The following is a 72,089-nucleotide window of genomic DNA, read 5'->3' as shown; positions in this document are numbered from 1 at the left end:
ACTCCCTTAAAACCGTGGTGTTGTGTTGTGTGACAAAACTGCACATTTTGAAGTACAATGACCATGCTGTATCATGACACACGGCGAGACCCAGATGCAGACACAGGAGGCAGAGGGTTGGAGTCTTGCAATGTTTAATAACTCAAAAGGAGTAGGCCAGAGAATGGCTGTGGACAGGCAAAAGTTCAAAACCAGAGTCCAGGAGACCATAGTCCAGGAGGTACAGCGTGGCAGAAAGGGCCAAGGCAGGCAGAATGGTCAGGCAGGCAGGTACAGAGTCCGGAACAGGAAAGGATCAAAACCGGGAGGACTAGTAAAAGAGAATAGCAAAGGCAGGAATACGGGAAAAACCGCTGGTTGTCTTTGAACATACAAGACAAACTGGCACAGAGAGACCCGAAACTCAGGGATAAATACACTGGGGAAAACAAGCGACACCTGGAGCGGGTGGAGACAATAACTAGGACAGGTGAAACTGATCAGGGTGTGACAGCTGTTTAATCAGCTTTTTGATATGCCACACCTGTCAGGTGGATGGATTATCTTGGCAAAGGAGAACTGCTCACTAACAGAGGTGTACAAATGTGTGCACATGAAACCAACACTTTACATGTTGCGCTTATATTTTTGATCAGTGTAGTAGTCCTAAGCAACTCTCATGGCCTGCGTTGAGATTTTATTTTATTCATTTATTTAACCTTTTTTAACGAGTCAAGTCAGTTAAGAACAAATTCTTATTTACAATGACCGTCTACCCCGGCCAAACCCTAACGATGCTGGGCCAATTGTGCACCGCCTTATGGGACTCCCACTCACGGCCGGTTGTGATACAGCCTGGAATCTAACCGGGGATTGTAGTGATGCCTCTAGCACTGAGATGCAGTGCCTTAGATCGCTGCGCCTCTCGGGAGCCCATGACTAGCAGTTGATCCCTGCAGGACCCAACACTCTACCACTCCACTGGAGTTTCTACCTGCTCAGCTCTGCTCTGGCTCAAAGACAGCCTTCATAGGAGGAGAGGTTAAGGATAGTTAAGGATAGCGCTAATCGATCCTCCAGTTACACTGGAGAGACTGATAGCGAGGAGGAAAGAGCGATAGACAGAAAGAGGAGAGAAGAAAGAGTTAGCCTGGGGTTGAGGAGAAGGGGGGGGGAGAGAATGGAATGGAGAGAGGATAGTATCTAGCTAGGCTTTATCGTTAAATCTCCTCCCTTTAACTTGAGTTTGGTGTCACTGTGTGTTTGAAGTAGTGGATACTGGAAAGACAGAGGGGGGCGGGCGGAGGATGGCACTCAGGATGGCTTCGTGCCAGAGGGAAGACGTCTGAAGGAAAATCTTTTACAACCCTGACAGTGTTGTGTGCATGCTCACATGCGTGTGTGTGTGTGTGTGTTAGGAGGTGGGGATCACAGATCCCCCTTTAAATTGCCTCTAATGAGCCACGGGGCTGGCTGGCGAGAGGTACTCGAATTGATTAAATTTGCATCCGAGCCTAAATCACGATAGGGGTCTCACCCCCCCCCCCCCCCCCCCGCCAGCGCCCCATCAGACCTACAGGGGGTACGCTGCGGGTGAGGGGACAGGATGGGCCGGGGGGAGCAATGTACAGCGGGGGGGAGGAGGGGGGTATAGAACTGGGCATGGAGAGCACCCATCTGCCCGTGTATTACCGTCAGACCATCATTCTCCTGTGACATGGGGCGCGTGCCTTAGGGACGTGTTCATTACGTTTTAACTACCGGATCTGTCCTTGTCTACCAGCTCCCCTGTGTCATTGTCTGTCTGGGTGTCTGTCTCAGAGAGAGAGCATCAACACCCCAGAGAGCGAGAGAGTTGTCAGGGGTACAGAGACATATACTCAGGCCTCCTTACCAGGGTCCTGGAGAAGCATCAAGGTCTAGTTGTTTTTTGTTTTCCACTTTCTATCTGAGTCTCCTTTCTCCCCCCCTATCCTCTCATTTTCATCATCATCTGACATGACATGATCTAATCTCTTTCTTTCTCTCAGTTTGTGTGTGTATGTGTTTGCGGTTTTGTGTAACCGTGTGTGTGTGCAGGGCATTACGACACCGTAGCACGGGTGTGATTGCTGTAATCAGATCTCTGTTTTAATCAGTGTGTTCGTCAGTGTCCTGATGAGTGGCGAGCCGATCCGCTGATTGTAATGTGATGCCTTGGAGGTCTCTGACGACATCACAACGATGCCAAAGACGTCCACCACGCACCAAGGCTCACTACATGATATGATAATCATACGGTACTGTCTCTGTCTCTCACTCTCTGTCTCTTTGACTGTGACTCGCTCTCACCAAACACCAATATGGGAATGCTTCCGTCCCAATGGACATGAATGCACCAACAGATGATATTACACCATGGGTCTATGAATATTAAGAGTACTGGGGGTAGGGACAGGTTGGGAAGATGGGTTGTGTGTGAATGGGAAGGGGGACGATCCCCCGTGGTTTATGGCCCTGTCTCGTCCCAGGCGGCAGGGTTGTCTCAGTCTTAAATAGACAACGCTTATTCTCTCGCTCTCTCTCTCTCTCTTTATGAGAAAGAGGCAAGCTCTAACGCTATTATGGCTGCCTCATCAGCCAAGTCCCTACAAGGGCTGTTACAAATTAATTAACCTAATTAGAGGCTGTGATTGCGGGCGTGATTATGGGGGGTGTAGGGGTAGGGGGTACAGTGCGGTAGGGGATGGGGGCGCGCTGGCAGCAAGGGCCCAGGCTGTAATGAGCCGGGAGGTGTGGGTGAGGAGCCAAGGAAGGCGCTCTGCATCGGTAATGAGAAACAACGCTAGCTAGCTTCTAGAAACACTTCCTCTCTCTCTGTCTTCTACTCTCTCCTCTCTGTCTCTCTCTCTCTCTCTCTCTCTCTGTATGTGTCATGCGCTCTCCCTCCTTCCTCTCCCCACTTCTCGCTCTCTGTTATCCTCTATTCGCTCTATGTGCCTGTAATGCTCTCTCCCTCCTTCCTCTCCCCACTTCTCGCTCTCTGTTATCCTCTATTCTCTCTCTGTGCCTGTAATGCTGTCCCTCTCTCTCTCCCGACACCTCTCACCTCATTTCCTCGCACTCTACTTCTGTCTGCTTCCACTACGCTCATCCCCCCCCTCTGTTTCATCTCCCCCTTCCTCACAAATCCCCCCGTTTTTACTTTCCCTCTGTCTCTCTCCGGCTCCTGTCTTATACCTCTTCTTCTTTACCCCCATGCCCCCTTATTCTTTCCCCGTCTCTCTCCGGCTCCTGTCTTATACCTCTTCTTCTTTACCCCCATGCCCCCTTATTCTTTCCCTCTGTCTCTCTCCGGCTCCTGTCTTATACCTCTTCTTCTTTACCCCCATGCCCCCTTATTCTTTCCCTCTCTTAACTTCGCTTCCACCCTCCATGGTAGTGAGTATTTGTTTGTCTTTAGTTCACTCTGACTTCTTGTAATTGCGTCTTCTCCCTTAGTTTCAGTACCACACCTACTATTACTACTTTCAACACTAAGTTTAAAGCCGGAGTGAGTTCCTTTAAAAAAAGCGGTCCTGTAGTGTACATTTCACCACTTTTCTCGGCCCTCCTCTGGTTTATGTTGATGCTGTAGTATTATTCTGGTCCACAGGGTACAATGGTGCTTATCTTTAAGTTCAAAATACTCTTAGTGAGAAAAAAAAACGTGCAGGTGGACGCAAACACACACACATTCAAACAGCACATGCACGTACACACATACATGAGAGGGAGAGCACAATATTTAAATGTCCTTCTATTTGTATTGGAAACAGAACAAAGATATTTTTGAGACCGAAGCAAAATGAATTTTTCTTGCATGCATCAGCAATTCTAATGTTTCTAATGAGTCGGAGTAGACTGGAAGCGGTATCTGTACATGAAAACCAACAGAAAGTTCCTCAGAAGTGCAGTTGGTTGTGTTCCTAGTCGCCCTCCTGCAAGACTCAGACTGTTGCCAGCGTTTGTCCAATGTTCCCTTGATTGCAATGTCACCTTTGAATATTGTCATTGTCACCCATATCTGTGCCTCGGCGGAACACAAGGCAGTTGTGGTGGCATTTGATTTCCAGATTGCTTCTCCTCTCTCTCAGTATCTCAGCCTCTCTCTCTCTCCTTTCCTTCTCAGGATCTCGGTGTCTCTCTCTCTCTCTTTCCTCTCTCTCTCTCTTTCCTCTCTCTCTCTTTTCTCTCTCTCTCTCTCTCTCTCTCTTTCCTCTCTCTCTCTCTTTCCTCTCTCTCTCTTTTCTCTCTCTCTCTCTCTCTCTCTCTTTCCTCTCTCTCTCTCTCTTTTCTCTCTCTCTCTCTCTCTCTTTCCTCTCGCTCTCTCTCTCTCACTGTATCAATTCCAGGGATGTGATTAGGATGGGAAACCACTAGGCTAGCAGACGAGATATGGAGGTATGTCGTGTGCATATCACCTTTTTAATCTGAAGCTTGAGGTAGAGGGCCCTTCTGTTTTCCTCTCAGATGAGTTCTGCATTGTAAATGGTTGCGAGGCTTTTCATCACAAATCTATAGGGAAATAAAAAAGCAAGGAATAAAATACACTGAGATTTATTGGAAATTATGTGAATAGGCCAAGGTTAATGTTGGCTAACAACACAGTAATTGTAACTCTGTTTAGAAAACAGCAACCTCATGTAAACGTCATTGTTGTAACCCCATATTCTGTTTGCACTTTGCAGTTCCATCTCAAGGTACTGGTTCCGTTAGATTTGCATCGGTTCCCCGCGTGGAAGGTTTTTGCTCACTTTAGGCCATTCCATTGTTTCTAAAGTAAAATCTCCACCCACCCGGGCCACCGGGCGTTGCAAAACGAGCGTGCCCATTGTAGCCTACATTATACTTAAAACAAGCCAGTTTCATGGGCTGTAATAAAAGATCCCAGACATTTTCCATACGCTCAGAAGTGTTTCTGTCTCTAATAAACCTTTTTTGGGGGGTGAAAAACTCATTCTGATTGGCTGGACATGACTCCCCAGTGGGTGGGCCTTTGCCCTCCCAGGCCCACCCATGGATGTGTCCCTGTCCAGTCATGTGAAATCCATAGATTAGGGCCTAATGAATTTATTTCAATTCCCTTCTATGAACCGAAACTCAGAAAAATCTTTGAAATTCTTTCATGTTGCGTTTATTCTTTGGTTTAGTGTAGTTACAAACTACCCAAGTTCATTATGTCCAAATTCTGAAAAGCCTCCAAGGTAGGCAGCTACACTTGAAAATCCTCTCCTCTAGTTTAGATGAGAAACGACCATTTAAGTGTTTGTGTGTGTGTGTGTGTGTGTGTGTGTGTGTATGTACGTGCCTGCGAGAGTGTGTGTGTGCGCAACTCTGGCGATAGCTATGTCTTTGAGAAGCCCCTGTCTCTCTCTCTCTTTCTCTCCCGGCTCCTTTAATAAAACACCAGCTCTCTGATAAGCACCAGGGCTGTCAGAGGGGAAGGTAAATACGGCACTTAAGGATTCTTCTCTCATTTGGCGGTCACACTTACGCTTTAATTATAGCGCCGGCGATACCCCGACAATGAGCCGATGCTATCAGGGGGCCACGACGGCAGGCACAGCTTTGGGGAGATGAAGGCCCAAGATCAGGCCTCCTCCGACCACTGTGTGTGTGCCTGTGTATGTGTGTCTCTGTCTTTATTGCGTGTGTGTGTGTCTCAGTGTGTGTGTGTGTGTGCGTATAGCAGGGCTCACTACGTTGCTCTCCAAGCTAAACAGCTGTAGCGAGGCTGCTATCAGATATTTATAAGAGGCTCATGAATATGGATGGGCAGCGAGATGGGACTGATGTTTGTCCTCTAACGGGATGAAAGGAGAATGCGCTCTCCTCCCAGAAGGACCCAGTCAGGGCCGCTCCGAGAGGAGGAGAGGATGGGGTGGAGAACGGTGTGTGTGTGTGTGTGTGTCAGTGGGGGGGTGGGGTGGGGGGGTTCTATCACACAAACAGGACAAGCCTCCCAATTCTAAACACTATATTTTTATTCTAGGAGAAATTGTTTGATGCTTTTGTCATTGTCAGTTGTGTATCTTCAGTTATAGTTCAGCCGGAAGATGTAAAACAAGGCTTGAAGTGAAGTAGGCAACTATAATCATCTTAGAATCTAAAGTCCCATTCCTAGGCCACGTCCCAAATGGCACCATCTTCCCTACATAGTGCACTATGGGCCCAGGTCAAAATGAGTGCACTACAAAGGTGCCATTTAGGACACAGGCCCATTATTTCTAGAACGGAGACCCAACCACTCCACCGTACCTCCTGATATACTACTCTATTGATATCATCTGCCACATGCCTGGGAGAAAAGTGCTTCCTCTGCTGTAATATAACCCCTATGTGCGCTATATCACAAAACATCACTTCTTTTTTTTTACCATGAGTTGATCAAATGTTTGTTGAGTTGATAGAATGTGTGTGACAGAGGCATGGTCTGCAGCAGTTTTCAGAGTTCTAATGTGACTAATGTGAATTTAGGAAACAGACATTATTGTCCAACCCCAGCAAACAGTGAAGGTTCCTACAATGCTTGGTAACGTTCAAAAGAGGTCACAATTTGGTTCATGTTAGCATGACACTGTTCCATAAATGTGATCAACTTTAGTTAAAGGACATGCCATAATGGTTATAACAATGTTTGGAGACGATATCCCTATAATCTTTGTTTTTGACATTTCTAGAATGTGTTAACGAAGATCCCTGGGAATCTCTCTGGGAAATGTTTTGAATACCCGTCATTTTAACCTTCTTATAACGTCTCTATACTAACGTTCAGGAAATGCAGATGTGAGGTGACCAGAAATTCTAGCTGGGAACTGACCTGAGTGGACGTGACTGAGGTCACAGTACTCGTCAAGAGGATTGTGAAAGCAAAGCAGCGTGTAGGCAGCACTGTACCTTTCACTGCTAATCACAGAGTCATCCATCAGGGTTAATTGATGGGCGCTAAGCAACCTTAACTTGAATTACCATAATGGGCCGGGTTTTAATATGGTTAATAGGGTGGCATGACCTTGCCCATTCACTCAGCAGGCAGGTACACACAATAAAGGATCTCAGCCATATAAAGTGGTTGTATTTCAAGAGAGAAGGAGGAATGACCATCAGAGGCTAACCCTGATGGGTTCACATACTTATGTATCTGAAAAGGGGCAGGATCTTTTTGTCTGGGAACGGTCAGTTAAAAGGGGTCCAAAAAATTATACATCAAACCACCTGGTGATGTTTGCAGAACAAAAAGAGCATTTTGTTTTTTTTTATGGGCAAAAAAAATAAGGCCAAAATGGCACGTTACAGGCAGAAGCAGATCTTTTGACCAGGCAACCTTTTGCATACCTTTCCTCTGACCGCCGTGGCGTAGGAGGCAGAGCTCCGTGGGCAGCGGCACTGGGAAGGACGTCGACGTGGGCGCAAAGCGGTCCAACGGGGCGGGGGTTTGGGGGGGGGCAGTATTTGAAAAATGCGCACGGACGAGACCGTCCGGGTTAACATTTTGGTTTTCTCTATTCCTTTGTGGAGTGGACAAATGATCCCAGGAGCTGGACAATAATGTTTTTATGGGACCCACAATTTTGTGACTCAAGAGGTCCATTGTGGGAGGGTTAATGGGCAACACGTGGCCACGCTTGAACTCCGGTAGCCCTGTGGCGGGTCTAGGCCCAGAAGGGAGAAGAGAGGAGGAGAGAGCAGGGAGTCACCCTCAGAGAGTTGCCCTCTCCAACAAGCCGCTACTTTGTTTGCGGTGGACAAGGGCCACTCAGAGACTCAATTACCAAGAGGAGCCGGGGCCCGTGCCAGTAAACTGGCCCCGGCCGGAGTGGAGAGAGAGATAATGTTTCCCTCTAATCTACACTGGTCCGCCTACGCCCAGGACCCAGCCAAGGAACAATGGCCCCTCAAAACAAGACTTTTCTCTCTCTTTGAACACGCTGCTCTTTTACGTCTTGAAATCTCCTGTTGTTCTACTTTTCAGTTTTTCCTCCATGTCTGTACGGTGCTGGGGTGGTGTTGATGTACTGTATCGCTCTGTGAGGAAAAGAGAATGGAGCGCTCTGCAGTCTGGCTGTCCTCCTCTCACTACCAGGTGCTTGCCAGTGGAGATGGCTACATCTGAGGTGCCTGACCCAAAGAAATACTATAGCTTTAAATGTGTCAGTCATTTTCGAATTCATGTCTGCACATGACTGATCTTCCTAATTTCTCTGGATTCCTCTCGGCTTTCTCTTGTCTGGTGTTTTCACCTGCAATCTGAGAGAGTTGACCGATAACCACTTAAATGGAAATAGTTACCACAATGTTTGACCAGGAGTAGATCTGTCACCCTTGAACTGTTGGGCAAGTGTAAATATTAGGATAGTGTGACAGATGTTTAATGGGAGTAGCCTTTTTGTCCTATCCTCCTGTCTCTTCTTCCTTTTATGGTCATGTGGTGTATGTAGGCTACCATTTGGGGGGGGGGGGGGGGGGGTAGGAATATTGAGGAGGGTTGGGTGTGGAGTGAGGATAAAGGGGTGTAAACCGCTAGAGGCCTGCTTAACATCCCCTGAGTGAAGGCGTATGTCTGCTGGTAACAAGGGGAGGACCGCTAAGACAGCTAATCAGTAGATCAATCATAAAATGACCAATTCAAATCAATTACGGCATGGTTTCCCTTCTCCCTCCTCCTATGTTGCTATATTTCAATGGTTCAACTATTTCTCATTGTAAGCACCAAGAAGAGAGGACAATCGCAGCCTTTCCAATCCATCTTGTGTATGCGTCTTTCTATATGGATCTGTTATTTAAGAAATAGGCCTATCAATCAAGCATCCTTTTTGATTAACCATACATTTAAGGTGTTGAATCCCCATATTGAGGAAATTAGGTGTCACAATGGACCTACAAGAGACAGGGAGAGCAGAAAAGGAAGGAGAATCATGAGAAGCTCGTGTCAAAGAGAGAAGAGAGCGAGAGAGAGTGAACGGAAGATAAAGTGAGAGAGAAGTAGAGAGTGTGAGGGTGCATTGTTTTCAGTCTGCGCGCATCGGCTCGTCTATTCGGCCATCTTGAATTCCACCCATTCAAGTGGCTGCTGTGCGTAGGCCAGGCCTCCGACGCGTTTCCCCGCCGCGCTCACAACAGCAGCCATTCATGAGCCACTGCTGTGGGACATCTCCCCCCGAATGCTCTTCACCTCAGTCACACACACACACACACACACACGGGTGGACGCACATGCATGCACGCAAGCACCACACGCCCAGGCACACACACGTGCACACGAACACATACACACACTCACTCACTCACATTAACTCACTCACACACTCTCTTTCACACTGTCTCTCTCTCTCTCTCTCTCTCTCTCTCTCTCTGAGACACACACAAACAGTCTAACCTCTCCCTCCACCCAGATGCCAGGAGAATCAGAGGCAAAGAATCAGAAGGGCATCAGTGATGGCTGTTGTCTATGCACGCCCATGTGTGGTTTTGTGTGAATGGGATAGAGGGGGGAGAAAGGGTGGGTGGTGAGCTCTCTGGGACTAAGGGGTCTTAGGACTAAGTGCTGACGGGGGTATTGCATAGTTTTGGGTGAATCGCGATGGCGGGTCGAGGAGTGGCAGAGCTAAGGTTTTGGTCTGGACTGATGCATTCCACTCTCACTTGTGACAGCTTGTTGACGTGGGTGGCCTAGGTGACCTCTGAACCCTAAGATTGAGGACGTCATGTGTGCCCATTGTTCTGCGGGCACTGTATCAATTTAACACATCTACATGGGCCCAATGTAGAGTATTATTCATATACTCACAACATTCCAACTAATAAGTCATATGTCACCTAAGTGACAAAAAACTCATATGGAAAGGGACATATAACGAATATGTCGGTTTACATGACATATAACCGCAAATGTTAAACATCCCTATTATGACATATTTTAATGAGACCATGTTACACATTCACCTGAGTTTCAAGGTTTTCATTTGTTTGACCAAACATTGACTTCGAAACTCTCATTTCAACATTCGCTCATGTATAACAGAAACATTCATGAGAGATGAACTTCAATTCCCATTCTCAATATTCTGAAGCTGGCCCTTCTGGTGACATTTCACACCAGTCAGACGGCACACCGGGATCTGCCGGATAACCAACCAACACCGAGTAGGAGAGCAACCATCACTGTTATTGTTCGTGGTAATGCCATGCACTTGCATTGTTGTTTTCCTGCAATCAACACATACATATGTCATAAAGGGGAGAGAGCTTGAGGACAGTAAGGTCTTCGTCTCTGGGAACATCAACTCAGAACTGCTTGACTCCTCTCAAAACACAACACTCCTTTTGCGGAACCGAATTCAGTCATAAACAAACACAAGTGCGCACCCAAACCCAACAGCAGATGTGTAACATCCTGCCGACTATGCCAAATGTAATCGAGTGACAGGCTAATCATCGAATAGAAATGCTTCTGAAATTAAACATGCAAATCCTCACACCCGTGACATGTGTACTCACATTAGCTCTTTCCAAAAGGCGTTCTCGTCTTCTTACTACTTTGAGCATCGCGATTGGTCTCTTTTGGGGTTTTATGGCATTTTGTATTATTCTGATTGGTTAATAACCAGAAGGGCATTCAGAATGGTGTCCTCATATTTTGACCATTGTGATTGGTTTCTGCTGGGGTTTTCCCAACATTTGATCGTATTCTGATTGGTTAATTCTGTCCAATAAACACCAATCTGTTGAGAATGCTGGCATTTTGGAGGAGGAGTGATGGATCTAGGTAGGAGAGATGACACGAGGTGAAAGGTCAGTCGGAATGACTGCAGCTATGGGAGAATGAGTGGAGGAGAGAGGGAGAGGGGGACCATCGATGGCCGTGTCAGGGGTGAGTGATAACCATGGTCTTTTCAGCACTGCGGGGTGGGTCAGAGGCTGTGATGGATGGGGCTGGAACCCGCCTCGGACCCCCTCTCCCTGTCCCAGTGTCTGGGGTGGGGGAGTGGGGATGGAGGGCTAAGGGGTGGTGATGTCTAGCCCCTCATTAGACACACACTGTCTGATTTCACCTTCTAGGGAAAACAGCTGGCTAGGCTGGATAACAGGCTGGAAGAACGTGAGAGAGGGACAGGGACACAATACCACAGTAAAGGCTCATGTATACCTTACGCACGTCCCTTTATTTAAACAGTGTGCAAGCAGTCCTGCTCACATACTAGTGCACTTTATTGCATTTCTGGGTCTCGGCTGAAAAGTAATTCAAATTCTATTACAATCACCGTATTAAATCACAAAACAGAGTGTTTGAAGTGTGTCTGATGGAGCTATATGTTGGAGCTCTGGGCCTGTATTCACATAGTGTTTCAGAGTGTGAATCTTGGAATAGGTACCCACTGTCCATATAGTCATATTTATGATCCTTCTCTTAGGTGCTTTGTGAATACTGGCTCTGCTCTTGGTAGCCACGTCTGTGTTCCTCTGTTTAAAAGCTCTTTGGACTCTGCTTCAGGCCCTCTTTACCCAGGGAGGCCCTGGCCCTATCGAGCCAACACCCAGTAGAGAAGCAAGGAGGAGCGGGAGTAACCTACCTTGTGTCTTATCTTAACCTTCAAACACTGGGGCGCCCGCTCGCACAGAGAGAGATAGGTGGAGAGAGAGGATAGAGCAAATCAATGCGCCAGAAACAAAGGCTTCTGTGAAATAAAGTGAGGCCTTCATGAACCCAAGTCCACTAATTGATGGCTGGAGGGAGTGGGAGAGACAGAGGGAGCTATATAAAAGCCACCATATTCCCCCCATACTCCACACACAGAAAATGTACACACGCTGGCTATCTCAGGAGGCACCCGTTGAGAAACCCTACTGCCTTCCATCTCTCATTTCCTTGGTCCTATCCTCCCTCTGGTCCTGTTTCCACAACCTGCACACTTCCCTGCATGCACCTTGCGTACACACACACACACACACCCATGCATGTACAACCATATTCCCACACATATAGTCAACATATTGAATGGAAAGGCCCAATTTGCAGTGTTGTCACCCACATGATAATGGCTGCACCGATCTAGGGCCTAGGGACACCATTTAATTGCTGTGGCCATGCGTACCAAAGAGGTGTCACACCAATTAATTATCTTTGTGACGGCCTGTCCCGTCCGAAACCCCACTCCCGCTGGCTGGGCTGTCCCACTGGGAAAGAGGTAGGGGGGGGCGGAGAATTGGGTCGTCCCATTGGGCCAGAGGTGGGGAAAGAGTGGGTGGGGAGACATGTAAAGATCCCCCAACAATGGGTACCAAATCCAGACCCGTCTTATTCATACCACCCTTACCATCCCCCGACTTCGCCGTCTCACCTTTTGTCTCTTGACATCGGCTTATGAAAACAAGCTCACAGCATGGAAGGCATTACAACACCATGATAATGGCTTCATAAAATGTTTAGAGCATGTTCATGATGCTCAGTTCAAATCATAATGAATCTAGGCTAGATAAGAATACAATTGACCAGAAAGTGTCATATAAATAGAAAAGAACAGCATTAGATAACACATATAGAGTGCATCCGGAAAGTATTCAGACCCCTTGACTTTTTCCACATTTTGATATGTTACAGCCTTATTCTAAAGTGGATTACATACATGTTTTTCTTCATACACACAATACCTGTCACAGGTATGTGACTAGGGTGGGCATTCTAGTTTCTTTATTTCTATGTTTTCTGTTTTGTGTTTTGTGTTTGCACCAGACAGAACTGTTTCATTTTGTTCCACTTTGTTATTTTGTTTCAGTGTTCAGTTTGAATAAATAATCATGAACACGTACCACGCTGCACTTTGGTCCACTTCTTAAGACGAGCGTTACAATACCCCATAATGGAAAAGCAAAAATGTTTATTTCGAAATTTTGGCTAATTAATTAAACAAAAAGTGAAATATCACATTTACATAGGTACAGTTGAAGTCGGAAGTTTACATACGTTTAGGTTGGAGTCATTAAAACTTTGTCTTATTAACAAACTTTAGTTTTGGCCTGTCGGTTATGACATCTACTTCATGCATGACACAAGTAATTTTTCCCAAAAATTTTTGCTGACAGATTATTTCACTCATAATTCACTGTATCACAATTCCAGTGGGTCAGAAGTTTACATACACTAAGTTGACTGTGCCTTTAAACAGCTTGGAAAATTACAGAAAATTATGTCATGGCTTTAGAAGCTTCTGACATCATTTCAGTCAATTGGAGATGTACATGTGGATGTATTTCAAGGCCTACCTTCAAACTCAGTGCCTCTTTGTTTGACATCATGGGAAAATCAAAATAAATCAGGCAAGACCTCAGAAAGAAAATTGTAGACCTCCACAAGTCTGGTTCATCCTTGGGAGCAATTTCTAAACACCTGAAGGTACCACGTTCATCTGTACAAACAATGGTATGCAAGTATAAACACCACGGTGCTACGCAGCCATCATAACGTTTAGGAAGGAGCCGCATTCTGTCTCCTAGAGGTGAACGTACCTTGGTGTGAAAAGTGTAAATCAATTCCAGAACAACAGCAAAGGACCTTGTGAAGGTGCAAGGGCTGATTTTAAGGTTTTACTGCTAACCTACAAAGCATTACATGGGCTTGCTCCTACCTATCTCTCTGATTTGGTCCTGCCGTACATACCTACACGTACGCTACGGTCACAAGACGCAGGCCTCCTAATTGTCCCTAGAATTTCTAAGCAAACAGCTGGAGGCAGGGCTTTCTCCTATAGAGCTCCATTTTTATGGACCGGTCTGCCTACCCATGTCAGAGACGCAAACTCGGTCTCAACATTTATGTCTTTACTGAAGACTCATCTCTTCAGTGGGTCATATGATTGAGTGTAGTCTGGCCCAGGATTGGGAAGGTGAACGGAATGGCTCTGGAGCAACGAACCGCCCTTGCTGTCTCTGCCTGGCCGGTTCCCCTCTTTCCACTGGGATTCTCTGCCTCTAACCCTATTACAGGGGCTGAGTCACTGGCTTACTGGGGCTCTCTCATGCCGTCCCTGGAGGGGTTGAGTCACCTGAGTGGGTTGATTCACTGATGTGGTCATCCTGTCTGGGCCAGACTACGGTTTGCAACTGCACATGGGGGCAAAGATCATACCTTTTGGAAAAATGTCCTCAGGTCTGATATGTTGTGGGGGTATTTTGCTGCAGGCGGGGCTGGTGCACTTCACAAAATAGATGGCACATGAGGAAGAAAAATGATGTGGATATATTGAAGCAACAGCTCAAGGCATCAGTCAGGAAGTTAAAGCTTGGTCACAAATGGGTCTTCCATTTGGAAGAGCTAGGATTACTTAGGCTAGGATATGCATATGTATGGTAGAATTGGATAGAAAACACTCTAGTCTCTAAAACTGTTAAAATAATGTCTGTGAGTATAACAGAACTGTTTTGGCAGGTGAAACCCCGAGGACAATCCCTCCAGGAATTCGTTTTTTGAGGTCATTGAACTTTCCAATACTTTTCTATGGGAAAGCTTAATTATTAAGACCCAGATTGCAGTTCCTATGGCTTCCACTGGATGTCAACATTCTTTAGAAATTGTTTGATGTTTTTGTTTTGAAAAATGAATAAGTGTTCGTATTCTTTCTAAGTGTCACTCAGAAGGACTCTAGAGTGCACGCTCCTCGTTGTTTTTCTCCGGTATTGAAATCAGTTTATTCCGTCTTAAATTTTTTCGATTATTTACATATTAGGGTACGTGGGATTGGATTAGAAACGTTGTTTGAAATGTTTGGACCAAGTTTACAGGTAACTTTTTAGAATCCTTTGTAGGCATGTTGGGCGAGTTGGAACAGGTGTATTTCTGCCATAGGTGTATTTTGCGCCAAATAAACTGACATTTTTGGGATATAAAGAAGGACTTTATCGAACAAAACGACCATTCATTGTGTAACTGGGACCTTTGGGATTGCAAAAAGATAAAGATCTTCAAAGGTAAGCAATTTATTTTATCGCTATTTCTGACTTTCGTGATGCATCTGCTTGGTTGGAAAAACAGGCAGACAAAAAATCTGAATTGTATCTGTAAAGTTCATAGAAACATGTCAAATGATGTTTATATTCAATCCTCTGATTGTTTTTAGCCTAAATGATCTATAATATTTCAACTGGACAATAACGTTGTCAATATAAAAGGTAAACAAGAAATGCACTCTCTCGGGATTGCGCATGAAAAAGCTCTGTGACACGTCAGGGTCCACTCATTCTATGGCAAGAAAATCTATGGCAAGAAAATTGGTGTATTGCCATGATCCCCAAGATCTTGACAAAGCTTGAAGAATTTTGAAAAGGATAATTGGCAAATATTGTACAATCCAGATGTGCACAGCTCTTATAGACTTACCCAAGAAGACTCATTGATGGCAAAATTGTTTTTAACATCTATTAACTCAGGGAGTTGAATACTTATGCAACAACTATATTTAGTTATAAATGTTTTATTGCCTCCCGAGTGGCGCAGTGATCTAAGGCGTCACTACAGATCCAGTTTTGATCTTGGGCTGTGTCGCAGCCGGCCGTGACTGAGAGACCCATGAGGCGACGCACAATTGGCCCAGCGTTACCCGGGTTAGGGGAGGGTCTGGCTGGCTGGGATGTCCTTATCCCATCGCGCTCTAGCGACTCCTGTGGCGGGCCGGTCGCCAGTTGTACGGTGTTTCCTCCGACACATTGGTGAGGCTGGTTTCCGGGTTAAGCGGGCAGTGTGGCTTGGCAGGGTCGTGCTTTGGAGGACGCATGTCTCTCGACCTTCGCCTTTGAATCCCACTTTTTAACACAAAATATATATATATATACGTTTTAGTTCCACTTTGTAACACAATAAAATGTGAAGAAATCTGAATACTTTTGCAAAGCACTATAGTTCCTACTGGGTCATCTCTTCATGCCACAATGCAGGGAGCTGCAGGTTAACGGCGGGAGAGGGGGGGAGAGACAGAGAGGGAGGGGAGAAAGGGGGAGAATGAGAAAGGGGGAAGAGGGGAAGAGAGTAGGATGGGCACTGGCAACAGCTGAGTCACTGGAGTGGATCGGTCACATGTGCTGCTTTTTGGGGGTGGAGGGGTGGAAGAAAGGAGGGGTGGAGGGGTTGTTGGAGAGGGGGCGGCATCTGGCCAACGTGCAGACAGACGAGTACTCAGGCGGTGAGGCGCCTCAAGCCCTGGAGGAGGTGAGAGGAGCGAGGGGACCAGATAGAGGAACAGATAGGGTCCCAACAATGGACCGTTAGATCCACAACCGACAGATAGGGTGTCATAACAATGGACCCTTAGCATCATGATCAGACGACAGATAATTCAAGACACATTAAAAACCTTGTATGTCTGTCTGTCTCTAAACCTCCCTCTCCAGGTTGGTCTGGCTAACTTTCCCCTGCCTCCATGCTGTCTGCTGTAGAGGTAACTTAAGCTCCAAGAAATTAAGAGTCATGAATAAAGAGGATGTGTCACGTAGGGAACGCCAATGAGGCGGGGCCAGGGACAGGACTCCTTCGCCACCTGACCTTTGTCTTATTTAAAAATCAAAAAGGTGCCACCGCTGGGCCTTGGGGTGTGTGTGTGTCAGGGCCTGGCGGGGGCGTCTGGGTCCCTGATCCATGGGCCGCCGCTGACCCCTGACCCCAGGGAGCCGTGAATGGGGGAGTCCCACGAGCGGTGGCTCTGAATGTCACCCCCCATCCCCCTCACCCTCCCCGGGCGTCAGACACTCACAGGCCCTGTAATGATTTATGGGTCGGGGTGCGATTGACGCACAGCCCTCACAAGCAGCCCTGGGGAACCCCCTAAATGGTAGTTTTGACACTGCTGAAAGCCGAGGTTAAAGGGGATCAATAACAGGGCACTGGAGGAGAGGAAAAGGGGAGGGATAGGCAGAGAGAGGAGGAGGAGGAGGAGGAGGACTGTAGCCTTTTTAATTGGGCTTTCCTCATTACGAGGAGAAGAAGAGGCCTTCTCCTCTTTTGCATTATGTCCCTATGCCTCGAGGATATGAGTAGTGCTTCTAAAGGGAAGGTTTTGTCCTTGTGCTTAGAGGTGACCTTGTGATGGTGATGCTTTTAGTAATGGTAAAACAGCTGATTCCAGAACAGGGGATTCCTCTCTGTGTTTGTGTTAGTGCATTGTTTCTGGGATATATTCTGCCCATCCTCATACTTGACCTCCAAAGCTGTATGATGCCTCCCTGTTTCAGGTCTCTGTCTCAGTTCACCCCTTGCTACTACCTAAGACATTCCCTGCTCTTCTCCAAAGCCTTAGTGTCTATTTGGGCTTTGGGGTTTTCATCATCATCAGTTTTCATAAGTGTCTTGAACTCTGAATATTTATGAGCCCAACTCTCTCCACATTCATATAATTCCTTTTTTTTACCTCTCTATCTTTTCTCTCTTTCTGTCTGTCTGTGCTTCTGTTGTCCATATGTCTGTCTCTGTGTCTGCTGTATATCTCTCTGTCTCTCCATGCTAGTCACAGGGTGGTGACGGGGGCAGGGGAAGTCTAAAATTGTGTACCTGTCTGTCCCCCCCCATGGTCCTGGAGGATCTCTCAGAAGTAGAGCTGGTTAAGACCAAGACCGGGACAGCTGCTTCTTCTCTCCTCCTAATCATGTCGCTGCATCTAAATCATCTGTGTACATTTCTAATTTCCGGGTCGCACGCAGCATCCTTGAGCTCAGCGGCAGGACTCCATTTCATCTCTCGCTCCGTCTCTCTCTTCCTCTCCTTTTCTTCCCTTCTTTCCCTCCCTCCCTCCTCCTTTATTTATTTGCTTGCTCAAATCTTTGTTGTTGTTCTGTTTTGACTGGTGTGTGTGTGTGTGCGTGTTTGTGTGTGTGTGTGAGATATGGTCAAACTCAGGTTATTTTCATGCCGCCCCAGTTCAATTTCAGGAAGTATGACAGACAACCAGGTAAGTTCACAATGAACAATACTTTATTTGGAAAAGGTAGAAAGTGTCTTTTAAAAGTGGTGGTACAAAAATGTGCCGTATCTCTTTAGAAGTCTCTTTAAAAGTATATGTTTTTTTATAGTTTAAGGGCTCTATTCGATCTGTAAAGCGGAAGCGCTACAGATACCTTCATAGAAATGTAAAGGTCATTTCCGATTGAGCTAAGATATGCTGTGTTTACCGTTTAAATTTCAATCATGCTGTAAAGCTGAACTTCCGCGATCCGGATTGGCATAGGTGTAATCATAGAATCACATATAGAATCCCTATTCATTTCATATGATCTCTGTGGGGCGAGTTGGCCGAGTAAAGATTTGTCAAATAACTTTTAATATGTAAACTCAGCAAAAAAAAGAAACGTCCCTTTTTCAGGACCCTGTCTTTCAAAGATAATTGGGAAGAACCAAAACAACTTCACAGATCTTCATTGTAAAGGGTTTTAACGCTGTTTCCCATGCTTGTTCAATGAACCATAAACAATTAATGAACATGCACCTGTGGAACGGTCGTTAAAACACTAACAGCTTAGAGACGGTAGGCAATTAAGGTCATAGTTATGAAAACTTAGGACACTAAAGAGGCCTTTCTATTGACCCTAAACACTAAAATAAAGATGCCCAGACAGCGCTACTAAGACAGCACTACAGGGAGACAGGACGGACAGCTGATCGTCCTTGCAGTGACCACGTGTAACAACACCTGCACAGGATCGGTACATCCGAACATCACACCTGCGGGACAGATACAGGATGGCAACAACAACTGCCCGAGTTACATCAGGAACGTACAATCCCTCCATCAGTGCTCAGAATGTCCACAATAGGCTGAGAGAGCCTGGACTGAGGCCTTGTAGGCCTGTTGTAAGGCAGGTCCTCACCAGACATCACCGGCAACAACATCGCCTATGGGGACAAACCCACCGTCGCTGGACCAGACAGGACTGGCAAAAAGTGCTCTTCACTGACGAGTCTCGGTTTTGTTTCACCAAGGGTGATGGTTGGATTCGCCTTTATCGTCAAAGGAATGAGCGTTACACCGAGGCCTTTACTCTGGAGCGGGATTGATTTGGTGGTGGAGGGTCCGTCATGGTCTGGGGCGGTGTGTCACAGCATCATCGGACTGAGCTTGTTGTCATTGCAGTTAATCTCAACACTGTGCGTTACAGGGAAGACATCCTCCTCCCTCATGCGGTACCCTTCCTGCAGGCTGGCTCGTCCTGACATAACTCTCCAGCATGACAATGCCACCAGCCATATTGCTCGTTCTGTGCGTGATTTCCTGCAAATCCTGTATTCTGCCATGGCCAGCGAAGAGCCCGGATCTCAATTCCATTGAGCATGTCTGGGACCTGTTGGATCGGAGGGTGAGGGCTAGGGCCATTCCCCCTAGAAATGTCCGGGAACATGTAGGTGCCTTGGTGGAAGAGTGGGGTAACATCTCATAGCAAGAACTGACAAATCTGGTGCAGTCCATGAGGAGGAGATGCACAGCAGTACTTAATTCAGCTGGTGGCCACACCACATACTGACTGTTCCTTTTGATTTTGACCCCCCTTTGTTCAAGGACACATCATTCCATTTCTGTTAGTCACATGTCTATGGAACTTGTTCAGTTTATGTCTCAGTTTCTGAATCTTCTGTTCATACAAATATTTACACATAAGCTTGCTGAAAATAAACGCAGTTGACAGTGAGAGGACGTGACTTTATTCCCTTTTAATGTGGCATAACACAACCGGTCATGATGTTTTCATCTGACTGTAAAACAATCACTTCGAAGCATTCTTGTAAGCTACCTGGCCATTGTTTGTCTACTCACAAAATGATTCCAGCATCAAAACACTGCACACCCACAATTTGATGAATGGAAAGAGACAACTGTTACCAAACACCTAAACATGTATTTTAATAACATTCTGGGATTGTTATTAGGCCTACACCCGAATTGATGCGTCCACTGCTGTCCACGCACGTCTCAGTCTTGGCCACTCATCTCCGCTTTGGCAAAATGTAACTGATTTTGTCAAACCACAATGCAATTTTGAGTGTAAACCACCCGGTTGCAAGTAAATTTTTCAATTTTTTTTAATGTGGCTGACATGCGGTAATGTTAAAGGATGGTGTAATAGCCTGTAGTTCTGTTGGCGTTTTGTGTTCATGATTGTGATACACTCAAGTTTTTACTGGGGTACCTCCACTATTTATTTTGCCGGGACACGGTACCGGACCGCACCGCCGACACGGTACCGGACCGCACCGCCTTACTTTCACCCCTGAGCATATCATTGGCCAACAAGCTTAATAGATGGCACAAGTGAGAATTTAGGACATGCATATTTGTAGCACTCATGACAATATAGGACAAGCATTATTGATTTCACTCGTCAACTATTGAATACACGGCACTCATGAATAGGTTGGCACAGCACGGTATTCCGGATCATCTTTGGGATGTCTCTTTTAAGGTACATTTACAATTTGTGGTTTTTCACACCCGCACCGTGAACAACATTATACAGTATATGAATACAGGCAATGGATATGTATACAGTTGAAGTCAGAAGTTTACATACACCTTAGCCAAATACATTTAAACTCAGTTTTTCACAATTCCTGACATTTAATCCTAGTAATAATTCGCTGTTTTAGATCAGTTAGGATCACCATTTTATTTTAAGAATGTGAAATGTCAGAATAATAGTAGAGAGAATGATTTATATCAGCTTTTATTTCTTTCATACACTCAATTAGTATTTGGTAGCATTGCCTTGAAATTGTTTAACTTGGGTCAAACGTTTTGGGTAGCCAAAACTTCCCACAATTGGGTGAATTTCGGCCCATTCCTCCTGACAGAGCTGGTGTAACCGAGTCAGGTTTGTAGGCCTCCTTGCTCTCACATGCTTTTTCAGTTCTGCCCACACATTTTCTATATAATTGGGGTCAGGGCTTTGTGATGGCCACTCCAATACCTTGACTTTGTTGTCCTTAAGCCATTTTGCCACAACTTTGGAAGTATGCTTGGGGTCATTGTCCATTTGGAAGTTCCGTTTGCGACCAAGCTTTAACTTCCTTACTGATGACTTGAGATGTTGCTTCAATATATCCACATATTTTTACTGCTCATGATGCCATCTATTTTGTGAAGTGAACGAGTCCCTCCTGCAGCAAAGCATCCCCACAACATGATGCTGCCACCCCCGTGCTTTACAGTTGGGATGGTGTTCTTCGGCTTGCAAGCCTCCCCCTTTTTCCTCCAAACATAACGATGGTCATTATGGCCAAACAGTTCTATTTTTGTTTCATCAGACCAGAGGACATGTTTTTTTTAAGTACAATTTTTGTCCCCATGTGCACTCTTCCTTATTCTTATAGATCCAGTTGTAGCTATAGGGCGTACTACTACACTGCCCTACACATGGAAAGTGCAGGAACTACGTAAAATATTGAACTGCAAAATCTGACTTCAAAGTCTGTTTCTGTCCAGACAGAGAGCAATATTTAGTACTTTATGATTTATTCTGATTGTCTGGCTTGTTCTTGTGTCAGGAAACGAAATACCACTTTAATCAGATATTACACCTGGACCTTACAACAGATCAAATATTTAGGACCGAATTTGCAGTTAGTGCACTTTGTAGGGCAGGACAGTACTACTATTCTCCAAACATCAAGCTGAATTAGTCAAAATGGTGGCTTTGAAGGCTTCAAACATTCCTCTAGTTGTGAATATCTTCTTGTATCTACAGTATAGCCTGCAGGCTATAGGAGGGTTGGTAATAGCTGTGACCTCTCATTTCAATTGTTTCTCACACTGAAAGACAGCTCAGCAGTTGAAAGGGACCCCTCACAGTCATGAAGCCAGGATACCGTCTTCTGTTCTTCTTCAAAACCCAGAGAAGATCAAAAGAGAGATGGGAGGTAGGGGGGGGAGAGGAACTTTTTAAACCTGCACTTATGCCCCGCTCTCTACAGATCTATACCTTGGGAGTCTGCATGAAGGATGAACCATATAGCTACAGGCCAACAGAGGCTGGTGACTTGAGAAATTGAGGAGGATGGGAGACCAATGGTACAGGCATGGACCACACGGAGACAGCAACGGGTGTTTCAAAAATCATTTCAAAAAGACAAAATTATTTTAACCTAAAACATTTAATGAAGGCATTTATAGTAACATATTATGGGGAATGGAAATGAGAGGACTATTTATACAGTGTTGGGAAGCGATCACAGCAGTGATTGAGTGAGAGTACGAGGCACAAGTTGAGGTGTTCAGAGGCTTGGCTTCAGTGGCTCAACTCTTCCACTGAGGGCAGAACAGGATTTGACTGGGAAGACAAAAAACAACAACACAAAACAGTTCGAAAAAAAAGAGCTAAGAATGAGTTAGTCCAAGCAAGGATTTACATCACATTGATGTGTAATAATGTGATTGTATTTGTGTATGTGGTTGACTCTACATGCATTAATGAGAGAAAATTGACAGGGACACGTGGCTGGGAGAGGAAACATTCAATGCCCAATGGATGAAAGAACACATGAGACATGGCTTTAGTTCATGTCAGGAGAGAGTTGACACCGGTAACGTGAGTGGTCATCACCTCTTAATCAGGGAGCAGGATGGGACTTAGACGTAAATACAAATAGCAGAGACATTCTATTACATTAGAGTCATCCTAGGTATCGGCAACACGTTTCTCCACTAAGTTAAACTCACTCTCGCATCTTGCCCACTTGACACATCAAAGCATCCCAATAAACTTTCCTGAATGAAGCCCTGATCATTCACATACCTGACGACAACTGACAACTGCAAGCAACCGCTGATTCCTGAGGATTCACCCATTTCGCATGTGACAAAAATGCACTGGATGATGGATGATGAGATGGAAGCTTATGGATGATGCGATGGCAGCTATCAAATCATTCTGAATTGATTTCGACATCCCAGAGATGATAGCAGAAAATTCCGTATGTTCAACAAGTTAAGCATCGTAACGTACAGTTACCTCTGAAATCTCCTTGTAGTGACCGTTGTTAGCTAAATGTGCCCTCTCGTCATTCCCCCTAAAAGACAACTCTTACATGTCCAAAAATGCAGTAGCGTCGATGAGCCACTTGAGAACATCCCTGTTTCCTCTTACCTTCTGGTTGTGTTGCGCAGTTTGAATTCACAGAACTTTGTCCAACACAGGATCGATGCAGCTGTTTCCCAGAAGCTTCAATCTGATGTGGGCAATTAAAGGTGTCTTCAACAAAGAATCCACTACATTGTAGTTAGCGTTAACTAGCCATTCTCGCGGATAAAACTGCACTTTGGTAGCTAGCTATAAATAAATTGAATAAATGGACACAAAAATAAAGTTAGAAAACCAAGAAAACAATACACAGTGCATTCGGCAAGTACTCTTACCCCTTGACTTTTTCCACATTTTGTTACGTTACAGACGTATTCTTAAATGGATTACATTATTATTACATTCATCCATCTACACACAATACCCCATAATGACAAAGCAAATACAGATTTTTATAAATTTTTGCAAATGTATGAAAAAATGAAATATTACATTTACATAAGTATTCAGACCCTTTACTCAGTACTTTGTGGAAGCACCTTTGGCATCTTTTTGGGCAGCTTCTTGGGTATGATGCTACAAGCTTGGCTCAACTGTATTTTGGGAGTTTCTCCCATTCTTCTTTGCAGATCTCTCTCCAGAAATGTTGGGTTCATGTCCGGGCTCTGGCGGGCCACTTAAGGACATTCAGAGACTTCTCCCGAGGGTCCTGTCGGGGGTTGAGCAGTCGCCCAGTCTGAGGTCATGAGCGCTCTGGAGCAGGTTTTCATCAAGGATCTCTCTGTACTTTGCTCCCTTCATCTTTCCTTTGATACTGACTAGTCTCCCAATCACCTGCCGCTAAAAACATCCCCACAGCATGATGCTGCCACCACCATGCTTCACCAAAGGGATGGTGCCAGGTTTCGCCCAGACGTGACTCTCGGCATTCTGGTCAGAAAGTTCAATCTTGGTTTCATCAGGCCAGAGAGTCTTGTTTCTCATGGTCTGAGAGTCTTTAGGTGCCTTTTGGCAAACTCCAAGCGTGCTGTCATGTGCCTTTCCTGAGGAGTGGCTTCCATCTGGCCACAATACTATAAAGGCCTGATTGGTGGAGTGCTGCAGAGATAGTTGTCCTTCTGGAGTGTTCTCCCATCTCGACAGAGGAACTCTGGAACTCTCTCAGAGTGACCATTGGGTTCTTGGTCACCTCCCTGATCAAGGCCCTTCTCCCCCGATTGCTCAGTTAGGCCGGGCAGCCAGCACTAGGAAGAGTGGTTTGTTGGTTCCAAACTTCTTCCATTTAAGAATAATGGAGGACACTGTGTTCTTGGGGACCTCCAATGCTGCAGAAATGTTTTGGTACCCTTCCCCAGATCTGTGCCTCGACACAATTCTTTCTCTGAGCTCTAAACACAATTCCTTCAACCTCATGGCTTGGTTTTTGCTCTGACATGCACTGTCAACTGTTGGACCTTATATAGACAGGTGTGTGCCTTTCTAAATCATGTCCAAATAAGTTGTAGAAACATCTCAAGGATGATCAGTGGAAACAGGATGCACCTGAGCTCAATATCAAGTCTCATAGCAAAGGTTCTGAATGCTTATGTAAGTAAGGTATTTTTTATTTTATTTTCTTGCAAAAATGTCTAAAAACCTTATTTTGCCTTGTTGTTATGGAGAAGTATGTAAATTGATGAGGGAAATATTTTGCAAATTGTGGAAAAAGCCAAGGGGTCTGAATACTTTCTATATACACTGTATAATCTACTTCCTCCGTCTCCAGTAGTTTGATGAAATTCATTTGAATTGGTTAATATACTAAAAATGCTCAATTATCTCAATCTCTCAATCTATCCAACAATGTCACCAACTCACCAAGCTTCTAAATCACACATGCATAGTACTAGATTAATTATCTGATCCTTTGATTGGATGGACAACATGCTGGTTCATAGTGCAAAAGCTTTGATTAGTTGGAGGATGTCCTCCGGAAGTTGTCATAATTACCATGTAGGTCTAAGGAAGGGGGTGAGGAGCACGAGTGTCTTGGTTTGGTGTTGAATTTAATGTAGCCAGAGTAGGACGGAAAATAGCTGTCCTCCGGCTACACCATGGTGCTACGGTAGAGGGTGCTGTTGAGATTATTGTAGAATGTAATTGCAAAACAATGTGTTTAATCAGGTATTTGGTGACTTGAATATTTAGTTTAGTTTTATATTTTTAAAAAAGTATTATTTTAAATTTTTCTGAAATTTTCCTCCTCTGAGAAGCCTCCACTGCTACAGGCCCGACATCATAAATAACACAGCACTTTTCCTCCCTTACTCTTTTCTCCAATTCACCACTGGGTCTGTGGAGCGTTTCATATGGTAACTAGGGTTTCACTGTGTAGCCACATTGTTGCCCATCTTTCAAGTCGCTCAGAGGAGAAGAAACCATGAGGTGTGAGGGGGAAAAACTGTTTTTTTTTTATGAAAAAATGCATTGTTCCATCTTTCTGCCTCCAAACCCATCCCCCATCTTTGGATCTCAAAGTGGGAGTGCAGTATTTATTACATAAACGGCGAGGGGAAGAGAACTGTTGGAGGATAAGAGAGAGGAGAACACACTGGAACTCTCACCTGCCTGGGCTAGAAGATAGGGATATATGGAGCATTTTACCCACTTGTCTCTCTTCCACTCAATCTCTTAGCTGTGACAACAACAAAAAAGCCATATAACAACCTATGTGTTGTGATAAGTGCATTGTTTACTCTTTAACCTGTTAATTCATATGCCTTGCGACCGTGATATATAGGCCTATGAAGGCCGAGACAATAAGAAGACACAGTGGCAGAGTAAATTCAACCGCACCTTTGTTTTATCACAAAACCAGATAGTAACCTCTGTCAAGTGAAGTCCACAAAACATATTGCATGAGCTACAGCATGGTCAAGCAAGTTAATGTTTCCCACATTTTCGGATCACTTAACAACTATTGATTTAGAACCACGGAGAGTTACCGCAAGTCGCAAAGAAAACAGGAGCTGCCTCCACTACTCCAGCACCATTTCAACATCATCAAACCTCTGCTTAGTCTAGTACAGTGACAACTAAAAGATACCAAAAACAATTTAAGCTAAATTGATGTGGCTGTCCTTGGTTCTGATTTGTGTGTGTGTGTGTGTGTGTGTGTGTGTGTGTGTGTGCGCGTTCATGCAAGCAGGAACACATGTTGACTAACCCTCCTTGAGAGAAACGCCAATGTCATCCTCTTCTCTTTCCTGTTGACAAAATGGTCTATCACTCTGTCATACAGTACACACTTTTATTTTTAGTTGACCTAGGCTACCTGGCTAAAATGCTTGCTCACTAGCCTAACTTCCATTCATGGGCAACATTACTTAGTTAATATTAGCCTTCTACATCTAGCTACATATTGAACTTCCATCCTCTCAGGCCAGGGGCACAACAATGTATGAATTAATGGTTGGATCAGAATCACCGTTATAATCATTGGCCAGTACGGAGAATTAAGTAAAACCACAAGTCCAAATCCCTATTTCCATCCATGGCTAATTTAGTAAGGGACCATTTTAGCTAGATAGCTAGCTAGCCACTGGAGGAAAACAATACAACAAGATGCAACAATTCAAATGTTTCTGTCAATGATGTATGCTCTCAATAGGATTTGATAGGTGGGATGCCAAAATCCCTTGACACTTTTTTGGGGGTGCACCAGAACCATTCAACGTTGAGCTCGCTCAGTTCAACTCAGAACTGGATGACCAATTTTTTTGTACTTTTTTATCAAGCGAGGCCAAATGCTCGTTGGCTTCCCTTGCCTTTAATGCTACGGGCGGCAACAATGTCATACTCGTTTGGACAGCATCAGATAGATGGCCTACACGTAGAGAGACAGAGGGGCTCTGTTTCGCTCGCTCGGATGCGTTCTCCTGTGAGATACATTCGGCCTCTTGCGAATTGAAGGGAAATGATGAAACACAGAGAGACTAAAGAAATTATTTTAAAAAAACGTTTTAATACATTTTTTTTTTTGTTAATGGCTGTTAATGTAGTTCAGAGTGAATAATGTTGAATTTACATCTATAGTGACTGTCTTCCTGAATGATCAATTTAGCTAACTTAGTGCACCAAAGAGACTGTAAAATGAACACTTGAGTACCCCATAGTACTCTAATAGCCTTTTCACACTAGCATGCTGTCCCCAACCGAACTGTGCTGGCTCTGATATTTCCTTTTCACATTGTCCTTTCCGGCATGAGTCCAGATATAGTGTATGCGTGACCTGGCCAAATCAGCTCGGTTCAGCTCGGCTCAGTAATGTGAAAAGCACCGTACTGTACGAAGCAATACCATACAATGAATACCTGGGGGCCTTGTAGTTGTATCAACCTAGTATTGGGGGTCTTACCCTTCTCAGGAGCATAGGTCTTCAGCATCCTCTTAGCTACTGTATCTCCTCCATAGCGAGTTGGGAGAGAATCGCACCGAAGAGCATTATTCAAGCCCATTATTTCCATAATTGCCGGCATTGTTGTGCTTGTTTGTAATGTTGTTAATAACAGGCGACGCCGTATAATACGCTTAATGTTATTTATCTGTTGGCAGATAGATGCGGCTAATCCTCATTCATTTGCTGCGGATCAATGCAAATCCTCTAGTGCGAGCAAAATCCCCCCCTGAGCCGCTGGTTTTTAAATGTATTTTTCCACCATTAACCAGCTTTAATCCCTGCTAATCATCACTAATCCACATCTCCTGTGTTTGATGATACTTCCCTGATGAAGGAGGTAGGCAGGCAGACAGGCAGGCAGGCGTCTGTGTGCTGTGTTCAAATGCCTAGTGCTGGCTCCAGCACCAGTCTTGAAATGGTGCTTGGCACCAGTCAGTCTGTACTGTATGTTATGGGAAAGAGAGGACAGGGAGAGAATGGGCGTCCTAGATATATTTGTGCTGTCTTTCTAAATCCAACCTATGGTCATTGTCAAACAGATCTGGGACCAGGCTAACGGAGATAGGTAACTTCTGACTTTACTAATGAGACAAAATGGTGGTGATTATTGTATGACCCAAATAGGTAACTAATCCGCAATTTCTACTAGCCCAGTTGGTATTCAACCAAGCCAAAGGTCCAAAATCTTTGCAATATGAAATGTTATGAAAATATGAAATGTTACTCGCCTGGTAGGCTAGTTTGGCACATCTTCTACTGGCCCGGTCCGAAAAGTACCAGGCACATTAAACTTTCAAATAGAAGTTAATCAGATGTTTTCACACCTCTATAAAGTAGTCTAATGTCAAGATGAAACCATGTCCCACGACATCTGAAAACATCTGACAAACTGTTATGTAGAAGTGAAATGTATCTTGCATTTCCTTCCACTGGACACACCACCATCATTGACCAAGTTTTTTTTATATTTTTTTACGTTGTTATGTAAGGTTCCCAAATGGCACCCTATTCCCTATATAATTTATTCATAAGCATAGAGCTGTGGTCAAAAGTAGTGCACGATATAGGGAATAGGGTGCCATTTGGTACCCAGACATAGTGTCAGGAAGTACTTAGTGCTGGTGATCTCCATCCTGTGCCATGCCACACAGCAGAGCTAAAAAGCAAATGGGGAACTAGTGAAAGGCAATTAGTCATATTATGTCATCGTTGACCTTCCTACTGCATCAGCTGTGAGCTGGTTTAAATTCTACTTCCTGGGTCCACGCAACCGCACTTCAATACGGGCTTATGTGGCATTACTGATGGTGCATCTCGTTTAGTTCAGGTCCAGCATGTTCAGCATGCACTTTAGCCACATGGACAGACAACCATGTTCCAAAGGTCGTTACTGTGTTTGTTGTATGCTTAATACACTTTCTCTGTTTGCATCAGTTGAATCTGGCTTATTGGATGACAACTGATGGTGGAGTTTTATCATCATCCAGGCTGTGCTTCATGATTTTTGTGGGGATTTTGAAGGTCATATTCCAGTACAAAAGTATGACCAGTATTGCATGATTTAGGTCCAAAAGTGGCACCATTTTAAGTTCCACACCAGATAATGAGTGATGCTGGTGGGAGAGTTCTCTAAGGACTGTGTCTTCCCTATGAAACCTATAACTCACAAATCCCAGGTGTCTAGTGTGGATCCAATGTGGAGATGTGATTCAGACGAGCCGTTTAGTTGAGTTTTGAGCACATTCAGTGTCAAACGGCACCCTATTCCTTACATAGTGCACTACATTTTACCAGAGCTGGTCAAAAGGAGTGTACTATATAGGGAATAGGACGCCATTTGGGATGTACATAGAATCTTCTGTTACAGAACCACTTCACGACATGTTTAGGACCTATCAGTCACATGCTGATTATAGATTGCATTTATTTTGTTGTGTTCCTTGTACACTATACCCATTAAATGTGTGGAATCTGATATTTCAGCCACACCCGTTGCTGACAGGTGTATAAAATTGAGCACACAGCCATGCAATTTCCATAGACAAACATTGGCAGTAGAATGGCCTTTCAACGTAGCGCCGTCATAGGAAGCCACCTTTCCAACAAGTCAGTTCGGCAATTTTCTGCCCATGAGAGAGCTTCCCCGGTCGACTGTTATTGTGAAGTGGCCACACAAGCTCACAGAACATGACCACAGAATGGTGAAGCAAGTAAAAATTGTCTGTCCTCAGTTGCAACACTCACCACCGAGTTCCAAACTGCCTCTGGAAGCAACGTCAGCACAAGAACTGTTCATCGGGAGCTTCATGAAATGGGTTTCCATGGCCGAGCAGTTGCAAACAAGCCTAAGATCACCATGCACAATGCCAAGCGTCTGCTGGAGTGGTGTAAAGCTGCTGCAGTGGAAACACGTTCTCTGGAGTGATGAATCACGCTTCACCATCTGGAAGTCCGAAAGACGAATCTGGGTTTGGCGGATGCCAGGAGAACACTACCTGCCTCAATGCATAGTGACAACTGTAAAGTTTGGTGGATGAGGAATAATGGTCTGGGGCTGTTTTTCATGGCTCTTGATAGGCCCCTTAGTTCCAGTGAAGGGAAATCTTAACGCTACAGCATACAATTACATTCTAGACGATTCTGTGCTTCCAACTTTGTGGCAATAGTTTGGGGAAGGCCCTTTCCTGTTTCATCATGACAATGCCCTTGTGCACAAAGTGATGTCCATACAGAAATGGTTTGTCAGAATCGATGTGGAAGAACTTGACATCCGCCTCCACTGATGCAGATATAATATTGTGTATTATTCTTCCAATAGATTTTAAACAAATTGCTCAGTGACTCGCCTGAGCTCTTACAGTTGTAGGAACAGAGTTGTACCATTTGGGGGCGCTTGAGACGCGCCGTTCTCTTCAAAATGCTTCAACATCGTCAAGCCTAATTTGGGCTCATTTAAAACAGTTTGAGCTGACACTTCTCAAGGCCTACAGTATCTTATATTTTATTCGTATGTGAAGTTATGTTATAGGGTCCTATGTGTGGGTCAAATTGATCAGATTTGTATTAATCTCCAATACACTATTTATTATTGGATGATAGAATCCGAGCGCTCCTATGACTTTACAAGGAGCGCCTAAAGATCATTAGCTACATTTGGATGACTGAAATACGTGGAAATGTCAATATGCATAATCGCTTGGCATTATGAAATTGTATCAAACAGTGGGGAGGGAAACAAAATGATATCCTTGATGAGATGTGTATAAAAGGAAATGATATAGGCCCACCAACAGAGAGAGAGTGAATCTTCTGTTCTCGGTTTTTCTATCTGAAGGACAACTTTTAACGTCTCTAAACGTCACTTCAAGAATTCCTATCTGACAAAAAGTTTGCCTTCACTCCAGTTGATATCGATAACCTATATGCTATTCAAAACAATTGTTCCTACTTTTTGTTAGGGTTTATTCAAGCAAGTCATGTAAATGATCCTTCTCGGTTTTATTGAAGGCTATAATAAATGTTTTCAATCCATAGCATTTGTTTATGCGATGCATTGTTAAAAATAGGCCTATTGCTGGCTAGGATTAGGCTAAAGTAAAACAGTCTTAATATAATGTGGAGTAAATCGACATTTCTTATTGTGCTAATGTCAAATATGGACACTACAGATGTACAGTATCTTGATTAAGTTCTAGAGCTATAACTGAACATATTAGGCTAAACATAACAATACTTCGCGCTAAATTCATACAGTTTGATGTTAAACGTTTCTTTGGACTTTTGACTAACTCTGAAATATTGGGTTAGTTTGACTGTTATTAAAGAAAATTGTTGATGACTTCTCTGTCATTTGCGGCATTGAAACTGGTGAGACGCAATGGCATTGGCGAATGAGTTGCAATATTAGGCCTTCATTTCCCGAATCAGAACGGCTTGTCATCTAACAATTTCCCCCATAGCATAATGTCCACCCACATCTTGTTTTCTTCCCAGAAAGCAAAGTTGCGTCATCTTTATCTTATTAATATGAATATCAAAATATAATACAAACTAATTGTGTGTCCAGATTCATAATTATTCTTACATGGCTATCGGTAGGCCTGCGTTAGCTGTAGGCAATAGCCCCACATAGTCTACTATGCGTGTTTCAATGGAGCTGGTGTGTTTGTGTGATCCAAATGGTAGCGAGCCTATTCCTTTGCATTTTGCTCTAATTCAACATAGCCTATTACAGACAATTTAATAACATCAGCGTGATGTTTAAAACGAAAAAACTATTTGTATTATAGCCTATACTTATTCTGAACACTTGGAGAGGTGTGTGCGGTCTTGGACTGTACTCCATTGGCCTAGTTGATATTCCAATAACCCATAATTTGGTCATTATTAGTATGATTATAGACACTCAGAAATCCCTCGCAGGCACTTTATTTGTTCTCAAAGCAGAAGTTTAAGATACAATAGAAGGTGTGTATTTATTTTAGGACATATTTTACAAGTACCTTAACACTGTAGGCTGCTAGTTTTAAATAAGATTACAATCGGTATGTTGGTGCGCACCAAGAGAAAGTAATTGCTGCTATGTAGCATACTATTATTTACCTGGCAAAACATTGTTATTGCCATATCACAGTATTAACTAATAATAATATTAATAGTAATTGGTACATCAGTCAATAAAAATACACTATTTTCGTAATAATATTGCACAATTTAATACTGCGATTACACAGAGATGTGAACAACGTCAGGGATTGTGTGGACTTGATGCGGATATGAATGCCTGAGGTAAACATACTGTTGTCTATTCCCTTTAAAACAGCACATGTACACAGCCTCTGATTTAAATTAATCCCAATTACATAACGGAATACTGGTTTAAACTGAACACATGTTGCAATCAACACTTTCTGACTGTTTAAATCAGAGTGGTTAAGCACAACACACTATCTTAATGCATTTGATTTCTGTTTACCACATACATTTGTATATATTTTTTCTCATCTGGTGGTTTCACAATAGTAAGCAACAAAGGAAAACGGTTTGGTTTTTGAATGAAGACAAAATACCTTTTCTTGTATATACGTTTTATGTAAGTAATAAAATATTACTATAACATAAATAGGAGAAATGTGACTTTGCAGTCTACATTTAGCAATCAACATACAACCAATGTAGTGAACAAAACATATTGAAATCCACTGCAACATAACCATTAACCGAGCCAAACAAAAAGCTCCAAACACATTTAGGAAATAAATATATATATAAATGGTCAGATTCATAAATGAAATCATATTAAAATATCTTCTTGGAATTAGTAAGTGTACAAAACTGCCGGAAAAACAAAACAAACCAACAACAAAAAAATATCTCAGAACAAATACATGTTTACATATTCGACATATTTACACATCGGAAATAATCCTGGCAACATTTTATTTCAAACACCTTTTTGAAGAAAGTTTTTTCCCGCTGTATCGAATAGCACTGTCTGCAGTACGCAATTGTACTATAGGCTACTGTCCATCAAAATGTACCAGAGCCTTGAGAAATGACACGCAACGCACGAGTAGGCTAGTTAATCAGATTTTTTCCTTTCTTCTCCATATCCGAAAAAATATATATATATGTAAAACAGGTCCCTTCATCACTTTTCATTCGAGAATGTTCTGAAATTATCCGTATATAGTGTTTATAATACAATAATAGGAATGGTATAAATTAATGGGGTGTAGCATTGGCTACCTTTCAGATCAATATAGAAGGTAAAGAATTCAAGTTCTACTTTTTATTATGATATAAAGAATGAGAACAGCGTGACACTTCGACCTGGGGCACTGAAGTTACCTGAGAATATCACTTTCATTTCGTATTAAACCAATCTCTTTCCAAAAGGTGGTTGGAATAGCTTGGCAGTTAGCAATGCAAGTTGCTGACGGTGCCCTGGAGTGATTTTAGGAACCTGTAAACATGAAAATAGTGAGTAAAGGCCTACCTCAAAACAAATTCTGAAAACAAAACGAATATAAAATTGCAATGATCATTTCAACGAAAGAATAAGTGCTCCATACAAAAGGAAAATAACAATCAAAACAAATACTGAAAACCGACAAGAAACACATGTTTCATAAAGTATTCATCCATATTGCCCTTTTTAGCGTCTGTTGCTATCTGCAAAGCATACATGTTTTAAGGCTGCCAGACGTGAGCTGTCCTGCTGCATTCGTCAATTTTGAAATGCATCTGACATTTAAGTGTGGGGATTTTTGTCATTCAACGGGTGCCATAATTTCCATCATCTTTTCACAAACTCCTCTGGCCAGATGACGTAGTGTCAACAGTAGGAGTAATGGAGGCGTTTTTGATGAGTTACAGTACACTAATAAAATGAGAGAAACAATAAAAACAGTCTTCAGAACAGAAGAGACACTGAAGTTAAAATATTCCAAACAAATCAAACATCACAATTAATAGAACAAAGCGAAAGAATAGGCTTATAATTAGAAATATTGGTTAATCGGTTTTAAGCCTGAAAAGCAAAATGTTCATTGTGTGTGTGTCTCCTTTGTTGATCATTTTCAGGCAACCACCTCGCACTGTGGTGAGCGCCATCAGTTCAAGACACCACTTGCAACATTTAATCGTTACCCTTTGAACAGCCACGAAACATCGAATTTACTTTACCTCCTCCATAGAATTTTGGCAAATAAAGATATTTGTTTCATTTAAAATGTGAACGAAATCAATTCAGTAATAGTGTATGTTTTTCTTGTCAACCATTTTCCATTCTACCTATTTGTTGTTGTAACTCAAGCTCCGGTTACTGGGACAAAACTCATCTGTCTGTCCAACTTTGCCGTGTCTCTGTTCTCTCTCAGTAAAACAAAATGAAATACTGTAAACTCCATAGTCCTTTCCCTTTTTTTCTTGTTTCCCCCGAAATTGTAGGATTGTTCATGAAAACAGTCACTGCACAGGACTCTGTAATGTGTGGTGAAGAGGGGGTGTCTCCGCTTGAGAATATACGTCCTCCATATTCGGATGAGGGACCCCTATCGGCGTCATTCTTTTCTCTTTTTGTCTTCTGTTGCAAAACCAAACACGGACAACCTCTTTTTCTAATTGAAGAGAGACGGCTAAACTGGTGATTTCATGGGCAGAGGGCTTGGGACATTTTAAGAAATGATTTTCCAGCGCCCCTTTCACCCCAACTTCAATCGAGGTCCTCTTCTTTCTTTTCCTGCCCTGCGCAGCAATCTTGTCCAAATTGGTGGGGCTGCCAGTGTTTGAGTCTGTCTCCTCCAACCACTTGTTTAGCAGTGGCTTAAGTTTGCACATGTTCTTGAAGCTGAGCTGCAGTGCCTCGAACCTGCAGATAGTGGTCTGAGAAAAGACGTTTCCGTACAGGGTGCCCAAGGCCAAGCCCACGTCCGCCTGTGTAAAGCCCAGTTTGATCCTTCGCTGCTTGAACTGCTTGGCGAACTGCTCCAGGTCGTCGGAGCTGGGCGCATCCTCGTCTGAGTGGTCCTGGTGGTGGCTGAACGCCTGCTGGGGGGACTCCATCTGGTTGTCATGGCTACCTGTATCGTCGTGGAGCGGGTCCCGCATGCCGTGGTGCAGAGAGGCGGGCTGGGGACTTAGCATGGCGTTGAGGTTCGTGTATCCCGGCTGCGAATAGACTAGCGACTGGTGCCCGTTGGAGGCAGGAGACAGCGGGGACAAGTGGTGCGTCGTGGTTGGCGCCCACGACCCATGGTGGCTACTCTGCGTCTGCTGGTGCACCAGGTGAGATCTATGGTGGAAGCCGCTGCTCAGGTCCTCTCGGCTCGCCTGAACGCTGGCTTTGTTGTGCTCCTGTTGCCCGATATGGGTGCCGCTGGTCCAGTCGGTGTTGGAGGTGGGCAGCCACTGGTGGTGCGTCAGGCTCATCGGATGTCCGGTGTTGGTCGCCGCTAGCCCTTGCAAGTACTCGTGGTGCATCATTTTCTGCACCTCTCTGTAGGTCGTCCCCTGGTGCATCCTGTCCGAATCCGGATGCATGAGCGGGTTGGACGGTAAGGAGTTATTCCGCGGAATATACTGAGCTGTTGTAGCCATGGCTCCGACTTCGAAAACTGACGAGTACTTCGGAGGTCTGGAGGCTTTAGAGCTAAAAACGCAACAACCTGCTCTGGGAGGTCTTGGGGAAGAGCTAAGACACGCCTCCTCTTCGCTTGTATTGGCTCCTTACGGATTCAAGCCCACAAGAGGCATAGCCTACGTTGCAGAGCGCATTTTACGCACATAACGAATAGGGCTCTGTTTCACATATACTATATAGAAACATGTTAATTCTATATATTAAATTTATATTTTAGGGTATTGGTAACTTCACGGTCTCTGAATATGACCTTTCCCTTATCCCTCTCTCGTGGGCTGCTTGTTTGCATGTCGCAGGCGCACAGAACCCAGTCACTCGCCCCTTTCTAATTTTTTCATCCATCCTCTCTCTCCAAGCCAGGGCGGAGAGGGTTGGAAAACAGTAGGAAATTATTGGGTTTCGTTGGGTTCGTTCGGGTTGTTTTTCAAATAACCACGTGGGGGAGTACCGGGATCTTTTTGATGGGGTGACAAAATCCCCCCCCCTCCACCTTGATATCCTTTTAGTCAGTGATGACTAACTGCAGCGCTCCCTATTTAAGGAGATTCGTATTCTTATAGTGTAGTGTTCCAGAATTACAACCACCCACAAACATCTTCAAAAAGAGATGCTTGTGAATAAGCACTGTGTGATGTTGATATGTCTATGAATATGGTGAGAATGTGTGACAAATCTCAATGCGTTTTCTTTAATAATAAAGGCTACCCTTTAATCGTTTATCCCAATTGTTTATGACATTTCCAATGTTAACCACTTTGAGAAAAAAAAAGGTTCTGGATAGAACCAGAAAGGGTTCTATTGCTTGCTTCATATATGGCACACCTAAAGGTTCTATATAGAAACCTTTTGTATGGTTATTCGATCAGAACACCAGGGGTTCTTCTTCACTTTGGGTTCCATATAGGGTTCAATATTAAACCTATTTCGGTACTGTATAGAACCTTAAGGGTGCCATATATGAAGCAAGCATAGAACCCTTTTTGGTTCTATCCATAACTTTTTTTTCGAGTGTATGATCTCCTCATCAAGGCTTATCATTCTCTTTCTCTCTCCCTCTCCCTTTCTCTCTCTCTCTCTCTCTCTCTCTCACACACACACACACACACACACACACACACACACACACACACACACACACACACACACACACACACACACACACACACACACACACACACACGTGCACTTACACTTTTGTCATTGGATAGGGCTTTGGAAAATTGTAACATGAATCTGCACATTTTTGTATTATGCTAAATTAACAAGGGCATGGATAGTAATGTGTTTCTGGATTCAAATGGTGGTTATACGTGTAACTGTAAATCGCTCTGAATAAGAGCGTCTGCTAAATTACTAAAATGTCTAAACTGTATAAGAGCACCTTCTTAAAAAGTTATGGTTGTCAAATAAAATCATCTCCAAATATCACGTTAAATTTTACCACCCGTAAAAATGTGGACCTATATGCAAAGCTCATGAAAAGCAGAAGGTATTTTATAGCGTTTCTCTCGAAGCATTTTACTAAACAGCAACTTAGAGTGAAAATCCTGTGTTTCTCCCTCTTGGCTTCTTCCGCACTCCTCTCCCGGTTGATCTGATTATTTTTCCCTTCACGTTTTGTCCCAATAGCAAATTACCAATTCTATGAATTGCAAAGCAGCCCCGGAGACGCTGAGGGGTAGAGAGGGGGGAGATGCGAAGATTGAAAGGGATCTTTGCAAACACAATCACGTTCTTAAATGGAAATGCGGGGCTTTAAACAAATCTTACATCTCTCCCGTTCCAGTCGCCTAAAACTCCGCAATCAGGCGCATGTTCCACTCCTTCTAAAACCGAAGCTTTTTGTAAGCTTTTTCAGGCATCACTCTTTATTTTAATTATTTACCTGAATGCATTTTTTTTTATCTCACGCGCGTGTTTATGTTGTTCTCGTCTCTCACATGGCACTGCTCTCTGTTTGTAGGCTACAGTGGGACGCACTGTACGATTTATTCATTTCAATCCCTGGACTAGAGCACGATTTAACGGTAAGTTTGCTCTCTTTTCTGCTACGTGTGTCCTTACTTCACTCTGGCACGACACGACACTGAAGAATATAGTGCGTGTGTGGATAAGATGCTCTTGGGGTCACAGGTGCTCGTCATCATCTCTTGAAAGGCGTGGTTTTGCCCATCCAACCTTTATATATTTAGTTTGGATCGACTAAGGGGAGACAATTCCAAAGAGTTGGCCAGGTGCCATTTAGTAATCCTTAAAAGGTTACAGAGGAACTTCTGGAATTTTTATTTCATAATGTACAACATATTCAGTGAAATATTTTACTATGTATTCCAATAGAAGGATGCAATATTAGTTGTTATCGAAATGTCTGTTTTCATTAATAACATAATAATAGCAGTGTTATAGGCTACAGCTCAGTGACTGATTAATATGTCAAATCAAGCCATTATCCTTGTCACCTTGGATTTGATAATATACCAAATAACAGGTAGGCCATATTTACACATCTAATAGGCTTGTAAACACAACCTCTTCAGACTATTCAATATGCAAATAATGTAAATATCAAAACGCGTTGTGTGTTGCTTTGATGCATTCAGTAACCTAATACAACATTTCCACTTGAGTAAAATAGTTTAGATTAATCTGAATATCAGTTGATCTGTCAAGGGCCTTTGCTTGTTCATTTGCAAGATGTTTTGTAAGGACTTTAAAGATCACTGAACCCTTGGAGACCACTCTGTCTGTCGGGTTGTGACTGCTGCCGGAGAGTCAGTTCCAAGCCTCAGTTAATGAAGATGCGTTACCATTCAGTCGTTCTCGTCTCCAAGTCTATAAAAAGTAATTTTTTGCTGCCGGGGCAGCCACAGACATACAGACCAACTCTTGTGCTTTGACAGCCAGCTCGAGGAGCTGTGGAAAAAAATATCCAGATGCTCACCCCTCTCTTGGTAAAGAATATGGCCTTGTGTGGAACTAGGTGAATTTTTTCTAAGATGCACGAGGTTGCTATGGAAAGAGCGTTGAAAGGGATGACACGCATCTTACTGCTGATGAATGATAGGCGATACAGGAAAAGTAAAAAAAAAAAAAAAGAGGTCACGATATGATGAATTCATAAAAAAAGACAGTGGAACACACAATTATGGGGTTTCAGTAGCTGACTAGTTGAGTATAAGGCATGGTGATGCGAGTTGAGGAAGCCCGGGTGACCCTGTCCCAAAATAATAGTCTCAATTTTCAATAGTCTGCCTTGTGTCACATTGAACCCTTTCTAAACATCCTTCCCGACACCCTTTTCTTGCACCGCTCTTTTTTTATAGTCTGGTCACGTCCAAGTGCAAGAGCCTATGCAGAAATGTTAGCATTCATTGTGGTTGGCTAACTCTATGGTGAAGCAATGGACTTATGCTGTATCCCTATTTGGGCTATGAACATTTAGGAAAAATAGATAGACAATCTATCTGTATAAAATAGGATGAAAGTGCATGTGTATCTTAGCAGTAGGCTGTAGCATTTCGTTTCTGCACTGTCTACAATATACTCACCATCATTATTTCCAAATGCGCGTGTGTTCATGAACTACAACAATGTCGTCCTGTGATGTTTGTGCCCACTGGACTTGTGCCCGCTGATATTAGAAGTATATTTTTTTAATGTTAAAAAAAAATCCCTTATAGCATTCCTTGCACTCCCTGCCAGTCACGTGTTAAAGCCTCAAGTGGGACCTCATCGACTTGAATACAATTATAACCTGGACGCACCTCAGCCAACAGCCACCCGGTCCACTCTTAATTTAGCCTAACCATGTTCCTAGAAGGCATTTCCCAAAGATGAAACAACAAAAATACATCAATATTCAAATACCTGAAAGGCCTACTCCCACAACATAACAGTCTAACAGTATTTATCATCTAAAATAATATGTGTACAATTATAGTATTCACAACTGGTGCACAATATTTAAGTACAATTTTTTTTTGACACAAATGACAAATTCAAACAAGGACATTGAGGCCTAATTCTGTTTTAAAATACATTTTAAAAAGTTTCAGGGATTGTCTTTTTAATAGGCTAATAAAACTCTTTAGGATAACAGTCACATATCAATTGGAATGCACTTTCAACAACTGTCACCCAGTGTCTAGAATTACAGGCCTAGCCAACTGTAGGTTTGAATCTATTTCTAAAGGTCAAAGTCAAATATGTGTATTTCCTCTATGCTTGTCTGCCCATGAGCAAAAAAAGAAGAAAAATGTCAAAACTCAGAGGTTAAAACAAAAGTACGTTATATTGCTCCAAACAATTACGCCTAGAAGCTGGTGCTTTCTGAAAGCCATTTCACAACAATACCTTTCTCAAACTCAGATGGAGGATGATGATTTTAAATTCCTAAAATTAGACACATTGTATGCTAGACATCTCTCTGCATAGTCCCAGAAAGGAACCCAATTTCCTGCACTGCATTTGATGTTAAACACACCTTTATTCCACTTCCAGAGGGTCATTCAATCGACCGTTGCACCTGCCACCTTTAAATTTGGATTAAAACATTTTTAAAAATCTATTATTCACAAACTTCCACAATTCAGATAATTGTACTTTCCCCCACTTTCAGTCTTTCTTTTTTGATAGAAATACGAAATAGGCACTGACTACACGATCGCAATAGCCCATTTGCCTAGCGCGTAAATGACCAACGTCCTATGCTTTTCAGGTAACTTTTTTCCTTTCATTTTTGGCTAATGAACTCGGTGCTTCTGCCAGCATCCCCCTGAGAATGCGAGGGGAACGTTTCTCTTGTGGTAAAAGGTGCGAGATTTCTCCCTATTTCTTATACTAATTAGGCGGGGGTCTGAACACGATATGGGATGAATATTCATGAAAAGGCACCGGCGAGCAATTAGACGTGGAGAGAGTTCCTAACTTCAATCCCTGATGGGCACCGCGCGCAACAGAATGGGGTACCGCTCCCCCCACTCGGGATGTGTCTGTGGTGCCCAGCCAACCACTATTTGAACAGTCTATTTGTGTCCGTTCCTTTCCTGTCGTTCATGTTTTAAAGCTGCCAGCACCAAAATATCCCGCTTGCACACTTAGTGCCACTTCCCAAAAGGGAAGGACAAATAAAACACAACAACCTGGCGCCATTATTAGAGTATTTACATTTTTAATAAAGCTATTTTGGGAAATTGTATTTTGGTGGTCAAAGTTTAGAATATAATTTCTCACTTGATGCCTAAAATTAAATCATTGTTTCATCTCATACTACAACAATAGTAAAAGATAACAGTAAAATACGGACATCCTTTCTTTGCACAGGTGCCCATGTCTCTTGCCAAACATTAGGATATCAAAGTATTAGAATACCTATATCATATAATGGATTATAGGAACAAGAGAACCCACACCAACACTAATCGATAACATAATTAAAACCAATGTACAATTTACTATATCAGGATCACTTTTCACTTCACTTTCAGAGTTCCAAACCTTCCATCTAACTCCGTGACGGGCTTGAAAGCATCAGGCTTGGGATGCCTAAGCCCCTTCTCAGCTTCTGTCTACCTGTCTGCTGGGGTGTTGGTGCCTGGGCTTCAACCATCAGCCCTAACCTGTGTGGCTTCCTGTCCGTCCACAGAGGGACCCAATCCTCTACTTTGAATTCAAAGGTGATCCTTATCCTCTCCCCCCTCCTGGATGTGTGTGCCTCTTGGTTTGCCTCTCGCTTCCGTAAAGATGTGTTTATGTATGTATGTATGTGCGGCGGGGAACATAGGGAGGTTTTAGAAGGTTGGTCGAGATAAGCAGTGGAATTTGTGGCTGTGTGAATATGGATGGAGTCCCTGCTCTCTTAGAGACTGACTGATAGAGAGGTAAACAGCTTGTGGGCTGGAGGGGTGAGATGCATGCGCCTGAATACATTTAGGCAGCATCACCGTCTCTTCTTCTTCTCTCTCACTGTCTCCCTCTCTCTCTCGCCACCTGCAAAGGTCTATCGAATTATAGTCCTTTGGTGAAATATGGTTGTGTTGTGCTTTGGATTTTGAAATCTCCTGGATTTGGAAAGGGGGTTCCATTGTTATCAAAATGCTGAGTACAGTAGTGTTTTGTTATTCTTTCGACTAGTTCTGCTCAGCTTTATGTGCTGATGTTGCTTAATCATACGTTGCGGTGTTAAAGGAAAGGCCTAGTTGGTTAGATCCCAAAGACACTGTTGGTCACTTATTTTTGTTTTTGCTCCGATCAGCATCATTCTACACCGTTCTTAATTTCCTACCATCATCATCGTTGTCTTCATCGCCGTCGTCATCATCGTTGCCCTCATCATCATCTTCTTCTTCTTCTTGTTACTTCCTTATTCATCTCTTTTCCTCGTTTCCTGCCCTCCCTTTCCCCGATTTTCCCCTCTCTCTCGCCCCCTTTGTTGAAACAATTTGGAGCAGCATTAATATGATCATCACAGAGCCAGTGTTGACTTCCTCTCCTCTCCTCTCCTCTCCTCTCCTCTCCTCTCCTCTCCTCTCCTCTCCTCTCCTCTCCTCTCCTCTCCTCTCCTCTCCTCTCCTCTCCTCTCCTCTCCTCTTCTCTCCTGACAGGGGCCTGAAGACAACACAGTCTCACGCAGGCTCAGCAACACACAGGTTACGACCCCAACAGGACATACCACGCCACCCGGCGGGCTGAGTTGTTACGCACTACACGTGCGTGTGTATGTGTGTAAGCCACAGGAGGTTGGTGACACCTTAATTGGGGAGGATGGGCTTGTGGTTAGAGCTGGAGCAGAATCATGGTTTCCATGTGTTTGATGTGCTGAGCTGTCCTCCCCTCAGCAGCCTCCGCTGGTGTAAGCATGTTGCCCACTGCCGAATGTCCATCCGCCCTGCGTCTCCCCCTCAGCCCACCCATCCTTCCTCTCTACCTATCTCCCCTTTCATCCTGTCTCTTTTCTTCATACTGGACCGGAATATGAACGCGCAAAGTTGGCCTCACGGAGAGAGAGAGAGAGAGAGAGAGAGTCCACGTTACCTGACGTAAAATAATAGATAGATTCACTTCTGCAGGTTGAATGTTGTACTTTATGACAAATTACATCAATTAAAGAGATAGTTTGCTGTGTTTAAATATTGATATACTGTAGATTTTAGTAAGAGGACACGTGGATTTTCTTGAGTACACAATTCAAAATATGTTTTTCTATAATAGGAGGATTGTGTCTCTGTTGAAATTTGGGTACCCCAATAAATGAATTTGAAAAACCTCTCAGTTTAGAAGAGGTTAGTAACAGGTGAGGAAAACATTTTTAAAAAACAAAAGCTGTAAAAGTTACGTGAATCAATGAGATGTGACTGAACTATTTTCCATTTGACTATTGCAAAATTATTTGTTGGTAACATCAATTGATACTGTTCACAATGGAAGACAACAAGTGGAATGTAACAATAGTGTACACACCTACTTCAATGTCAGGCAGGGTAGCCTAGTGGTTAGAGCATTGGACTGGTAACCAAAAGGTTGCAAGTTCAAATCCCCGAGCTGACAATGTTTCAAATCTGTTGTTTTGCCCATGAACAGGCCTAGGCCGTCATTGAAAATAAGAATTTGTTCTTAACTGACTTGCCTAGTTAAATAAATGTAATGCGACTATTTGTCTGTTGGTTTATTAGTTATTCTCTTTCTATAATCTAATCAGATTGATCCTGGTGTACCATTATAGAGGGATATTATTTAAGCTGGATGTCTTTGCCCTACAGTCCTTTGAGTGTCAATAAAGGTTCAAGTAGTGGATTTAAAATGTTCAGACAGATAGGCTCACTATCTTGATCACATTTTGTTTTTAATTTACCTTTAAGAAATACTGTACTTATTAAAAACATGCATCAATAAAAGCTGGGATAACGAACCTACAACATGCAGTATAACAAACCCATTAATAAAGTAGACTTCTTACAATACGTAATTCCCAGCAGCTGAGAGAGAGAGAGAGAGAGAGAGAGAGAGAGAGAGAGAGAGAGAGAGAGAGAGAGAGAGAGAGAGAGAGAGAGAGAGAGAGAGAGAGAGAGAGAGAGAGAGAGAGAGAGAGAGAGAGAGAGAGAGAGAGAGAGAGAGAGAGAGAGACCTTATTTGATCCAGCAGACGGTTCTCTGGGGGTGTAGAGTGATCAGTCTTGCCCCTCTGGTTACTCTCCTGGTTCTGGCACAATAACAGACAACTCCAGCCTTACACACACACACACATTACTGCGCACTCACCAGATAACTTAGCTGCAGTCAGAGGCCCACTGGAAAGTTATTAATGAGCTGTTTAATTTTAATTAGATAGTAATTCATGTTAATGCTTGCTTAATGGAGCCAAATAATTCCCCTCGGTCACTTGGGGTCTTTATGCTTCGTTTACCGGCCCCCGCAGTTATTCTCCCTTTTGCCTTTATAGTAGTTTTCAAGTCTTTCTAGAGAATGGGATTATACAATGAATATGAGAAACATATGGAGCAACTGAAGCGTGTGTGTGTGTGTGTGTGAGCACATTCATTTGTGTAAGTCTGTGTGTGCCTACTTGCATACGCTAGCGTGTTGGTATGTGTGTGCATCCATTTGTGTGTGGGAGCTAGCAGGTGGCTCTCACTTTTAAATGCACCACCCACTAAATGAATTAAGTCCGGAAAACAAAAGGTCAAGCTGAGTATTGAGGGCACGCTGGGGTCGAAACCTTAGGTGGAAGTGCAGCCGGCAGTACATCTCCATATGCCGACAAACTAGTAACAGGGGTCGCGACCTGAGCATGAGGGTATGGTAAAATGAGCAAACCTCTAGTCGTGTGCTCAGGCTGTTGTAGTTGTTGTGTTTTCAACACACCTAGAGGGTTAAAACAATGTTAAATATAGGAGTGAGTGTAGGAGTAACCCAACGTTTTTGCCCTTACCAAACAAGGGGTCATGGCTAAGGCACTGACCAGCCAGCCTGTCTCTCTGCTGTCTGGCCTGTGTACGTGCCGGGGCCACATCAAGGCACTAAGCCAGCCGGCTGAATTGAGTTAGTGGCTACAGACTGCTTTTAATTGTTGATTGACCAGTCTGAGTGCTGCCTGTGCCAGGGTCACTTATGATAGCACAGGGGGAGGTTCCTAGGCCCCAGCTGCAATTTCAGCCCCACATGACCCAGAGAGAGGGAGGAGAGCGGAACAAGATGGAGGGACTGACGAAAGGGAGGAGGGAGGAAAAAAGGAGGAGAGGAGAGTTGAAGAGAGAAGGTTAGAGAGGATATGGGATGTTTCTGTTCTTTGTTTGATCGAAAGATTGATTAATTAAGGGGTTATTACACATAGATAATACACATGGGCTGATGGGTCCCACATAGAAGCACATCAGTTATTGAAGCTCACGTCCAAGCTCAAGTATGTTGGGGGTACGCCTACCCCCATACAACAAATCCATATTCTTTGATCCGTTTGACAATTACAAATTTGACTTTGTATTCGTTCCATTTTTTTCCCCAGCTCATTCTCTACTTCTCCTTCATCCTCTCCCTCTTCTCCTCCCCCTCCTCTTCTCCCCCCTCTCCTCTCCTCCCTTCCTTTCATTTGGCACAGGGGCACCAAAGCCCACTCTTGCAGTTTAAGCGGGGGTGCGCTCCCTCGCCCCTTTCGCCCCTCTCCCTCACAGCAGGTGCGCGTCCTTCCCTAACATTTGTTATCTCTAATCCTGCAGGTTCCGAGCACAAAAAGAGCGTAGTAAAGTCTCTCACCACCCTAATCCCTCCATCCCTCAACTCCTTTTTTGATGGCGTTTTTTTTCCTCTCCATTTTGGGGGGAAGGGAAGGGAGAGACACTTCACTCTGATTACCACACAGTTTTATCTATCTGGGAGCCCCTTGGAAATTCAGAATTGTGGGGGCTTCGTCTGTTTAGCTCCCCGGTCCCGGCTTTCCCTTTTTGCCCCCTCTACCCATATCATTTACAGTCATTTTCTGGCAATTAAAAGGGAGCACTGCTGCAGGTTTTTGGCCTGCAGTGCCCGCTACATCATTGATGAATAATTCCTCAGCCTGCAAACTGGAAAGCTAGCCTTTCTTTCATGTGGGGCTTTGTTGATTTACCATTAAAACTTGCTCTGCGGTGGGCTTTGCCGTGGAGGGCTGCTCTGTGGTTTGGTTTGTGATGGAGGGGGAGACATTAAATATGAAGTGTACATATGCTTCGTGTCAGTTTTCTAAAGTCTAAATCTGGTAGCGTGTTGACTCATTTTATATTTCTGCGCATCTGGAAGGCTTGAATTCATATATACTGTTCATTCTTTTCTCAGACACATTGTGCTCAGACTTTATAGTATTACTTCATCTTAATTAATCTTCATCCATTCATTGATTCATATATCCTTTACTGCTTTATTATCGTGGTTACTTATGGGTGATTTGACATCACACACAGGGATGGATCTATCACATAATCACACGCACACAAACACGCATGTATGCACACACGCACTGCCCCCCCCCCCCCCCACACACCGTCTCTCTCTTTCTCTTTCTTTTTTTCTTTCTTTCTCTCTCTCTTTCTCACTCACTCTCACAAACACGCGCACACACACACGCACACGCACGCGCACGCACACACACACACTGGTCTTGACAGTATAGTAAATTAACGATACAGACCCACTGAAACCATCCCTCTCCCGTGTCCCGGAGCAGCCGCTATGTTAACTGCTCAAGCCCTGGGTAATGGATGGCAGCCAGCTTTGTTAACTGCTCCAGCCCTGGGTAATGGATGGCAGCCACTCTGTTAACTGCTCCAGCCCTGGGTAATGGATGGCAGCCACTCTGTTAACTGCTCCAGCCCTGGGTAATGGATGGCAGCTGGCTCTGTTAACTGCTCCAGCCCTGGGTAATGGATGGCAGCCACTCTGTTAACTGCTCCAGCCCTGGGTAATGGATGGCAGCCACTCTGTTAACTGCTCCAGCCCTGGGTAATGGATGGCAGCCACTCTGTTAACTGCTCCAGCCCTGGGTAATGGATGGCAGCCACTCTGTTAACTGCTCCAGCCCTGGGTAATGGATGGCAGCTGGCTCTGTTAACTGCTCCAGCCCTGGGTAATGGATGGCAGCCACTCTGTTAACTGCTCCAGCCCTGGGTAATGGATGGCAGCCACTCTGTTAACTGCTCCAGCCCTGGGTAATGGATGGCAGCCACTCTGTTAACTGCTCCAGCCCTGGGTAATGGATGGCAGCCACTCTGTTAACTGCTCCAGCCCTCGGTAATGGATGACAGCCAGCTCTGTTAACTGCTCCAGCCCTCAGTAATGGATGGCAGCCACTCTGTTAACTGCTCCAGCCCTGGGTAATGGATGGCAGCCAGCTCTGTTAACTGCTCCAGCCCTGGGTAATGGATGGCAGCCAGCTCTGTTAACTGCTCCGGCCCTGGGTAATGGATGGCAGCCGGCTCTGTTAGCTGCTCCAGCCCTGGGTAATGGATGGCAGCCACTCCTCCAGAACCACGGGGAGGGAGGGAAGGCTGGACTCAGGCTAGATGGGCCTGGGAGGAAGCAGCTTCCCCCTGTCGCCAATGCCTTTATACTCATCATCTCTTACAGGCTGATATACTTAGGTCCATACACAGAGATACACACACAAACACACAAATATCCCCCTCATACCATCACACGGACACACACTGAAGACATGATGGTGATAATAGTGGCTGAAGGCATTCTCTCTCTCTCTCTCTCTCTCTCTCTCTCTCTCTGTGTGATGAGTTGTGCACTGATCAGGTGTGCGCGCGCGCACACACACACACACACACACACACACACACACACACACACACACACACACACACACACACACACACACACACACACACACACACACACACACAGCCACTCACTGCCAGGGAACATTACAGACTGACACCTTAAAATAAGTGTTCACTGTGTGTGTGTGTGTGTGTCACTGTGTGCTACTAAACACTCACAGAAAATACATCCGAAGGCTCTTCACTATGCTGTAGCAGTTTGAATGATATAGCCTAATGCTGCTTCATTGAATTCCATTAATGAACTACTCATTTGAATTGACAATGTGTTACAGTAATATCATGTATTGTAATGCATTATTTAAATCCGTGTAATGACTATGCAAAGCATCCAAATAAAGAAATATTTAAATAAAATCTATTTTAACCCGTCACACTATCATTTTTAATTAGTTACATTTCTTGTATTTATCAAAATGTTCAAAGGGATGTTCAAACCAAAGATTGCATTTCATATACTGTGCTCTCTCTCTCGCACTCTCTCTCTCTCTCTCTCTCTCTCTCTCTCTTGCACGCACGCACGCACGCACGCATGCACACACACACACACACACACACACACACACACACACACACACACACACACACACACAAAATGTACAATACAGTCTGGTGGTGGGTTTTATCCAGCTGCCTAAGAGCAGGAGGAAGACGAGGAAGGGGATGGGGCGGTTAGGGGGGGTGGAAGGTAAATCCTAAATCCGAGAATCCTAACGGTGCGCCCATCTCAGAGACCCGAGGGTGCCCGTGTTTGAGTGACAGCTCTCCTTTCAGTGTCGCTGTGGGACGGGGGAGGGATTAAGGCTGTCTCCCCCTGAAGGGCCATTGTGGCTCAGCGTCTCCCAGCTGCTTCTGCACCCCTCCACAGCTTTCTCTCTCTGGGACGACTGGGCGACAGGGAAAGGAGGAGTGGGTGGGAGTGTTTTGGGGGTAGAGGGTGGTGGAGGTGGGGGATATGGGCAGAACTGACCCCCTTCCTAATTTCATGGTTTTCTTTCTACACAATTTGTTGTGTGTGTGTGTTTGTGCGTTTGTTTGTGCATGTGTGTGTGTGTGTCATTTCATGTGTGTCTGGACAATAAGGATAATATTTTATTGCATAGGAACATCACACACAGAGAGAGAAATAACCTCAACACTCAAATAGTCGTTTCTGCTGTCTCATCATCTGTTGCTCTTATAAGGACCATTTGATGTAATCTAAGGCAAAACATAATGTTGTACGGATTACCATATAGACTTGCAGTTTTACATTGCACCTGGAAAGAAATGCCAGGGGTACGAGGCCTGTGAGGAGACTTACACGTGTTGCAAACTTTTCAGGGAAGAAACGTGATAAGATTTCATCAGATTTGTGATCATGACTGCTGTATGGGGTGGACATCACAAATGCTCTTGCACCGCACCGCACAGTACGGTCACCCCCCCCCCCCCAGCAATTAAAAACCCAGGTGTGCTCGCTAGTGAGATGCCGCCAACCCCACACGCACCCAGGTAAAGCCTATGAGGCCTACAGGCACTCGGCCACATACTTCTGCTCTCTCTCATCCTGCAAACTCTCTCACTTCATCCGCTTGTGATTAATAGTACTCATTTGACTGTTTTGAGTTCTTCTTCAAACAGAGCAAAATCTTAAACTGACGGAGCTTCACCGCTTTGAACTGGATCCATGTTCCCACAGCTGCTTTCTGTCACATTTCCCCCACATCCCACTATTCATCATCCCACGCTTCACCGTTTTGATGATTCATCAGGGTTTTGATTATATTTATGTTGTGACATTGAACCAAAAAAACATGACATAAGGTGTACAGAAAATGTTCTTTGTTGTTTTCAAGTCGAATAAAGAAAACAAAGAAGCCAAAAATGATTGGTCTCCAATATTGACTAAATGTATCCAGTCTGTTAGCGGGTTTGAGCAAGGCACAGAATCGCTAATCTTCATCACACAGCGAGGAGTTGTTTGAGATGCAAGGTGATTTGGAGATTCCATACTTTCTGACTGCAATTCAGGGCTCGATTCAATCGGATACGTTTTAGCCGACATCCGCATAGCGGTTGTTTTGTCGGAGGTGGAACTGCGTTAGAGCTGTCAAATCCACATGCGGCTCCCGGCATTATACCTAAAGCGAACATTGCCATTGGCTGCACGGAGTCACATTAAGAGAAATCCCATGTAGCCTTGTTAACGTGTTCGGACACTGGAATGTGAGATGTAATCTACACCTAGATTAGGCTGATAGAAATCCTCATTATTTCGTTGAATGATTTTCTATTTGAGCGTCATTAATGTCTATTTAGCCTACACTTTCTCATTCTGGTGTAGCTTCCTGACAATGATCAAGAGCAGCTGCTCACCGATTTGACAGCTCCAATGCAGTTACACCTTCGACACATCAAAATATCAGCTATGTGGGAGTCGGCTATCAGTGGTTAATGCTTGATCTGATTGAGGCCTCATTGAGTCTTGCTGAGACCCTCCAAGGCAATTATACAGAAGCATTCGTCTGCTACATGTCCGCCATATTGAGGGTACTAATTCCAATTCTATGGTCTGCTATCCCTGCACAGCCAGGAAATGCAGAAGCCTCGTGGAAATTTTGACTTAAACAATGTTTATCATCCCAGAGCAGAGTTTATATCGGTGCCAAACCATGTTTGGTGGTGAAGATCAACAGATATTACATTCAAGCATATACAGTACACAAATGTATACGTTCACAGAGACACACACACGCATGCACGCACACACAACACACACGTAGGCCCAGACGTATTGCCTTTGTAATTCTTCAACATGAGAGTAAGTCCTTGGGAGAAGAGCCTTGGACTGTAATGTGTGTGTGTGTGAGGGGTGCACTGTTGCCCCCCTCCTCTCCCTCCCTGTCCCCATCACCCAAACGGAGAGGAGTGGAGGAGTGGAGAGCTCTCTCTTGCTCTCGTCCTCTCTCAGTCTGATGAAAGAAGCTCTGTGATCGCTTCGACAACAAAGAGCCAGGCCGTCCATGTTTGGAGGAGCTTCCCCTTTCTTCTCTCCTTCCTCCTCCTCCGTCTCCTCTTCTTACCCCCCTATGATCTCTCTCCCTCTCTTCTCCCTCTCTTCTACCGCCTCCCCCTCTCCTCTCTCTACTCCGTCTCTATCTCTCCCTGCCTGATGCCACTCATTGGCAGCGTGGCAGCTCCCATTCTTTGTGAGGGCCCCACGATACAATCAGGGGACGGAATTAAAAATCCGAAAGTGTCCTTGTCGGGAGGCACCCGGGATGGCACACTTTGATGTCTCCGCGGAAATTTGAAATTCATATGTTGTCACACTTCATTTTACTCCTCTCCTCCCGTCATGTACTATTCGGTCTGAACCGGGAGGAGGAAGGCATTATAAAAGTGTTCGAAGTTCGAACCACTTCTCTTTCTTTTATATTTAATGTTTTTACATGATGAGATGGGAGGGAGACATAATGAATCATTTCATTTCCTTTTGATTGGAGGTAGATTGGGGGTCCTGGGGGGCGCGTGGGTTAGGCAGGATATGACAAGGGATGAGGATGGGGGGGGGGGGGGGGGGGGTGTAGGAGACTTTGATGGCACATCAGAACCCTGCGCCAAGTCTAAGCGTTCTGACAGGGAAAGGGAAAGTGACTGCCACACACACACACATGCAGAAAGCAGGGAGATAGGAAGGTGGCCAGGGAACTGGGCGCATACACTCAAAGCCATGCGCACATGCACGGACACACACACACACACATATCCTTCCATAAAGCCCAGCCTGTGTTTCATGCGAAAACAAATAAATGCTCACTCCGCACAAGCAAGGTCTACTAATTCAAAATGGCTGACGTGACGCCGTTATTAATCCTGTTAACGTTGAACACATCAAAAAGTGCTAACATTACAGACACAAGCGATGTGAACGCTTGGGTCTGAACAACACAACGCTCATTGTAGCTGATCTGAAGGAATTTCCTTCCTTGTTTCGAGAAGTGAGGGAGCATAATTAGGCTTGAATCAAGGCAATTAATAATCAGTGTGTGTGTCTGAGCTGAGGGGACCAAAGAGCTGATGGGTTTAGATGTGCTGTCTAGTTTTTCTGCCTGGAACTCGAGGAAAATCAAGGGGCACAATGTTAAGCCTTGATGGACTCCAAAGACAGTAACAAATGGGCATGGAGGTGGGGTGGAGTGGGGTGGGGATTTGTGGCTGGGCTGGTGGGATGGAGGGGTAGAGGGACTTGGTGGGCGTTGGTCCCCCTTGTCCTGAGTACCCCTGTTCCATCATTAATCTCTCCTGGTGAGCCCCTCTCTCCTCATCTCTGTCCCTTTCTCTCTTCCCCTCTCAGGCCCACTCCCTAAGGTGATGCCAACACATCTCTCCTCACTCTACCCTACCCCCACGCAAGCCAAAACACCCTCCCCCTTCCACTACTATCCCCATTATTACCCCCAGCAAATCACTCTTCCTATCCCCATTATTACCCCCAGCAAATCAATTCCTCTATGCCTTTCTCTCCCTCTCTTTCTCTCTCTTTCCCTCTCTCTTCCTCTCTCTCTCTTTGTGACAAATGGGCTTTAATAAAACTTGACATAGTGATGGAATTAAAAGTGCATCCCATGGCCTGCTATAGCTCGTTGACATATTTAAAACAGGGCCCCTATTTCATTGCATAGCCACTGTCTTACATCATTGGTCATCAGTAATATTATTGTAATCCACCTCCTTCTCATCATCATTGACGGGGCTTGTGTTGTTATGGTTGATGTCGAAACCACCATTGCAATTAACAATACAGCTTCACAGCGCCCAAGTTACCAACGCCCTTGTGCCAATGCTGATCCCAATAAAATCAGCTCCCGTCGACCCTATTAGCGCATATTACACCCATCTCCCCTGTTACCTCATTACGCTATACTATAGAGGATTATGAAAAAGGGGGTCGTACTGGAAACTAAACGAGCTGCCTGTATGTGCGTCTTTTCCGAGGGAAAGCAACCATAAGGAGTAACCGACAGAGAGTATTTACCCACGCCTCCCGACCTCTCGCTCTACGTTAGAAAGCATTGTTTTGGTGGATTATGGGGCGGGGGGTTACGGAGTAGGGCTTAATCCCCCTTCCTAATTTCGAATCTCTCCTGATTTCTGCGGGATGCATGGGGGGTGTGAGGGGGAAAGGGGGGCTTCCCCAAACTCTTCTTGGGTAGGGGAGGGGGTGGGTGGGAGGGGGATGAGAATAAAGAGAGTAGGGTACGTTTTTTTAACAAAGGAGGTATGATACAATTGGCGGGACATGGCACTATTGGCAGGGGAAAAGGTAACAGTTGACAGCAGGACGGTGAGTTGTCATATTCACCTGAATAGCCTCAGGGAACGTTCTCAAACCAGCCCAGTGGTGCCTTAATGTACTAGGTGCTTCCTGAAAGCTTAAAATGGGATTGTTTGAAGTAAAACGAAGACTCATTCTTGTTTCAAATTCGTCACTGTAAAGCTGAAGGATTCAAATGAACACTTTTAATAAGTGTTGAGTCACAGGATACAACAGTGTTTCTTCATCCTGGTCCTGGGGAACTACACACCTGATTCAACTAATCAACTCATAATCAAACCTTTGATTAGTGGAATCAGGCGTGTAGTTCTAGGGCAAAATCTAAAAAAGGTCACTCCTTTGGGTCCCCAGGACCAGAATTCAGAAAATCTTTGCTACAACATACTGATCGATATTCAGACCACACCACAATAAAACCATACCGTATCTCTAGCGTATAAATATTTGCCACCCACAACACCTAAGTACCAGAGTTGTGGATCATTTCTTGAATTCCAAAACACTTATGTTGCAGGCTTGGTACTGTAAATTTGTTGGAGGGAATGGGATGACTAGTTTGTAAGATGATCCCTATAATCTGGTAGGAACACATGATGGGATCCCCCAGGCAGGATGCAGGGACACCTAGGGTTTTAAGGAAATGGGATTAGGAAGAAGGCGGGAACGTTAAACTTCGCTATGGGCAGTCACACTTAAACCCCAAACCTAGCAGACTACAGTTTACTTCCCTAAGCCAATAACAGTGTAACCTAACCAGAAAGTCTCCACACTGAACGGTGAATTCTAACTTCCACTTAAGTCAAATGTTCACATAGTCACGCATTGATGCCAATGGGAGACAAAGTGAAAAAAATCTATTTATGTGGAAGTGAGGATTTGCCCCAGACATTGTATTACATCAAACAAAGGAGAAACTGACAAGTGAAACAATAGAGGGTTGCATCTGTTAGGTCAAGTTCACCTAACAGATGCATCAACTTGTACTGCTTGGCGAGGGTGAGTAAGGCAGAAGGAGGAAGAGTGAGAGAGAGGGTGAGTTGTTGAGGGCGGGCGAGGGAGTTAGTCAGAAGTCGTCGAGCCCATTGACGGAGTAACCTTTGGTGGCTTCCAGCGCCTGCCCAGTGAGTGAGTGACGGGGGCTTGGCGAGGGGCCAAGCAGAGCCTTTTGTGCTGGCTGACGCCACATTCCAATCAGCCATGGATATCCAGGGCCGAGTCCCAAATGGCACCCTATTCCCTATGTAGTGCACTAGTTTTGACCAGGGCCCATAGGGCTCTGGTCAAAAGTGGTGCACTATATAGAGTATAGGGTGCCATCCGGATGAACTCTGGGCTGTAATTGAAAGGCTGCAGGAGAAGGGTGAAGCCCTTCCTCCCCCGCCACTATGTTCCACTACATTTTTCTGGCAAAATTGTTTGTGTGCTACTGCGTAAATACTAAAGTCCTGCTTTGATTGATTGACATATCGAAACCATCTTCATATTGTTACACTTTATTTCTAATTTGCACCAGGCTCTTTAGACGGAACCTGGTTCATGTAAGGCCAATAATGAATTCACGTGATTTAGACTATTATTTATGATATTATGCAACGTTAAATAATAAAAGCAATCTGTTGAGCCCACGTGCCTCCCTAAAGTAATCTATCAATGTCAACCTATCCAGTGACTATTGACGACTTCACATGGCGTCACACGTTGACCTTTTTCAACCGCTAATCATGTTCATTATTTGCAAATACAAAAACACAGAATCTATGGGAACTTGATTCTTTGTCCTGTGTCATTTTTCTGGTGTGCCTCAACAAACTTGTAGCCAATGATTCCTTGCAGCTGAAAGGGTCTGGCAGTTGATAGAAGGAACTCGATGTTCCGTGCCGGCAACCTCGTAAGATAAATGACTTGACGATAGGTATCGCCTGGAGAGAAGAAGAAGGAGAGCACACGACCCGTTAGCGTCATACACGCATGTGCAATCAGCACTGTGCTCACTTCTCGCAGAACGCATCTTGCTGGAGTACACCTGGTGTGGTAGGTTAAAGGAATGTGAAGTATTTCAGGTAGACCGAAGTTAAAATAGCACAAAATGTGGGACAGCTGAACACACTGTGGACAACGTGCAGTATGTTCCTCTATCAAATTGTGTGAAAATGGTGTTAGTAAAAACAGTTTAAACTGGTTAATGAAGCTGCCGGAAGGTTATACTTAACCAGTTATGTTCCCTTGGGCTTAAGTCAACTGAAAATGTCAATGAGTCTTACATTTTCTTATTGATCAAATCAAGTCATCTCAAAAAAAAAAGTGGACTGGGCTAATCTTAATGAAGTTTTCAAATGCCTCTTAAAGCGAGAGAGAGACTCACTTGTACCATCACTTGAATATATAACATCTTCAGGGTAAATAAACACAGTCCGGCGATGCATTTATTCATGACCCACATCATTAGTGCTGTGTTGTAGCAGTGGGGCTGATAAAGCTTTGCATTACATTGAACACGGTGAGGAGCATGTTAAATGTGTGTGGCAGGATTCCAGCTGGCCCTGTGGTTGTCTAGGGGACTTGTTGGCTTGCCAGCTGGCACCAGAATGCACCGCCGCCACTGCACCGTGTTTCGTTCATGACATGCGGCTCCGAAACTTGAGGAAAACGTGGCAAACACTTGAACGAGCCTCATCACAGACGGTTTGAGAAAGGAGGCAATACTTTTTTCCCACTTTTATTTTCAAGGACTTTGAAAAGAATCGATGGTGAGTTTATCCGAACTGTATGGAAGTGAGAATTCAGATAGTGCTGTGCAAATGTATACCCCCTAAAAATGTCATGACATAGGGGTAAGTGAGCAATATGGCAAACATTAGGTCCGACAGTACAATGTAAACAACAGTAGGACATGTATACGGTGGCCCGGAGGCATTCTCTTTCTTTTCAATCCAGAGAACGGAAAGGAATTCCCAGTATGTTGACACATTGGACGTCCCTGTCCAAGGTCCTGATAGCTCCAATCTTAACGCTGATATTCCGGCGTGCTCCCAGTACGAGACCACTTGGAACGCCGTTAGACTAGGGAATGGACAATCTTCCAAATGCAGAATCATTGTCTGTTCCATTGGTTTCCAACAGCGATACATCTAAACACGGAATAACAATTCATACTCAGATGACACTTTATCGTGCTTCCAAGAGTCGATACACGAATAGGGACAACTTATGTAGAACATAGCCTATTCTATTGTCTACTGCCAAGTGGATATACTTTTATCAACAATGGAAGCCCAGATGCTTGTTATGTAAACATGTGGATAACCTCCATCCTCTCCAACCAACTGTGCTAGTTCAAAGAATCCACAGGCAAAACATATGTATTAATTACACTGAAAAACCTTCACCAATATAATTTCCCCAGCGTGAACACACTACAGATTCCACAGATAGAAAATCCCTGTATGTCATACAAATTAATAATATAACGTTGTATACGCTATACCTCTAGATATTTGACATGGGTCAATATGCTCCTAGGGATCAGATACTAGATATGCCTTAATAACAACAGAGATAAACAACACTTCTTCCTGCCTGGTCTCTCCGAGGAACTCCCCGCTCAATCAATTAATTGCCTAGTTTCTGAGTTTGACTTCAGGCGGTCTGTAATTTGCTTTAAATGTTAATTTAGCTTAGTCATGGGCCTGATATTGTCCTGTGGATTTGTTGGTGGCCTTTTGGCCGGGCTGTTTTGGAAAGAACCTGAGCCGGGGGGGAAGACTGAAACCTCCAGGAATAACTAACTAGATTGCTAGCATACAACATAGCCTATTGCTAGCCAGCATAAAGCCTATTGCTATGCTATTCCTAACTAGCTAGCGGGCGAGCGCGTAGGCAGAGGAAATGCCATGGAAACACCTTTTGTGTTATGCGCACAATGCGAGAGGACAACCTTCCCCAGCCTCTGTCGCTTCTGCCCTTTTGAAGCTCTCTTTCTCTCACCGCGTGAGGTCGGACAATGGTTCACATTGCAGGTCGGTACAGCAGCTAGGTCACGGGCTCTATGTGGGTGACTAATGCAATGCTGAGTGGGAGAGTGTATCCAGTGGGCCTTGTTCAAAGAATACCAGACCATCAGTATCCTCAATAAAATCCTCTTTCAACAATATGAAAGCGTAGTTGAACTTTAGTCCTTTGAGATTTTTTTAGTTTTTTTGTTGAAAAAAATAAACATGGTTTTGCACGTCAGGTCGAGTTTGGAAGCATTGTGTTCGGTTGGAAAGATGTTCATCCAGGTTCTAGATGAAGATGCGCTACCTTTCATCAGCACCACATGCTAAATCTGACCACCAACGGGTAAACAAACTGCAACACAAAACAGAGAGGAGGCAAAGTCTCTCTTGAACCCCAAACCTGCAGAGGATACCATCCCACCACCCATCTTCAATGAGAAAAGGGATGGATCCATTTAGGCTGTCTTTAACAATTAACTCAATTGATGTATTCATTACTCACATCACATCCATAGCCAGGTGAGTTGACTTTCTCCTGAATCTGATGCTTGAGGGATACGGAGAGGGGAAGATAGTGGAAGATGTTCCTATCCCTGTCCCCTATCTGATTCCCTATCTGTGTTTCTAGCCCTAAGCACAGGAAGCTAGTAAAAACACAGTGTTGGCCTCTGTCCACCTTACTTTCAAAATATCCCCCATCAGCATATTTCTCAGAGTTCCTGTGGGCCAACATAAGAGGGGGAGAAGGAGGGGAACGAGTAGAATGGGGAGGCAGATGAGGAGATGAGGAGAGTGAGGAGAGAAGAGAGGCTGAGGAGAAGGGGGGAGACTGAGACTCACTCCAGGATTCTCCCCGCCTTCTCCCCAGAGCCAGACATCGTTCAAAGTTTTGAATTGCTCTATGAGTGAGATGTTGAGTGTTTGTCAGTAAATGCACCACACTGTATGAGTGTGTGTTGGATTGTGGAAAAATTGACTGCAGCCTGCCTTTGCACCAAGTATGCTAAAATCACACTCCCCACTCTCCATATCCATAGGATCAAAAACCTTATGTCTATCTACATGTTGAGAGATCCTTTTAAACTTGACCCTATATTAAAAATCAAAGAGAGAGAGAAGGGTCACAAGGTCTCAATAAAGTACCTAGCAACGGTGTGTCGGTTATTATTTTCCTGTGTAACAGAAATCAACATAAAAAAACAGTGTTGCAGTTATTAGTTATCTTGATCTAAGTTCATGCTCCTTTTGAGTCCCAAATACAATGTGGCTGTGTGGCAAGCAGAAGGTGAGCCCCAAAAAGAGAACACACAGCTTAACAAATCAACACATGCCCAGCCAAGTCCTGAGAGAAGCACAAACACAGGCTTAGAGAAGGAAGTGAAACCAACCCCGCAACAGAGAGCTAACCTCCACAGGGTGAGAAGGGACGAGGAGGGAGGATGCAAACCTCTCTCTCTCTGTCGAGAGGGGAAGAGAGAGGAGGGAAAGCGGGTGAGTGACGGCTGAGCGACGGAGTGAGAGGAGGCAGAGGCAGTAGAGAGAAAAATGAAAGAACAGCAGAGGCTTGATATGATTTCTATGGAATGTTTGTTGACACTGATTTGTGGCCGCGGGCCAAGGCATAAATGATTGAACAGCGCGCCTGTCAAAGCCAGAGGATTTCTCTGGGCTTCTGTTTCTCCCCACGCGTTTCGCTGGGGGGAAGGTAGCAGTCAACTAATTGACACAGAATCAAGCATGAAACACACTAAGCGCTCACCCTCCTCTATGACTACTGGCCTTTCAGTGGGAGGGGGGCTTCCTGGTTTATGTCAGTAACATGCTGAAGTGGAGATGGGTGCAGACACACAGACATAAGCGAAAACACATAGGCTATCAACAAATCGACGTCAACTCAGACACGCGCCAAACATACGAGAATACATTTGGTGGGAAAGATGGAGATTAACATATGCACGTCTACTCATATCTACTGCATAGCACCCAGCCAAGTCCTGTGGCTCAGTTGGTAGAGCATGGCTCTTGCAACGCCAGGATAGTGGGGTCGATTCCCATGGCCACCTACACATGAAACATGTCCTGTAGCCACGTTGGTAGAGCATGGCTCTTGCTCTATACATAAAACATTTCTGAACGAATGACTGTAAGTTGCTTTGCGTAAAAGCTTCTGCTGGCATAACATTACAATATACACTGACTATACCAAACATTAGGAACACCATCCTAACAGCCTCAATTTGTCGGGATGGACTCTACAAGGTCCTGAACGTGTTCCACGGGGATGCTGGCCATTGTTGACTCCAATGCTTCCCACAGTTATGTCAAGTTGGATGGATATCAGTTTGGCTGTGGACCATTCTTGATACACACGGGAAACTGTTGAGCATGAAAAGCCCAGCAGCGTTGCAGTTCTTGACACAAACCGGTTTGCCTGGCACCATTACCGTACCCCGTTCAAAGGCACTTAAATCTTTTCTCTTACCCATTCACCCTCTGAACGGCACACATACAAAATCCACGTCTCAATTGCCTAAAGGTTTGAAAATCCGTCTCCTCCCCTTCATCAATTGCCTAAAGGTTTGAAAATCCGTCTCCTCCCCTTCATCTACACTGATTGAAGTTGATTTAACAAGTGACCTTCATAAGGGATCATAGCTTTCACCTGGATTCACCTGGTCAGTCTGCAGTGCATTCGGAAAGTATTCAGACCCTTTGAATCTTTCCACATTTGGTTACGTTACAGCCTTATTCTAAAATTGGTTAAATGTTTTTTTTTTCGCTTCATCAATCTACACACAATACCCCATAATGACGAAGCAAAGACAGATTTTTTTTTTTTTTACATTTTTGCAAAGGTGTAAAAAAACAACATCTGAAATATCACATTTACATAAGTATTCAGACCCTTTACTAGGTACTTTGTTGAAGCACCTTTGGCAGCGATTACAGCCTTGAGTCTTCTTGGGTACGACGCTACAAGTTTGGCACACCTGTATTTGGGGAGTTTCTCCCATTCTTCTCTGCATATCCTCTCAAGCTCTGTCAGGTTGGATGGGGAGCGTTGCTACACAGCTATTTTCCTGTCTCTCCAGACATGTTCGATCTCATGGTCCTTCGACCTCATGGCTTGGTTTTTGCTCCGACATGCATTGTCAACTGTGGGACCTTATATAGGTATGTGCCTTTCAAAATCATGTCCAATCAATTGAATTTATCACAGGTGGACTCCATTCAAGTTGTAAAAACATCTCAAGGATGATGAATGGAAACAGGATGCACCTGAGCTCAATTTCAAGTCTCATAGCAAAGGGTCTGAATACTTATGTAAATAAGGTATCTGTTTTTAATTAATATATTTGCAAACATAAAAAAAAACTGTTTTCGCTTTGTCATTATGGGGTATTGTGTGCAGATTGATGAGGAAAGCAATTAATTGAATCCATTTTTGGAATAAGGCTGTAACGTAACAAAATGTGGAAAAGGGGTCTGAAAACTTTCTGAATTCACTGTATGAGAGCATGTTCCCAATGTTTTGTACACTCCGTGTATATTATGTCATTTCACAATAGAACTCACACATACACATGAACATACACATGAACATTTTAACAGGCACATGAGCACTTACGCACGCACACACACACACACCCCATCAGAGACAACAATATACACATAGAAATTGGCATTACCTTCATATCACTCATACTTATTGGAGAAATCATCCCTCTCTATCCTCTCCTACTTGTAAGTGTGTACTTCACAGCCACTCCTGTGCCCCAATGCGTACACACATGCCCCTAGGTACTGTACCTTACCCTATCACCTAAGGTTTTTAAAAATATTTTTTTAAACAGGCCTCTCTGGATCCTCTACTAGCCCATACTAATGACTGACATCACAGCAGCCTGTTGATCAAATGTTGAGTTCCACAAGCTAAACTAGAAGAGAGAGGGAGAGAGAAAGAGAGAGAAAGATAGAGAGAGAGACAGATAGAGAGAGAGACAGATATAGAGAGATACAGATATAGAGAGAGACAGATATATAGAGAGACAGATAGAGAGAGAGATTGAGAGAGAGATTGAGAGATTGAGAGAGAGATTGACAGACAGACAGCCAGCCAGCCAGCCAGACAAACAGACAGACAGACAGACAGGGAGACTGACAGACAGACAGACAGACAGACAGACAGGGAGACTGACAGGGAGACTGACAGACAGACAGACAGACAGACAGACAGGGAGACTGACAGACAGACAGACAGACAGACAGACAGACAGACAGACAGACAGACAGACAGACAGACAGACAGACAGACAGACAGACAGGGAGACTGACAGACAGACAGGGAGACTTACAGACAGGGAGACAGGGAGACTGATAAAGACAGAGAGAGAGGGAAAGAGAGAGAGAGACAAAGGGATAGGGAGAGAGAGAGAGGGAAAGAGAGAGAGAGAGACAAAGGGATAGGGAGAGGGAGAGAGAGAAAGACCTCCGTAGACAGACCTGGCTCTCAAGAGAAGACAGGCTATGTGCACACTGCCCACAAAATGAGGTGGAAACTGAGCTGCACTTCCTAACCTCCTGTCCAACGTATGACCATATTAGAGTTACATATTTCCCTCAGATTACACAGATCCACAAAGTATTCGAAAACAAATCAAATTTTGATAAACTCCCATATCTACTGGGGGTATTCCACAGTGTGCCATCACAGCAGCAATATTTGTGACCTGTTGCCACAAGAAAAGGGCAACCAGTGAAGTATTTACCATTGTAATTACATCCCATATTTATGCTTATTTATTTTCCCTTTTGTTCTTTAACCATTTGTACATTGTTACAACACTGTATATATATAGATGTATAATATGACATTTGTAATGTCTTTATTGTTTTGAAATGTCTGTATGTGTAATGTTTACTGTTAATTTTTATTGTTTATTTCACTTTTGTATATTATCTACCTCACTTGCTTTGGCAATGTTAACACGTTTCCCATGCCAATAAAGCCCCTTGAATTGAAATTGAATTGAGAGAGAAAGAGAGAGAGAGAGAGAGAGAGAGAGAGAGAGAGAGAGAGAGAGAGAGAGAGAGAGAGAGAGACAGAGACAGAGAGAGAGAGAGAGACAGAGAGAGAGAGAGAAAGAGAGAGAGAGAGAGAGAGAGACAGAGAGACAGAGAGACAGAGGGATAGGGAGAGGGAAACAGATAGAGACAGACATAGAGAGGGAGAGAGAGAGATACATACAGAGGGAGAGGGAGAGGGAGAGGGAGAGGAAGAGAGATAGAGACAGGGAGAGGGGGAGAGAGAGACACACACAGAGGGATAGGGAGAGGGGGAGAGAGAGACACACAGAGGGATAGGGAGAGGGAGACAGATAGAGACAGACAGAGAGAAGGGGAGAGAGAGACACACACAGAGGGATAGGGAGAGGGAGACAGATAGAGACAGACAGAGAGAGGGAAAGGAAGGATCAAAAAGAGGGATACATCATGGTATTAGTACCTGATGGGAGGACATGTACTCCGTACTTGATACATTGTACAAAGACACAACAGACATAGCCAGGCAGCTGTTGCCTTTGTGCTTTTAGATGTTGTCTGTGATTGATTACTGGAGGATGATTAAAGTTCAGTGGCGTGAACCGCAGATGATAAATAAACACCACCACCTGCTGTAACCGGGCCAGAAACATGGCTGTGTACAAGGCAGTTCTTAGCTAATTAAAACATGGAGCGCAGACAACAAAAACAAATGACTAAGCAGTGTGGGCGTGAGTCTATGTTGAGGTAACAGAGTGTACAGAAGACAATGATGTTAAGGAGCCCTGTCCCCTCCTACTACCTTTCACCACTCCCCTCCTCCCGCCACATCAGCAACTGGATGCCCTTGTGAAGGAGCTAGAGAGAGAGAGAGAGAGAGAGAGAGAGAGAGAGAGAGAGAGAGGGTGGACCGGGAAGGAGGGGGAGACTGGGTGAGGGTCAAAGAGCCAACCCCTTCCTGCTGACTACGGACCAGTCAGGGGCTCCGTCCTGGACTGTCAGGGACCTGGGAGGCAGGAGAGGTGTGTGAGGGAGACAGAGGGGGGATGTGAGGGAGACAGGAGGGGGGTGTGAGGGAGACAGGAGGGGGGTGTGAGGGAGACAGGAAGGGTGGCGTGAGGGGGTAGCGCTGGCTCTCGGACCTCAGGGTCAATTATCTTCAGGAAGGAGGTACTTCACTGCATCTCATTTGCACGGCGGTCGGTGAAAATCACCTGAAGGCCGTCCCAGCCCTGCTACCTCCCTGGTAGCGTCCTGCCATGGAGATAAGGCAATTAATGTCTCCTCTCAATGACATATGCTCTTGACGTGACAGACATTTCACTTCCCTGCATTGAGTTGCATGTTGAAGAAAAGTCACCTTATCGCTTCTTTACTTCCCATAGAGACTAATTTCAGGTACAAGCGCGTCTCCTGCTGAACCTGAGGCAAATGTGTGTAAGGCTGTGAGATCACAAATACAGGTATATGCACACACACACACACATCTACAAACACACACACATGCACACATCTTTTTAACCTGAATTTTCAGGACTATTTGTGGAGTAAAAATATAGTCCCATTCACAATCCTATTTTCCCTAACCTCTAACCGTTAACCCTAACCCTAACCCTAACCCTAACCCTACCCTAGCCCTAACCTTAACCCCTAAACCTAACCTTAACCCTAACCCCAAACCCCTAACCCTAACCCTAACCCTAGCCCTAACCCCTAAACCTAACCTTAACCCTAACCTTAAACCTAAACCTTAAACCACACGCCTAAAATACAATATAATTAATTGAACAACCATTATTTTATTGTACTGCAGTTTGACTGCATTTTAACAGCAGAGACATGTTGTAAGGGTATCCTGTACTATTGTGCCGGTTTATCTTACATACTCGTAGTCTAGAACAAATGTTATGGAAGTGAATGTGTACTTTTCAATTGGATGGACTGCAACTACAAAAAACGCTACCATAGCCTGTAGTAAAAGCAAATGCAATTATAGCATCAGAGATTCTCTAAATTAGGGACCAGCTCTGATAACTGTAGGACCGCAGAGACTGTCACAAAATTGAGCTTTTAAATTGACCTAGCAAATTCGATGACTTAGAGGTGAAATATATCACATATTAAAAATAGATATAGGTATGTGTTTCATCACTTGACACATAAAAACCTCAAATGGCCCTACTCCTAAAAAAGTGAATCGGGCTGGATAAGCTGAAATGGACTCGGCCCGAGTACCATTAGCCAGAATTTTCAGGACTATTTGTGGAGTAAAAATATAGTCCCATTCACAATCCTATTTTCCCTAACCTCTAACCCTTTTCAATATTATCGCTTGCACAGTGCTCCTTGGGATGTTTAAAGCTTGGGAAATCTTTTTGTATCCAAATCCGGCTTTAAACTTCTTCACAACAGTATCTCGGACCTGCCTGGTGTGTTCCTTGTTCTTCATGATGCTCTCTGCGCTTTTAACGGACCTCTGAGACTATCACAGTGCAGGTGCATTTATACGGAGACTTGATTACACACAGGTGGATTGTATTTATCATCATTAGTCATTTAGGTCAACATTGGATCATTCAGAGATCCTCACTGAACTTCTGGAGAGAGTTTGCTGCACTGAAAGTAAAGGGGCTGAATAATTTTGCACGCCCAATTTTTCAGTTTTTGATTTGTTAAAAAAGTTTGAAATATCCAATAAATGTCGTTCCACTTCATGATTGTGTCCCACTTGTTGTTGATTCTTCACAAAAAAATACAGTTTTATATCTTTATGTATGAAGCCTGAAATGTGACAAAAGGTCGCAAAGTTCAAGGGGGCCGAATACTTTCGCAAGGCACTGTAGGTCAAGTAATACAAAAATATGTTTTTGATCTACTGCTCTGCTAACTAGCTAGCTAAAGCGTAGTCATTGGCTAGCTAAGACTGAGAAAGGGGACAGAGGAAGTTCAACACTTTATTCAATTCATTTCAATACAGCACATGGATTCGTCACGGATTGGACACAGGTCTCTGATTGCACAGGGAATAGATTGATAAAAGTCACATTGTCCGAGAGAGAATTACACGGTTATCAAACCATGACGCCAAGGTAAGCCTACACCAAACAGATCCTTAGTTTGAAATGTTTGTCAAATTCACAATGTAAAAAATGAATGGTGAAGAAAGGTTTCATGGGTATTATAACTCTTCCACTGAGGCAGACTATTCGCATCAATCAACATTATAATAAAATGAAAAAACGACAGTATTTGATTACTAAAACATCTATCTCCATGTTTGCCACCGACAGGTCACAAAAGCAATTGCAACTTCAAACTGGTTTCTAAACCAGCAGAGGGTGTAGAAAGTAAATGTGTTAAAATGTTTTTAATAAACCAAACAGGAAGACTTAACTGCCTCTTTAAACATGGATTCAACTTTATGTGATTAAGCCACTGTTCTGTCTCTGGAGACAGTAACAAAATCCAATATTAATATAGAAACAATGCTTTCTTTAGCAAATAAGAATTTCGGCGCCGACAAGACGGCCTACAGGGAGGAAGTGAGGGCCCTCGGAGTATGGTGTCAGGAAAATAACCTCACACTCAACGTCAACAAAACAAAGGAGATGATTGTGGACTTCAGGAAACAGCAGAGGGAGCACCCCCCTATCCACATCGACAGGACAGTAGTGGAGAGGGTAGTAAGTTTTAAGTTCCTCGGCGTACACCTTACGGACAAACTGAATTGGTCCACCCATACAGACAGCGTTGTGAAGAAGGCGCAGCAGCGCCTCTTCAACCTCAGGAGTCTGAAGAAATTTGGCTTGTCACCAAAAGCACTCACAAACGTCTACAGATGCACAATCGAGAGCATCCTGTCGGGCTGTATCATCGCCTGGTACGGCAACTGCTCCGCCCACAACCGCAAGGCTCTCCAGAGGGTAGTGAGGTCTGTACAACGTATCACCGGGGGAAAACTACCTGACCTCCAGGACACCTACACCACCGATGTCACAGGAAGGCCATAAAGATCATCAAGGACAACAACCACCCGATCCACTGCCTGTTCACCCCGCTATCATCCAGAAGGCGAGGTCAGTACAGGTGCATCAAAGCTGGGACCGAGAGACTGAAAAACAGCTTCGATCTCAAGGCCATCAGACTGTTAAACAGCCGAGTGGCTGCTGCCAACATACTGACTCAACTCCAGCCACTTTAATAATGGAAATTGATGGAAATGGATGTAAAAAATGTATCGCTAGCCACTTTAAACAATGCCACTTAATATAGTGTTTACATACCCTACATTACTCATCTCATATGTATATGTATATACTGTACTCTATATCATCTACTGCATCTTTATGTAATACATGTATCACTAGCCACTTTAAACTATGCCACTTTGTTTACATACCCTACATTACTCATCTCATATGTATATAATGTACTCAATACCATCTACTGTATCTTGCCTATGCCGCTCTGCACCATCACTCATTCATATATCTTTATGTACATATTTTTTATCCCTTTACACTTGTGTGTGTATAAAGTAGTAGTTGTGGAATTGTTAGGTTAGATTACTCGTTGGTTATTACTGCATTGTCGGGAACTAGAAGCACAAGCATTTCGCTACACTCGCATTAACATCTGCTAACCATGTGTATGTGACAAATAAAATTTGATTTGAAGTCACCTTCTATCAGATGAGGATGATATCAAAATTCTAAATAAAACTTGCGAGTGAGATCCAAAGCTCACCCACTGCTTGCTCAAATCAAATATGAATAATTAACTAGTCTGTAAACCCAATCTGAGCCCCCGCTTGAACACACCCACATCCATAGAGGTAGGTGTGGTCAACGGGAAGATTTCACCATATGCGCCACATCAACATTAATCAGATCCTTTGCACAACCACAAAAGCCATTTTGTCCAGCATTGTGTGTGACAACAAAAAGGAGAACAGTTACATTGAACGTGGCCACCGCAAGACACACTGAGTATGTCAAACATCAGGAACACCTTCCTAATATTGAGTTGAAACCCCCCCCATCCCTTCAAATCCCTGTTTTGGCGTTTTCAAAGCAAATGCACACGAACCTCTAGAATTTGGTTTGTATCCACCTCCTTTTTGTGCCTAATTGTTTGCCAGTAATCAATTATTTAATTGCTTGTCAAAACGATGTTAAGACCATTCTATCTTTCTTGATCAGCTTTTGAGCCAAATTATGAATAGGCGATTTTCTTAACCTAAAAGGTCTGTAACTTGCACCTTATCCATTGCGTAGACTACGTGTTCATCATATATCGGGGAATCTAATGGAATAAATCATGAAAACTTCCTACGCCTGGCAGGTGCAACGCTGAAGGGTACAGCAATCCTCTGCATTAGACTTACACGCCCATAACGACAGTTCCAAAATGCAAATAGCTAGAAAAAACAAACTCACGAGAAACCGGACTTCGAAAGTTAGCAATAATATTCCAAATCATCCGCAAGATACAATAAGTCAGAAATCACAATTTACTTTACCTCTAAAGTTCTCAATATAATCCACGAGTTCCTAATGATATATCGCTAGGGGCCACCATTTACTGTAGTGGGGTAATTATTATCATATACAGTGGCTTGCGAAAGTATTCGGCCCCCTTGAACTTTGCGACCTTTTGCCATATTTCAGGCTTCAAACATAAAGATATAAAACTGTATTTTTTTGTGAAGAATCAACAACAAGTGGGACACAATCATGAAGTGGAACGACATTTATTGGATATTTCAAACTTTTTTAACAAATCAAAAACTGAAAAATTGGGCGTGCAAAATTATTCAGCCCCTTTACTTTCAGTGCAGCAAACTCTCTCCAGAAGTTCAGTGAGGATCTCTGAATGATCCAATGTTGACCTAAATGACTAATGATGATAAATACAATCCACCTGTGTGTAATCAAGTCTCCGTATAAATGCACCTGCACTGTGATAGTCTCAGAGGTCCGTTAAAAGCGCAGAGAGCATCATGAAGAACAAGGAACACACCAGGCAGGTCCGAGATACTGTTGTGAAGAAGTTTAAAGCCGGATTTGGATACAAAAAGATTTCCCAAGCTTTAAACATCCCAAGGAGCACTGTGCAAGCGATAATATTGAAATGGAAGGAGTATCAGACCACTGCAAATCTACCAAGATCTGGCCGTCCCTCTAAACTTTCAGCTCATACAAGGAGAAGACTGATCAGAGATGCAGCCAAGAGGCCCATGATCACTCTGGATGAACTGCAGAGATCTACAGCTGAGGTGGGAGACTCTGTCCATAGGACAACAATCAGTTGTATATTGCACAAATCTGGCCTTTATGGAAGAGTGGCAAGAAGAAAGCCATTTCTTAAAGATATCCATAAAAAGTGTTGTTTAAAGTTTGCCACAAGCCACCTGGGAGACACACCAAACATGTGGAAGAAGGTGCTCTGGTCAGATGAAACCAAAATTGAACTTCTTGCCAACAATGCAAAACGTTATGTTTGGCGTAAAAGCAACACAGCTCATCACCCTGAACACACCATCCCCACTGTCAAACATGGTGGTGGCAGCATCATGGTTTGGGCCTGCTTTTCTTCAGCAGGGACAGGGAAGATGGTTAAAATTGATGGGAAGATGGATGGAGCCAAATACACACCCATTCTGGAAGAAAACCTGATGGAGTCTGCAAAAGACCTGAGACTGGGACGGAGATTTGTCTTCCAACAAGACAATGATCCAAAACATAAAGCAAAATCTACAATGGAATGGTTCAAAAATAAACATATCCAGGTGTTAGAATGGCCAAGTCAAAGTCCAGACCTGAATCCAATCGAGAATCTGTGGAAAGAACTGAAAACTGCTGTTCACAAATGCTCTCCATCCAACCTCACTGAGCTCGAGCTGTTTTGCAAGGAGGAATGGGAAAAAATGTCAGTCTCTCGATGTGCAAAACTGATAGAGACATACCCCAAGCGACTTACAGCTGTAATCGCAGCAAAAGGTGGCGCTACAAAGTATTAACTTAAGGGGGCTGAATAATTTTGCACGCCCAATTTTTCAGTTTTTGATTTGTTAAAAAAGTTTGAAATATCCAATAAATGTCGTTCCACTTCATGATTGTGTCCCACTTGTTGTTGATTCTTCACAAAAAAATACAGTTTTATATCTTTATATTTGAAGCCTGAAATGTGGCAAAAGGTCGCAAAGTTCAAGGGGGCCGAATACTTTCGCAAGGCACTGTATGCATATTATATATCCCTCACATTATATACCCCTTATTACGCGACTCGTAATAAGATTAAGCAATTAGTCCATTAAATTAATTATCGTCGTCTGATTCCATTTCACATTCTAGTAAAACCTTGTGCAAAGTATGATGTGTTTAGCTGAATAAGATCAAGGTATGGTCATGAGAACGGAATTCTAAATGCAAGTTAATTTAATTAAATTGTAAAATGAATGAAATCACATACAAGGCATAACGCTTAAGGTACAAGATAAAACTGACATAAACAAAGCATAAGTCAATGGCATACACTACCGGTCAAAAGTTTTAGAATACCTACTCATTCAAGGGTTTTTCTTTATTTGTACTATTTTCTACATTGTAGATTAATAGTGAAGACATCAAAACTATGAAATAACACATATGGAATCATGTCTTAACCAAAAAAGTGTTAAACAAATCAAAATATGTTTAATATTTGAGATTCTTCAAATAGCCACCTTTTGCCTTGACAGCTTTGCACAATCTTGGCATTCTCTCAACCAGTAGGCACCTGGAATGCATTTCAATTAACAGATGTGCCTTCTTGAAAGTTAATTTGTTGAATTACTTTCCTTCTTAATGCGTTTGAGCGATTCAGTTGTGTTGTGACAAGGTAGAAGATAGCCCTATTTGGTAAAATACCAAGTCCATATTATGGCAAGAATAGCTCAAATAAGTAAAGAGAAACTACAGTCCATCATTATTTTAAGTCATAAAGGTCAGTCAACACGGAAAATTAAAAAAGAACTATGAACGTTTCTTCAAGTGCAGTCACAAAAACCATCAAGCAGTGTGATGAATCTGGCTCTCATGAGGACCGCCACAGGAAGGGAAGACCCAGAGTTACCTCTGCTGCAGAGGATATGTTCATTAGCGTTACCAGCCTCAGAAATTGCAGCTCAAATAAATGCTTCACAGAGTTCAAGTAACAGACACATCTCAACAGCAACTGTTCAGAGGAGACTGTGAATCAGGCCTTCATGATCGAATTGCTGCAAAGTGGAGTCTGGAGTCCAATCTGGAGTCCAAATTGGAGATTTTTGGTTCCAACTGCCGTGTCTTTGTGAGACGCGGTGTGGGTGAACAGATGATCTCTGCATGTGTATTTCCCACCGTAAAGCATGGAGGAGGAGGTGTTATTGTGTGGGGGTGCTTTTCTGGTGACACTGTCAGTGATTTATTAAAAATTCAAAGCACACTTAACCAGCATGGCTACTGCAGCAATACGCCGTCCCATCTGGTTTGGGCTTAGTGGGACAATCATTTGGTTTTCAACAGGACATTGACCAAACACACCTCCAGGCTGTGTAAGGGCTATTTGACCAAGAAGGAGAGTGATGGAGTCCTGCATCAAATGATCTGGCCTCCACAACCCCCTGACATCAACCAAGTTAAGATGGTTTGGGATGAGTCGGACCGCAGAGTAAAGGAAGAGTATTCAACAAGTGCTCAACATATGTGGGAACTCTATCAAGACTGTTGGAAAAGCATTCCAGGTGAAGCTGGTTGAGTGAATGCCAAGAGTGTGCAAAGCTGTCATCAAGGCAAAGGGTGGCTACTTTGAAGACTCTCAAATATTGAAGACTCTCAAATAATATGTATTTTGATTTGATTAACACTTTATGGGGTTACTACACGATTCCATAGGTGTAATTCCATAGTTTTCTACAATGTAGAAAATAGTACAAATAAAGAAAAACCCTTGAATGAGTTGGCATTATAAAACTTTGGACCGGTAGTGTATATATATTAAGATTAATTTACAAGACAAAGCATGAACAAAGAGATGCCTATTAGGCCAGAGGCCTAGAAGCCAGGAAATGAGAATTGATCATATAACCTTCCTCCATGGACTGGATATAGGACAAGAGAGAGAACAAAGGCATTTCATTCCATTTTTAACATCTGAAGTTGTACCTTTCTCAACCCAAAAGCAACAACCATTGACCAATGAAACGATACCAAGTTGACAGTGTAACCTGACCACCAAGGCCCAATCTCCTCAGGGTGTCACAGCATCTAAAGGCTTGTGTGGGGGATGAGACCAATGCAAATAAGACATAATTCCTGAGAGGAAAACATAAAACTCAATTGCATAGATTGACGTAGAGTTCACCCTGTACAGATACAAGTTACCACAGAGATCCTACATCCATATAGAGAGCATCAGAGTTCTCCTCAGTGAACAAGTTACCACATAGATCCTACATCCAAAAAGAGCATCAGAGTTATCCTCAGTGAACAAGTTACCACAGAGATCCTACATCCATATAGAGAGCATCAGAGTTCTCCTCAGTGAACAAGTTACCACAGAGATCCTACATCCAAAAAGAGCATCAGAGTTATCCTCAGTGAACAAGTTACCACATAGATCCTACATCCATATAGAGAGCATCAGAGTTCTCCTCAGTGAACAAGTTACCACAGAGATCCTACATCCAAAAAGAGCATCAGAGTTCTCCTCAGTGAACAAGTTACCACATAGATCCTACATCCATATAGAGAACATAAGTTATGCTCAGTGAACAAGTTACCACAGAGATCCTACATCCATATAGAGAGCATCAGAGTTCTCCTCAGTGAACAAGTTACCACAGAGATCCTACATCCAAAAAGAGCATCAGAGTTCTCCTCAGTGAACAAGTTACCACAGAGATCCTACATCCATATAGAGAGCATCAGAGTTCTCCTCAGTGAACAAGTTACCACAGAGATCCTACATCCATATAGAGAACATAAGTTATGCTCAGTGAACAAGTTACCACAGAGATCCTACATCCATATAGAGAGCATAAGTTATCCTCAGTGAACAAGTTACCACATAGATCCTACATCCATATAGAGAGCATCAGAGTTCTCCTCAGTGAACAAGTTACCACATAGATCCTACATCCATATAGAGAGCATAAGTTATCCTCAGTGAACAAGTTACCACATAGATCCTACATCCATATAGAGAGCATCAGAGTTCTCCTCAGTGAACAAGTTACCACATAGATCCTACATCCATATAGAGAGCACAAGTTA

General features: G+C 43.8%; 1 protein-coding gene and 1 long non-coding RNA gene across 2 annotated transcripts; one reads left to right on the top strand and one right to left on the bottom strand.

Moving 5' to 3' along the window:
• Nucleotides 1–32,180: 32,180 nt before the first annotated feature.
• pou3f1 (POU class 3 homeobox 1) lies at nt 32,181–36,129 on the bottom strand. The gene has a single exon (XM_021595383.3). It carries the CDS (start codon nt 35,579–35,581, stop codon nt 34,451–34,453), a length of 1,131 nt encoding a protein of 376 aa, XP_021451058.1. The 5' UTR covers nt 35,582–36,129; the 3' UTR covers nt 32,181–34,450.
• A 1,203-nt stretch (nt 36,130–37,332) lies between these two features.
• Nucleotides 37,333–43,534, top strand: LOC110517222 (uncharacterized). The gene is made up of 4 exons (XR_016494960.1): nt 37,333–37,468; nt 37,588–37,651; nt 41,111–41,299; nt 42,227–43,534. It is a non-coding gene; the product is annotated as an uncharacterized LOC110517222 (long non-coding RNA).
• The last annotated feature ends 28,555 nt before the right edge of the window (nt 43,535–72,089 follow it).

Source organism: Oncorhynchus mykiss, chromosome 3, assembly GCF_057628025.1.
Source record: "Oncorhynchus mykiss isolate SJ-2025 chromosome 3, ASM5762802v1, whole genome shotgun sequence".
NCBI classification, from domain to species: Eukaryota; Metazoa; Chordata; class Actinopteri; order Salmoniformes; family Salmonidae; genus Oncorhynchus; species Oncorhynchus mykiss.
This window is presented reverse-complemented; position numbering and strand designations above follow the sequence as displayed.

Coding starts and splice junctions, on each gene's coding strand:
- pou3f1 (XM_021595383.3), bottom strand. CDS start 35,581: ATGGCTACAACAGCTCAGTATATTCCGCGGAATAACTCCTTACCGTCC.